Source organism: Melospiza georgiana, chromosome 8, assembly GCF_028018845.1.
Source record: "Melospiza georgiana isolate bMelGeo1 chromosome 8, bMelGeo1.pri, whole genome shotgun sequence".
Taxonomy (NCBI): domain Eukaryota; kingdom Metazoa; phylum Chordata; class Aves; order Passeriformes; family Passerellidae; genus Melospiza; species Melospiza georgiana.
In genome coordinates, this window is record NC_080437.1 from 22,522,786 (window position 1) to 22,594,874 (window position 72,089).

The 72,089-nt window shown below is 36.4% G+C and overlaps 1 protein-coding gene across 3 annotated transcripts; it reads left to right on the top strand.

Moving 5' to 3' along the window:
- Positions 1–19,400: 19,400 nt before the first annotated feature.
- Positions 19,401–60,379, top strand: LOC131086114 (heparan sulfate glucosamine 3-O-sulfotransferase 1-like). Of its 3 annotated transcripts, XM_058028901.1 has the most exons (3): positions 19,716–20,283; positions 35,528–35,665; positions 58,586–60,379. In XM_058028901.1, the coding sequence occupies exon 3, from the start codon at positions 58,699–58,701 to the stop codon at positions 59,626–59,628; it is 930 nt and encodes a 309-aa protein (XP_057884884.1). In that variant the 5' UTR covers positions 19,716–20,283; positions 35,528–35,665; positions 58,586–58,698; the 3' UTR covers positions 59,629–60,379. The 3 variants fall into 3 exon arrangements, with proteins under 3 accessions (XP_057884881.1, XP_057884884.1, XP_057884882.1); XM_058028898.1 differs by lacking the exons at positions 19,716–20,283; positions 35,528–35,665 and adding an exon at positions 19,401–19,660; XM_058028899.1 differs by lacking the exon at positions 35,528–35,665.
- Positions 60,380–72,089: the final 11,710 nt, after the last annotated feature.

A 72,089-nucleotide genomic window follows, 5' to 3' on the forward strand; every position in this document is an offset into this window, starting at 1 on the left:
TCTCCCAGTTATTTTCAGTTCTTGGTAAAATCATTTTCACTGTTGGTCCACAGCATTATGATCGATTCTTTAAAGAAATTAGATCACATTAGTATTGTAGCACAGGCCATTTTTTTTAAACATGAGTTTAGGGTATTGCTTGATGAATGGGAATGGTAAAAGTCTGGCAATTTTACTACTTTTCACTCCCTTTGCAGGGAATTATGGGTGGCTCAGCTGAGATTCACCACTGAATCTGTGTTTTCCATGTTCTTTCTCTGATCAAGTTCCAGTGAGCCTAAGTCACTTTGCATTGAAACTGATGAGGATCAGTCACACTCTTCCTCTCATGAGTCCTGCATTGCCTGTGAAAAGGTAACAACTTTCTCCATTTCTTTCACCAAATAACTTGTGATTTTCTTATCAAACCTTTAATTGGCAATGTCACATACATTTTTGAAAGTGTGGATGTGGGCCAATCACAGATATCCCTTTCCTAATCACATTTCTGTCCTCTCCCAACAAGGTCAAGCTCCTTTTGTGAATTTCACTTGACTCTCATTTAAATCGCCATTTTATAACAATTGAATCTTGTTTGTCAGCACTTTCTTTCACAATTTACTGTAATGATCTAGTTGCTGTGGTAGTATCCTAAATTTGTATCAGGTGAGTCCTTTCAGATCCTTCTCTGTGTTTACAGATTCACTGATACTAAATATTTGGGGAAGAATATTCCAATTAAAATTTTTGAAAATAGTCCAAAGAAATTAGAAATTCTGAAGAGAATAGTGTGAAAAGTAGATGTACATTATAAAGGCATATTAAGTAGCAAAAAGATTAATAACACTGGCAAAGTTTATTCAGCAGAAATGTGTCTTATACATTGTTGGGAAGGATTATGGATGCTTTTGTACTTGGCAGAACTAATGGCTATGAGTCAGGCCTGGCTGTAAGGTTTTATGCATGTGTAAGTTTTTTTAAGAAAACCAATTGAGAATGGAAACTTCATTAAAATGACAGCTTTTTTTAATCAGTCCCCTTCACAGCTGTCTTATTCTAAAGGGTATGAGAATGATAGCTGACCTTCTGGATATAGAAATGACATTTAAAAATATTAAAAAGTACAGATTATTCCAGTTATAAAGGGAGAACACATTATATAATTTCTTTGTCTTTGGTATTACTGTTTTGCAGTGATAACCTGTCTCAGTTGAAATCTGTGGGAATTTACAATTGATTTTAACTCAGCAAAATGTGCCATCTCCTGACATGAGAAAAAGACTGACAGAAGAGCTTAAGGTGTCTGTAGAGTTTTATTTTTGGAAAGAATGCAAATGGACTTCCTGATGTATTCTAACAAAATCAACGTATACTGGGGCTGCTTTTTGTTACTGCTGTAAGCAGCTTTCCCACACTCTGGTTCCAGGGATGTATGCCTGGCAAGTGGGAGGCATACATTTGAATTTGCAGTGGCTAAGGAGAGCAAACCCACAGTTTTTATGCTTTTGAACAGATTAGCTTAATTTATGAGTTGTTTTGAAAAAGGCAGGTATCATCAGCCAGCTAATCTTCACAAGAAGGGAGTCCCAGCTAATTAAGTGCCTGTCTTCAGATAATTTATTCCAGAGTGCAGAGGATGGATGTGTGTAGGTCCTTAACAATGCTGCACTGTCACTGCTACATTTGGTGGCACTTTTGGCTCACCTGCTATGCTCACAGTGATTTTTTTTGGCTAGAACTGGATATCTTCACCCCCCACCATTCCTCACAGGGTGGGTTTTTTCTGTAAGTTTATTGAGATTTTTTTTCTGTCTTTATTTACTTCTGAGGGAAACCTGGGTGCCCAGCTTCCCTGGATCATCTTGTAACTCCTTGGATCAACCTAGTAGAATCAGCCACCTAAGTTTTTGCTGCTGCTTAAACTGGATATACTTTTGCCCCTTTCTTTTCATCCTAAGTTAATACACTTGATTTTCAGGGAATTATTTTCTCACTGTCTATAGCTACATCTGTTTTTAAAAAAAAAAAAAAAAAAAAAGTAAATAATTTTTATATACTATTCTTCTTGCAGGGGCTGGAAGTAAGTCAGATGAACTTGATAATCACAATTGACGTGGTAGTAAGAGTTGTCCAAGTCTTGGTCTAAAATTAGAAGAATAAACTGGAATCAGCCCTTGAATTTTGTCCCAGCTGCATTAATAGTGCTGTCACAAGTTCATTTGTAACAGAGACTAGGCCTGGTTGGAAAAATTCTAGCAAAACATTTCTATTAGAGAGCATTATTTTGTCAGGACAGGGTGGAAATGTAGCAATTCTCTTCAGTTTTTTAATGAAACCAGACAAGTTTCTGGTAAATCTGGTGTAGTTTCTCAAGAGTTCACCTGACCTCATTGTGTCTGTGGTAGCCCATGGGAAATTGCAGATCCAGGGACTGTGGGGGAATGAGAAACTTTGGGTTATCAATTCCCAGATAACAGACTATATTTAGTTTCCCAATCATAAAAGCAAAAATCCCCATTTAAAATAAAAATTAAGTCTCCAGCAGTTTTCAATGGGAATACTTTTTTCAACATAAATCTTTTAAAATGGATATATTTCAGATTCTGGAATATGAAATCTCTTTACCTAGAGGAGAATTCAGGGGTGGAGGGGGGGTTGCAGTTTTGTTTGTTTGTTTCTTTTCTTTTCTTTTTTCCCAAAATTCTTGAGGGTGGAGAAAAGGCTGTTGGGTTTTTTTTATCCCCGTTATAGATAGGTTTTAATTTTTTGACAGAGCACTGTGTCAGCCAAGTTATCTTATCAGAATTTTGTAACTACCTCCTTCATGCTGTCCTTTATAATTACAATCACCACTATCAGTTTAGTGAACTTGAAAATGTGCAGGGATTTTTGCTGTATCTCCTCCCACCAAGTGTGTCTAACAGTAGCTTTAAAAAGGCATTGAACAGAGAGCATGGTAGCAGTCTCACTATAAAGAAGTCTGCATTTAGTTAAAATATGCTTTAACAAAAATGGAAAAGAGCATTATCGTTTCCTCTCCTGCTTCTGTAATGTATTTTTTTACTAAGCTGGTGCTTAGGGAAAAAACCCGACAGGGGAAAGAACTGCTCTTGCTTTACAGCTGCAATATTAGGAAGAAGAAAAAGAAATTCCTGTGATTTTTAGGCAGCTTCTATTAACGACAAATGCATCAGTGAGTGGTATTGAGGGTTTCATTTCAGTAGTTGAATCAGCTGATAAACTATGGAAACTTTTTTAAAGTGTGAATGTGATTATAAGCAATTCTTAGCAATAGGAAATAGGAGTGGGATTTGTCAGAATCTTAGCCCACAAATTGTTAAATCATAGTTCCATCAACTTCAATTTATCAGAAATTTTAAGGTAGTGGAAGTCAGTGTATGCAATGCAAAATACCCCAGTGTAAAAACTGAGCTGGATTTTTTCATTTCCTCACTTTTCCATCAAAACTATTGTACCAGTGCAGAATATAACACATTATTGATTTGAGTTTCTCTGCTCCCCATTCAGCACCAAGCCAGCAGTGTCCACATTTTCTTTTACTGTATCTCCTAAAAGAAGGTCTATTTATGCCCTTAGCAGCTGATTCACTCATTTTTGCTCAGAAAATACAGAGAGTTTAAACTATTCTAAGACTGGCATAATGGTTTGGGATTTCTAACATTTTCCCACTTCAAAATCTACCCATTTATTACAATGAGAAATTACACAAAGGTTTCAGTATCTTGGCTTGACACATTTTTCAAACTAGCAAAGCCTTGCTCCATATACATATTTTTCTATACATGTGTGTGCATAGGTAATTTTTTTTTTCTTTGCATTTTGCGTAATTAATTAATGCACAGTAATAAATGCCTTATAAACAAGCTATGGTAGTTGTAGTCATTGCAACAGAGATGACAGATTTCTGTTGCTGCATTTGGCTTTTTGGCCTAAAGCCATTTAAAAATAGTTAATGGAATTTCATTTTTCACCCTGATATATTTAAACATGATGAATTTTCCCATTAAAGATCCCTGACATTCTCATGTGACAGTAGATGAAGCTGAGTGACATAAGCCTCTGCCCTCTTGTGGCAGATCAGGCTGATAAAGTAAGCAATGATTAGAGATATTTTCTTCAACACTGTCTCTCTTCTTTTCAACGGTGTCTCTATAAAACCATAAAAAGTTTTAAGGGTTCAGCTCTGCAGATGCAGAATTCCTCACCTAGCTTCTAATGGAATCATGCTCATAGGGAGAAAATGGCTGGAGTTCCTGATTCATCTCTGCTATTCAAACTGTGCTTTGAAGACTGGTATTTTCAAATTTAAGGAAAAAAAGGAGTTCCTGTGTCATGGTGATAGGTAAATTCTGCCTGCAAAAGATGACTCATGTTTTCTGCAGCTTTGCAGAAGACAAATCATCAAATATAGGATTAAGTTGTAACAGTATAATCCTATCTTCTAAAGATACCAGGAAGAGTTAAATGAAGGCATATTTGATCAAGGTGTACTTTAATGTAAGTGTTAAACAGAGAAAACCAGAGTGTGAATGTGAAAAGGAATCAAAGGAGTATAATTTGGACATTTGGGCAAGGAAGAAACTCTTCTCTCCTTTGTTGCCCTAGCAGCAAAGAATTTTTCAATAGCATTTTTCAAGGCACTTGCTGATTCTGCAAATTCCCTTTCCTGTTTCGAGTTTCTGGCATAGTTTGTAGATGGTTCACTATGAGAAGAGGTATAATAGTAGAAAATTATAGTGGCACGCTGGTGAACAGAAGTGGAGAGTCAGGAAGAATTTGTGAGGACAAGCTGAAAAGCTCTGGGTGCATCAAAAGCTATAGGAGGTTATAGTAAAAGAGTGATTCTGGTTAAAATGTAGAAATACAGAAAAACATAGCTAAGGGAGGATGAAGGTCAGGTTTTGCTTGTCAGTGCAAAGCTGCCTCCAATTCACTCTTGGAACAAGATCAGGAGGGTCATCTTAGCTCCAACCAATAAAATAAAAAGCTAAGAAACATTCTGAGGGGATAGAAGGAAGAAACAAGAAATTATCGTTAAAAAATGAAATCAAAACAACTCACCCCCAAACAACAACAAAATCCACAAACACAAACAAACAAAAGAATCAAAACAAGTGTCAACCAACCAAGCAAACTACTCCAGGTTCAGCAAGTAGAAAAATTAATTGAGGATAAGTATAATGCTGTGTAAATGTATTTATTTAGTAATGGATTTTATTTGAATTTTGTGACATTAGTTCTGTTTCAATCTGGGTTTCAGTTCTTTAAGGTCAGAAATCCTTTCTGTTTGATGAGTAAAATGTGACACTCATGTAGCAGTTGATTGTTTGAGCTCACTAGTGCAGAGATCTCTCCCCCGGATGCTTTAGTGACCACCGAGTACTTTGAGGTGATATGACTCAATATCAGCAAATGTATCCACCATAAAAAACCCCCATGAATTACCATATAACCATATGTTATTCAGATGTCAGATTGCTGAACAAAACTGTCCTTATCCAAGGTAAAACAAGAAAACAGCTGAAACCCATAAGAATAAAAAGTAAAAAAAGAAAAGTAAGAAATACCGGTACTTAAATTTGTAAGACCAGTTTAACAATGTAAATTTTTTTTCTTTTTTTTTTTTTTTTTGGTAAAGTAGGATCTGCTGAATGTCCTAGGTAGTCAATATTGGGAATCAGTCAACAGAATGCTATTGATTTGAGGATATATGAGGTAAAACAAGAACAAAAGGCAAAAGAGGGGACAGTGGTGCAGAATGTGCTATATGTGCGTTGGCAGCTTTAGTATTTCTGTAGTTCATAATGAGTGGCACATTAATGCCATACTATCCAACCTTGCCACTCTGTGTTGGAGAATTTAAGACATTTTGACACCAAAATTATTATCAAAGAAGGAAAGAAATAAAGACATAAAGAAAGGGAGAAAGAGGAAGAAAAAGGAAGGAAGGAAGAGAAAGGAAGAATGAAAGACAAAGAGTGTGTTCATAGACTGAAAATAGGCAGAGCCCCAGCTGACAGAAGAAAACAAGGGCTGTGAGTAGGTGCTGGGATTGGGAGGGCCACACACAGCCAGGGTAGGTAGGAGAGCAGTGGAGAGAAGTGAATGGAGAACACAGAAAAGCCAAGAATTACTCCTGTTTGCAGTAAACTTGCTTACAAAAAGTATTTGGGTTACTGCTGGTTTATACATTTAGTTGAAAATTTTTTAAAAAACCCTGCTGTGGATTAGCATCCATGTAGCTGTGGGCATATTATTATTAAATCCTTCTTCTTCATGTCCTTTGTGTACTGCTACCATGAGCAGACAGCCTACTATTTTTCTAACATCTGTTTTGAAAGACTTGTGAATATTTGCTTACAGTAGCATATATTTAACATTCAAGCACTTTCAGCAACACTTTGATACAATTAGCTCATAATGAGCAGCTTCCATGCTAGCAACCTATGCTAAAATGCTTATTAAAAACTTTAAAATGTTGAGACTGACTTTAACAAAAAAAGGCCACACAATCATCAGCTCACTCCAGGGAGTCTTTCTGAGGTGTTGTTTCTACAAAGCCAAAAATAATTGCTGCAAAAGTTCTGTCTTACTCTAAGCTTTTGTGCCAGGACAGTACCTGAAGGTACCTCAAAACCTGCTGAGGTTGAGTACTTTGTGACAGATTCCTGAAACATCATTTGAACAGAGCTTTGACATGCTATATCGTAAAAGGTATTTGGAATTTTCTATTGAAAGTTCCTCATGAACATTTATCTCGCTTCCTTCATCATCATCAGGCCCAAGGTGCTACCCTGACCTGACAATCCAGCTGAAATAACTAGTTTTGACAAGATACTCTTGCCAGGTGAAAGAAGGGAAGGCAGAGTGTGCTTGCTGGCACCACCTGCTACAGAGAAGGCAGCTGACAATGAGGTCTTGCCACAGGCATAGACCATCAAACAGAGGAACTCGTGCCCCAAACAGGCTTTTCCTGTGTTTCCTAAACACAGAATAGTGTTGCCAGCGTTTGAGAACTTTGCCTTAAATCTCTCCTTGAGAAGTGAGCAAGATTTCTTGGTGCAGATCCCTCCCAGAGATCCCAGGAGTCTTAAGAAGAAAATGCAAACAATAGAAAAAGACTTCAGCCTTGGAACTTGAATTCTTTAGTTAGCTGAACCACAAAAATATAAATAAGTAAAAAGCCTCTCCTTCTCCCCCCTAAACTTCAGGAATGTTTATTACTGCTTTAAGATATACACCCTTCTCTTCTAGAAGCACTTAATTTGTACTTTGTAACTTCTAGACGCTGCAAAATAAACAAATACCTAAAAGGAACATACTAATTTATATAAACTCTTCTATTAGGGGTTTTCTTTCATATAAAATATGAGTGAGAAGGAGTTATTTCAAGTTATGAAATATTTAAAAAGCAAAACTGCTATGAAAAATATATGGAATACATATATGTGTGGAAACCCAAGAGATTTAATTTGTTATTGATAGGCCCCGTGGTCCAGAAGCAGCCTTGGTGCTTCCATGTACAAGAAGCAATTTTTGCCTTGACTTCAGTGGCCTTGTGTATTCAGCTTAGATGCTTTACTCCAGCATCCTCTATCTTGGTTCCTTTTGTCTTATTATGTGAATTGCAGTGTAGATCACATTCTATCCTATTGAAAGTTACTGCACTTATGAGGAAATGATGAAAATTTAGAGATACTTGTTTATAGAATGTGGTGTGCAAATATTTGGAAGTACTTCCTGTTTTCCTTCATATTCCAACAAAATTTAGACACTGTTCTAAAATATGCATTGAGAATCAGAGTGATAGAATGTTTTCCCATTTTCTAAATAGACAAGAGTTCTAAATTGTTCAGATTCTACGTACATAAATCAAATAACTAATGCATCTTCAGTACACTTTGTTTTAGTGATTAGCTACATGATTACCATAATTGCCCATTGTATTCAATGCATCTTGGTAACGGTCTAACTGCTGTTATATTCCTGAAAATGTCATATTACTAGTTATTGTCAACCCCAGGGCATATGTGCTTGGCATCATAAATTATATATCATCTCAAGGAGAAATAATCAGTTTATCCTTGGTAACTTGGCTAATTTGGGGGTAGAGGAGGAATCTACTCCTAAAAATTTTCTCTTGAAGTGTCTGCGTATTTTTTAGATCATGATTTTGCATATGTCATGAAATAAACTTCTGTGAATAACTTGAGCTAAATTACCCACATCACTACTTGAACAAAACATCATCTTCCTCAGCAGACAGAAAAATAGGGTACATAATAATTTTTCTAAAAACCATCATTAAAAAATAAGCTTTGGTCATTAATATTCAGCAAAAATTCTGAGGCTGGTTCTTCCACTGTTAGATAAATGAATGTTAGCCTTTAAAGGCAAAAATTATTTTTTCCTGCCCTTTCTCTGAAGCAACATGAGCCAAACATGAGCCATGCGGCAGCTGCAGAGCTTCAGCAGCTCCAGCACTCTGCATCACAGCAGTGCACAGCTCCTGTTGGGAAGATGCTTTCCTCTATTCAGCTCAAAACACACGAGACAGACACTGTGTCTGTTGGTAAAACACAGGGTCAATATATCCTCTGTCAATATAATCTCATTTAGTCAATCATTTGGCCATTTAGTCGTTCATTTGAACTCAGTCTTTTAGTTAGTTCAAGTCAGAATTCTACTATTGTTGGAGATTTTTCATCTGTCAATACACAAGACAACAGCCTTGCATATTCAAAACTCTCAAGCACCCAAAACTCTCAAACACAAACAAAAAAACAAAAGAAACAAAAAACCAAAGTAAAATTAAAACTTTACTACTTATATTTATAGTTTTTATGTGTGCTTAATACAATTAAACTACCTTAGTATAAGAATATTGCTCTAATAATTATTTAATGCATTTATTAAATGAGGATGAGTACCTACAGTTACCACTTCAACATCAGCTGGGTTTTGAGGCACTAGCCAGTCTGAAAAATGAGAGTCTGGATATGTCAAAATTAGGTTGGATATGTCAAAATTGAAGGCATATGTTTAAATCTTTGTAATTATCTCTACCTGTGGAGTTAATAAGCAGTTAAATCTGTCTGCAAAAGAATCTGAGGCAAAGAGATCCATTATTTTCTGTGTTAATATGCATGGTAGCCTTTACCTATGAAATATTAGTAGTGGAGGGTTTATTTGCTCCTACGAGTTTAGTTTTGCATCCAGAACACTATGTGGTACCTAAAAACCTGGGAATGCAATTATTCTTTGTGGTTTTTGGAGGGGAGTCTAATTAAGCAGGTCTCCACTGTTACAGGCACAGATGTTAAAGAATCGACTGTAACATGAACTATGTATCCCAAACTGAAAGCCAGGTTGGTCTCTAGAGGATTATGTTTATTATTTGACAGTAGAATCAACAACAAAGCATATAATTAACATCAAAATAAAAGAGATACCATTATTTTCTTGTTTCAAGTGAATTCTTTTTCTTTGACAAGTAAGGTAAGTTGTTCTTTTAAGGTTAACCTGCTCTTTTAAAAACTGAAATCATCACTGAGTAAGCGTCTTTGGTGGCTTAGAGGTCAAGAGGGGTGGATTCTATTTAGTTAAAATATTCCATAGTGCTCTGAAGTGTTAAAATGACCCAATAACTGTATATACTTACCAAGAAAAAAATCCAACTGAAACCTCAAAAACTATATTAAAACTATTGCAGAGACCTAATACCAAAACCTAAATGAGTCAAGGGCCACACTTTTGAAAGTTACTGTCATTTCCTCAATATAAAATGTCTGTATTTCCTTGTTCACCTCCAGTGACCAGTGGTTTCAATGAAAAAGTCTCAGCTGATTTCTACAAATGCAGACAGAGATGTGATATACATGTAAACAAATGAAATTGTGTTCGATGTGAAAGCAAGACTTCCAGAGTTGAGAACTCTTAGCTTTGAAACCTGCAGTGCATTTAGGGAAATGTGGCAGATTCAGTCTCTAGGCTACCATAACATGGACTAAGCCTATAAAGAAGTTTGAGAGCTGAACAAAGTGTAAGTACCTTACCTAGAAGTCTTGCAAGTATTATTTTTTCATAATTTTATTTTTAGAATAAACATATTCTACATTCTACATTCATTCAGATTTATTTAATCCAGAATGATTACAGCTACATATATGAAAATGAAGGCCACATGGTTTTATGCATTAAATAATTGGCTGTTTAGATAAATTTCTTTATTCTAACAATGCACATTTTATTTTAAGTGTATTTTCCCTGAAACTTATCTGCTACAAAGCCTTTTTTTCAGCCAAGGAATTCAAAGTTTGAGGCCACAAAGCAAAACCAAAGATTTTTTTAGAAATCTAATTAAAGAACTGTTAACCCAGCCATATAGATAAAGGAACTTTAAATGGTCTGAACTTTACCAACATGGAGAAGTACAAGAAAACACATAAAAGATGGAGTGAGTAACATAAAGGTATGATTCTACGATTATTCTTAATGTAATCATCTCTCAGTCTCTGTTATGGCTGATTGGTATGACTACACACTTGAAACTGTAGATTTACTCAGTTCTTAGTGTTAGTCTCTTATGTTTCTTCTACTGTCTAAAGCCATAGTCAGTTTTTATCCTGATAAGAACATGCTAACCATTCCTTAATGTTTGGATAAATAAAATCCTCATGCAACATTCCTTGTGCACCTATAGGAAGAAAGTTTCCTTTTTTATGCAACTTTAATGCAACTTTCAGAAAACACACTAAATTGATAAGGAATTTCTTATTTCTTAATAGACTATGTTCTCATTTTTTTTGTCTATTAAAAAGACACAAAATCATCTGCAAAAAACCCTAACCTGGAATTGTGCCCATCATCTTTTCTCAGTCCTTATAAAGTGCAAAGCACAGTCCTTCAACTACGACCCTATAAGTTTATGGGTTACCCTTTGGTATTCCTTGTATTCAGAGCTTCTCCACAAGGTCATACATTTGGAGTTATAAACTTTTTTCTGATCCTAGAGGTCCATATGCCAAGAAAATTTTGCTTTGATTCATGGAGCCTGATTCCCCACTGTAAAATGTTTGCACCTTTTAGGAGCTCTGAGAAAGGATCCATCTCCTTTCTTTCAAAGCAACCTGTGGTGTCACACAGTGCTTACACAATGGGCTGCTGATATCAAGGCAAAGGTGGTCCTGTAAGTTATTTTGATGTATATATGAAGAGTATACGTCTTCATATTTGCTGTAATGCCCTTTATCAGAAAAATCTCCTGGAATAACAGCGGCAGGGATAGTAACTTTTTAACAGCGCTGCCTGAACTCTGTTCAGAATGGATCTAACAGCAAATTAAAAAGAGTTGTAATAGACTAATGACTTATCTATGTGATTATTACCACTATTGTTAAAGAACTGAAACAGAAAAAGTTCCATCATGGATGGATTTAATGAGCCAGCTCAGGTTATTCAGTGTTACCACAGCAATCAGACTGACTGTATGTACAACACTTTTCCATGAATATTTTTTGATCCTCAGTAATAATCAGTTGTGCATCGGTGTAGACTGACTAACCATAGCATATATCTTGCATTACAGACTAAACAGATGGTTTTAAATCCCTCCCTTTGAAATCATCATGGCCTCTGGAGTTCAACAGTGTAGAAGATGATAACAAATCCCAGGAATGATGGGGATGAAACTTTGTAGCTGTTCCTTCAAAATACAGGAGTTTAATATATGATGAATGACTATTTATGGTTTGTATAATACCATCTGTGTGAATAGCAATTTGTGCCATAAAAACTAACAGGCTTGTAACTATCCTGATTTTCCAATGTAATACTGAAAACTCAGTGGTCAAGGTTAGTTTCCTTCTTGCCTTTACAACATTTGTAGAATAAATTACTGGCAAGAATGAACTAAAAGTAACTAAATACATTGAGGAATTGTGTTGACACATTGCAGTACATGAGAGTAAAACTATTGAAACAGAGTGAAAAACAGAATTCTCTGAAGTCAATTGGAATTTTGCTATTGGATTCCACATTGCCAAAATGTCACTGACAGCATAGAGTTTGGCTATTTTTACCTTTAATTAATGCACCATTCATCTGTTTGCCTACCCTTCCCCACTTATTTTCTCCTCTTCCTACTCTCCCTCTCTCCTTACCTCTCTTTGGTCCCTGTCCTATATCTGCTGCATCTGCCAGGCAGTTAAATTTTAAAATAGCTTTTCACTTTGAAGTGCTAATTCCAGCACTGCTATTTCTATAGCAAGTAACTTCACTGACTGTTGTGGTTTGCTTTTACTCTTTGTTTTGTGTGTTTGTATGTGCATATGGGGATGTTATGTGATTTTAAGAGTGAAGAAGTGCAAAAAATGGAACAAAAGAAAAAAATCTCCCAATTAAATTTTATAAATGCGAGTTAAATCCCAGCTGCTTCACATCAGGCTGTGATTTTGTCAGACCTCATGAGCTAAGCAGGTTGAACTTGGTGAGTAATTAGATAAGAGATCTCTCAGGAAAGCCCAGGGTGCTGTATGTGGTGCACAGAAGATTCAGGAGCTGTGACAATTCCTCTTCAGAAAGGGTAAATCATTGCCTGCGTTGTTCTTCCTCCATTGAATCCATGCATGGCTATGAAACATGACAGGTCTGTGCAGAAAATCTGTTTCAGAAAATAATACTTTTAATACTTTAATGAAGGTAGGAGGATGTTCTGAAAGGACCACTTTGTACACACACTCACTTACAGCCTCTAACCATCTGGCCAAGGATAGGAACGCAGATGAACTGCACACCAGAGACAGAGCAATGGACCTTTGATCAGTTCCAGCATGTGAAGTATTCCATTTTTGTGTATTGAGCACTTGAGCAATCACTGTTGTCTTCTGCAAGATGTCTCTTTTTGCTGTTGCACATGATATGAATGTGTGTTTATTTTAAACTGTCCTTATGTGACCATTTTACAGTGTACTGTGCATTTATTTAGCAAAGTGAAAAAAATGCATTCCAATCTTAGGTGTTAACCTTAAGGATTTTGTAAGTCCTGACTGATATTGTGAGATTTAGAGAGCTCAGAGGTGGACATTTTAAATATTTTTGCTTCATTCATGAGTGTGTTGCATCTTCCACGTAAGTTTGTTCATTGATTTGCAGATATAGAAAAAAGCCACTGATTAATAATGAAGTCAGAAGTAACATGTGCACTGCGAAAATTAATCACTTGCACTATGTGGATTACTCTCAGAGTTTCCTTTGGGAAAGATAATTTGAGATAACTGTTTCCTGGTCTTTATAAGTCAGGAGCGCATTTATACTTTGATGAGCTTAACAGTGGGTCAAAACTTGATGGCTTTTGTAAAGCTAGGTCCTCTTGTATGGCTGTTTATTTACACAAAACTACAAAATCTTATTTTCTTGAACAAGGCACTGGAGTATTTCTTCACTTCTTGCTCCAAGCCACTTTCACTCCACTACCCCAAAAGACTCTCTCCTTTTCTAAGCTTCTTTCAAGGCACCTGGGGGCAAAGTCAACAGATACCTGCCTACATTCTCTTTATTTTTTTCCTGAACTTGCTGGAGAAGGGATGTAACTGTGTTGGGGAGGTTACAGACACCTAAATCTTCATATAGAAATTGAGAATTCAAATATTTTTCTCCTGTATAGGAATGTCTTTGATTTAGCAGGTCCTTGGGGTATTTGAAAGCTGGATATAGCAGTCACAGCTCCCAAAGTGTAAATGATATTTAGGGAACTTAAGGGAAGACACATCTCTGAAAATACAGGGTGGGAATTCTGAAAATCAATTAGTAATGATATGTATATTTCTAGCTGAGATTTATATCTTTCATAATAGCATGTATATTTACATCTGAGATCTGTCACTCTGTCACACAGCTTTGTCACTTTGCCCAACAGCTGGTCAAAATTTGGAAGATTTTATATTTTTTCCATTAGATAGGGGAGCTGTTAATAGAGATTGATTTTTGTCAGTGCAGTCCTATTTCTAGGAAGCAACATTAAAAAAATCTTTCTTTGAGCATAGCAGAAATTATGCATATTGAAAAAGCTTTTTATTTTTCAGAGATTCAACCCGTGGCAGTTTGTGCCAGCAGCCCAAAATCTGTCTAGATTTGTTCCTCGGTACCTGTTCCTTGGCATTAATTTGACATGAGCTTCTACATATTTCCTCTTTCTCCATATTTATGCATGTCCTACATGCATAGCCTACATACATTGTGTCACTTTCATTTGTATCCTTCTTAAAAAACAGCAAAACCACTCCACCCACTTCATTCTCATTCTGACCTGACTTTTTCAAGCTTTTGTTTTGTACAGAGATGTGTAATTGTGTTTGGGGTTTAGAGACTAAAGTCATTTCAGTTACCTGTTTCAGCAAAGGAGCATAATGAGTTCTTACATCTATCTTAAATGAAGAGGGACAGCTATACCCAAGAGCTGCAATGAGGTTTACCTGACCCATAATTTTACAGCATTATAAACCACATTTCAGCTGAAACATCAGAGCTAGCAAAACAATAATGGTCTTGGTTCAGTATTGTGGTGTAGTGAGTTTTCCTTCCACTGATTTCATGTCTGTTCCTTCAGTAGCAGGAAATGCATTGAGGTTCTGAAGGGCAAGCCTGCAACATGCTTTACTCTTCCGCAAATTGCACAGCTTCAGGAGGATGCTCAGAGGGTGTACACTGTAGACACCAGCCTTGTCTGCAGCTTGCCCTAGCTTTGTATAGATCACTTTGGACTGTTTTCAGGGTGAGAGAACTACAATAGAAATTGCACCTTAGTTACAGTCTGCTCTGAGACTGAAAAAAGGTACAGCTCAGCTGGACTAGCAATTTGGAGTAATATGGTTTTTTGGATCATCTTATTTCTTGCTGTGATTTTTCCCATTTTCTCTCTTTCTTCAGTTCACTGCCTCTGGTGCCACAATTTGAGGTAGCACATATGACATATGAGTGAGGGTATTTAAAACTGAGGGCAATTTCAAAAATCAGAAATAATGTATATAGCAAAATGTTTCAGTTTCAAAAATTATCTATACTTTTTGGAATGCCTCAGCATTCCTTCAAGAATGACAGAATTTCCCCTCTTTCAGAAAATAAGTCTGTCATCTTTCAACGTTATTGGTGTCCTATCAGTATTTTGTGTCTATTGCTTTACTGCTACTATGGATTTCTAATGGCTTTTCTGAGTTCAGTAAGAAAAAGTCATTTCATGAAAATTAAGATGTCAGAAATTACAACCCTCAATGACCAGATAAACATGAGAGAAGGTGCACTTCTCTGGAATATTCCAGAGTTGTTACTTTATTGAATAACAGAGGTTGCCTATGTCAAGCCTTGAGCTTTTATATTATATAGTTCCCATAAGTTTTATAGATATTGAAATCCACATTTGTCTACATAATCTGACTTTTATAAGGCTGAGAAGAAAAGTTCTTTGGAGAATGAGGAAAGTTGAGTCAAACTCACTCTTAATTAACACAAGTGCTTTGAATTCCAAAAGGTAGACCTGCCCCCTTATTTGTCAGATATTTAATTCACTGAAAATTAGTTTAAAATCAAGGCAAAAGACACTCTTTATGCCTTGAGTTTTAGTCTGTGCCTCAGACTGAAAAAAAAAATAATCATAATTCATCTGCATCCACAGTTTCCATGTAGTAGCTAGAATTAGTCGTAAATCAGACCAATTGCATGAACCTTAACAGATGAATAACTATGACCAAGCTTTGAATATTAGGCCTTGAATCAAGAAAATGTCATATGGCCTTCAGGCCAGGGATATTTCATAGAGATGTACTATTATCATTTGCTTTTAGTTTTACTGTATCAGGATTGATTCTATCATGCAGTGTTCTTCCTTCAATATGATTTATTTTCTAGAAATAAACCTAGACACATGTATGCTTATATTTAATATAAGCTGCTGTAATTAAGGATTTCATGACAAATGTAGTGAACCCTCAGAGAAAAATCAGTGAATGCAGTCCTAGCTCTGATGAATTAACTAGAAGAATTTCTTTTATTTTTGTGTGATTGAGATTTCATCCCAAGACTTAGGCAGAGATACACCAAGACCAAATGTGTAGATGTGGCAGCACTGAGACTTGATTCACAATATAAAAATAAATACTACTTTAAATGGTTTTAATGAATCTGTATCCATATAACTTCAGATGTTGTGGTAGTGGAACTATGCATCCATCTTTTCATACCAATAAGGTATCAGCAAGGATGTTAATCATTTCATAGAAACATAAATTTGTACTTCAGTAAATAACAATAATAAAAGAAATCCAGCTTTGAAGTTTTCCATACTTTGATAGTTACATAGTTCTACCACTCTCAGTAAGATGACATGTGAATAAAATTGCCCAGGCAAGTGAGTTCTGTAATAAAGAACCTGGAGAGTTTCCAGAAATAGAAGAAACGAGTGAACAGTATAGAGAATAGGTCCACTCTCCCCCCTCTCCAGCCACGGTGATTTTTCTTTGAACTGTAGTACTAGGCCATTTTTAAGTTGGAAATGTAGCACAGCAGATAGATGACTTTTACCAGGCTACTTATGAGTGGTTTTATCCTTTGCTTTTAATTGTACTACATCTTTGTCCCAAACTCTGTAACAGTGGACACCTCATGCACCATCTCATTTAACACCTTTGCTTTCTCCAGAGTTTAACTTGGAAGCAGTCACCTGTGTGTGGGCAGCTATTGAAATGGAAGACAAGAAAACCTGTATAAAAATTGTGAAGTGGATAAGGACCTGCAGAGGAAGACAGTTTATGCTGAAAAGAGATCAACTCATAAATGGAATTTGCTAGGTTTGTTCAGTTCTTATTATTTCTGTATCCCCTAATAAGTTAATTAATAATCATAGAAAATGAAAAAATGTGTAATTTGCTGTTGATTTGCAGCTTGTCAATAGCACACACAAAATACTGGAGCCAAGAAATACAATAACAAAATTCAAGATTATGCACCAGAACCTGATAAGAACTTCTGGTATAATCTGGTGATTTGAGAGTCAAAAGTTGTATGGCATGAGAAAGACTTGTTGGTAGGGAGCACAGGAAAAACCAAAAGCTATGACATAGGAGGGTCAAGAAAGAAAGTGAGGCAAAGCCCACCTTTATCAGTGCTTAAATGGGGGTGAAGAGACCATTGTGGGCATTACTAATAAGAGTTTACTGGAATGTCATGTATAAAGCTCTGTCCATCTGTCAGAGTTTAAAAATTACTAATTCAAATTGTAATAGGTCATAGACATCATCAGGGGAAATCCAGAACTTGATTTATGGAAAGAGATTGAAGGAGAATCTGTTTCAACTGAAGAAAAACGTGAGTGTTGTACATGAATATAGCAATAGGTGAACAGAAGAGAATAATACTTAGAATGTTCTGGGGAGAGAAACTAATGGGACAATTTCTAATCAGGGGAGCCAGTGCATGTTCAGGCACTGCCTTCACTAGGAAGAGTGAAATGAACTGATTTTAAGATGAAGCACTGGATTACAGTAGACATTAGGTAATGTCTGCTAAAAAGCAGAGTTTTGGACTGGTGATTCAGAGGTTTTAATCAAGTTCCATGTTTTTATGTTTTCAGATGAATACATTAGTTTTTGCAGGAAACATTTGATTCTGATAAAATCCTTTTTAAAAAAAAAAAAAAAAAGTAAGTAGAACAATTCAATCTGCTATTATGTAATTATCTTGGGATGCCAGTACCAAATGCAATGAAATAATATAGTGGATAGTCTGTGTTACCCTATTTCTACTTAATTTTAAAAGTTCAAAATCAGCTTTATTTGTGTTCTTTTCCTACAGGATGAATGGCTTCTAATATGCACAGGAACCTTCAGAATTCACAGATGAAAATGGGAAAATCTCGAAAAAGAGGACAACTAAGATTTTTCTCTGTAGAAGGCAAGTAAGTATTATGTTTTAGAAGAAAATTCAACTGTAATTCTTATGTGCTATTGTGCTATGTAGTCTAAATGCAGCTTTCAAGTATTGAACCTAGAGATTTTTACTCCCGCTATAAGTGGAAACCACAACACAGCCTTAACTGTGGAGTTAATTATTCTTTTGTGTATGAGCAACAAACACAAATCTAGAGCATAATATAAAAGGAAAATTAATGTGTCATGTAAATGAATTTTTTCCACAAAACTGCTCTACTTTTTCATTTATTTTCTGCTTCCTCCTTACACAGCTTTAAACCTCTTTGCCTATGATTACCTATCAGGGCTTGTGACAATTTGGGGATCTCTCTATGTAAAGCTTATGAACTCTGTCTGGTACTTGGCAATCTCTATATATAGCTATGTCAGCTTGGAGATTCTTTGCTAATCTAAAATCCACAAGAGGTGATTTTTGCTCCTGGCACACATCCATAAGGAACTGTTAAACCATGGTAATATCCTATACAAATACATTCCCTTGGAGTATGACAATAGGTAGGCAAACATGGTTGTACAGATCAAGTGAGGCAGTGATAAGGAAGTGATAAGTCATCAGTTCTATGCAAATTTCATCTCCTGACTAGGGACCTACCTGACTAAGTTAAGGTGGCATCTTACTTGGCATTGTAAAGTACGCCTTGTATTAAATATTGGAGGGGGATGGTGGACTTAGAGGACTTCTACCTATGTTTGGAGTGGAAAATGAAGGCAGAGAAATGCAAAGGGTTTCCTACGTTTAACAGCTGATCTGAAACCCTTAAAATCACAGTGGTATTGTGCCACTTCTGTGAAGAAACTCAAAGTCCAGCGTACTGCTAGTTTAGCAAGTGGTGTTTGAAGAAGTCGGCGCTGCCCTCAGAAGACAGGGCAGCCAAGCTCTGTGCCGGAGGACTGGGGAAGGAGCCGGGCTCGCTGCCTCAGCAGACCAAGGCAAGCTCACATGGACACCAATGATGTGTGGCACGGGAAAACCTGGCTCCAGCAACTGGCGCGTGGCCGAGCAGTTGTTTTCACGGAGGCTGAGGAGGGGTTTGGACACATTTGTGCAAACGAGTTTAGTCCTGCTGCCGTGATCACGGCCGCACGGATGCCCGGGCTGCTTGTGCTGCCCGGTGGCCCCTCCGTGCCGGCAGCTCGGGCCCTGCTCCGCCGCCAGGACACCCGGCGGGCCGCTGGCAGCCCGGAGACCAGGAGGGGCTGCATCTCCCTCCCGTGGAGCTGAGGATGCTCCCGCTGAGCGGGGACTGCAGCCCGCCCGCCCCGTGCCGCGGAGCCTTCCCAACTTCCCACGGCTGCCTCGCCATCCCCGCCCGGCTCCCAGCGCGGTCCCGCCGCCCGTGCCCTGTCCAGGGAGGGGAGACCCCGCCTCCCTCAGGCCGGGCAGGCACGGGCACCGCGCTGCATCCATCCGTCCCTCCGCGCCGGCGGGGCCCGGAGCCGGGGCGAACTCCGGGAGAAGGGACCGTCCCGTGCGCCCTGCCTCTCCGCAGCCCCCGCGCCTGCCTCCTCCCCTGGTCACTGGGACTGATGAATTAATCATGATGTGGCTGCTGTTAATGCATTTATGTGGAGCGGGTTGTGCCAGCGGCTGGCGGCACGGCGGCTGAGGGAGCGCGGGGAGCGCCGGCCCCTCCGCTCCGCTCCGCTCCGCTGGGCCGCGGCTCTCCATGGCTCCGGAGGAGGTAACGGGAGTCGGGACGCGCTCCCCGTGCCCCGGCAGCCCGGGAAGGAAGGGGCAGGGCGGAGGGGGCGCGGGCAGGGCGGCTCCAACTTGCCGGCAGGGGGGACAGGAAGGCTCGGGTTGCCGCGGGAGGCGTGCGGGGTGTGTTCGCTTCGCGTCCCCGAGGTTCCTCCAAATCCTGCCCGTGGTTTAAAAATCGCTCTCTTGGCACAAGCGCGCGGGAGCCGGGCTCACTTTATCGCCGCTGACGCTGTCGAAATCGCTGTGGCTCCAGCAGTAACGACAGCGAGCCCCCTCCCCGCATCCCTCCCTCCTTCCCTCCCTCGGCCGGGTCACCCGCTCCTCGTGAGGAACCGAACGCTGATATTCCATCAGCTTCATTTTCCCCGCTTACGCGAAAGTGAGGAAGACTTGCTAATTAATTTACATACGAGGGAATGATGTCTGAAGGAAGGAAAAAACACCCCGTTGCACCTGCTCCGCCGAGACTTGTCATCTGAATCTGGAGGAGAGCTATAAATCATGTAAAGTGTTCGCGGTGGAGTCGGCTTCTTCTGAGAGCTGTAGGATTATGTATCCAAATGCTGAATTTATATTTCCCACTAGGAAAAGACTGAAACTCAGGTCAGATATAAACTACATCATTTCATTTAAAACAAAACTGTAGTTATTTATTGTAATTCTAGAGGGGGCTTTTCTTCTCCCCTGATTAAATAGAAAGTACTATTAGAGCATGTAGTAATGATTTACACATTACAGCCTGAAATCTCTTGCAGAGTTGAAGGTGGTAGTGTGTAAGGATGGTGCTTTAGAACCACATGTGTCCTCTTATTTTTGCCACACATGAAAAGACTGAGAATAACCAGGCTGGTTTACCTTGTTTTTAGTCTGCACAAACCCGTATTTTCTGAGATGCAGGATGGGGAAAACTTGGACAAGGGGTAGCACAACTTCCATTGAAAATGTTGACTTTCTCAACTACAGCAACTAAAATCTGTGTGATGTCTTTTTTTATTATTTCCACCTTCTGAAAAACTTTAAAAATGTCATAAGCTACTTCCAAGAATTTCACTTACTGCCCCTAAGGCAATACAGTATTTGTTTTTGACGCTTGCCTGCTAAATGAGATGAACTGGGGAGACCTACTGTTCAGTAAGATGTTTGTGTTATTCATGTGCTAGGTATTTCATCATAAAATACAAAATGACAGCTTTAGCCTGATGAGATAATGGTTTTATATTGTAGAAGTTATTAATACTAAATTTTGTGACTTTTCATATATTTCACTGGGTTTGTTGCTGGCAAAACTAGACTGAGGTTTTGTCATTTCAAATGGAACTGATTTAGATTGGGGTTAATTGCTTTAGTAGCCTAGCATGTTTTTGACCAAACTGTGAATGGCAAATATTACAAAATTTTTTGTTCCACTTATGTAAAAATACTGCTTTTTGATTAAGAAGATGTTAAGTGTTATAGATGGATCCTGTACATTGCTTCAGAATGAGGAAACTAAGGAATTTGTGTGCTTTGACAGAATGTGTGATTTGCAAGTTTCATAAGTTGTGAGCTTATTGTAAAATGTGTCTATGTGTGTGGCAAAAGACTGCTATGCTAGTAGAAGAAACTAATAATAACACAGAAATCTGTGAGGTAAGCAAGAACATATGAGCCAGGCTAGCCACTCAATATGCTTACTTTGAAAGCAAGCCTGGATGCAGTAGTTTTCACATCACTGTTCTACAGCAACAAAATAAGGGAGACAAAAATAAGCACAAGCCAGAAATAAAGACAAAAACCTAAAAGGAGACTAGTCAGGTGGGGAAAAACATTTGGAAATCAAGACTTTCTGTCAGATCCAAGAGTGCAGGTCATTGTTAAATGAAATCATACTCACATACACAGCATTTTTATGGCATTTAAGGCAGAAGCCTTGGTCTAGACTATAACCAACCAATTAAAAGAGATTCAGTTGTTGAGAATCTGGTTTGTCACCAAATAAGGGATGGTAGTGGTCAAATGACAGTCAATAAAAGTGGAGTTCATCTTTGAACTTGGAACAGGAGAATAATTTTGTTTTCTTTTCCAAATCTTCTGTGTCTAACTGGAAATGCTGTCATGGACACCAGTCTACAAAGTGGTCCAAATTTATTAATTAGTGAACATTTCTTGTTCTGAGATACCAATAAAATAGAAATACTTTTTTTTCTGTGTAACTGGCATTCTTCTGGGCAGTGCTTTGGCTTTGCAAGTCATAAATGAAATATGGGAGTTCTGATTTGAGGTTTGAACAATATATGTCACTGTGTAAATTTCAGTCCAGTGTAAATTTTTGATTGGCTGTCAAGCGTTGGATTCACTTGTATGTGAAAAACATTTGCTCCATTTCTAAAACAAAGTGTAAAAACTCATTTGTCAGCCAGAGGGAGGTGGGGAAATGTGGTCATACCAGATTTTATTGGCCTTACAGTACTGACTTGTGTTTGGGGATTGTGGGATTGGTGAATGACAGACCCGCCTACATTTTCAATATTTGCAACAAGCCGAGCATGCTTTTTGGGTCAGGAAAGCAGAGTGCTGCTTGTTTAGTGATGGACACATCTTTGAAAGGAGCTGAATGGAGAAGAGTTGGCTGTCTGCAACATTGCTCAATATTCACTTGCTGCTACACAAATGATTATGTGACAACTGGCCAGTAGTTAGAGACATGTGAATACGCCCTCTCTCTTTTCTGTAGCTGTTTTTGCTTTACCCACTGCCATGGAAATCCTCTGAATGGGTTGTTCAATGATTAACATGTTACCATGTTATAAAGGGGGGGGGATAATTGTATGTCTTAACAGACAGGTTAAATTACGTGATTCTGAATAGTGACAGCGTTTGAGGTGTATTTGCTTGGAGTACAATCAAATTCTCTCTTTGACTGTTTATATAGTAAGCAGGAATCCATTAAACTGGCCAGGAGGACAAATATTTAATGAAGACTCAAAGAGGTAATATCATTTCTGTATGTTTGCAGTGCACTGCTCTGTTTAGGTGCTGATTAAATGTTCTGATCTCAAGGAGGTTTTCTAATCATCTGCTTTGATGCAATATTCCATAAAAACATTTAAGCTAGAGGGGTAGGAATTTAAGTCTTAAGATTGTTTTCTCTTAAGGATAAAAATGGCATGAGGTTCTCTCACAGCCCTAGTTGAATTTTAGTGGGAATAGTGTGAAGCAAGAAGTCTGGGAAGCAGGGGGAGCAGAACCAGGAACAGTTGGTCACAGTAGTAATTCCGGGCTGAAGAAACGACCTTTCTGAGCTAAACAGCAATCTTATCTAACTTGAGTTATAAAGTCATCACAGTCTACCTTTAAGTACATTGCCCTGTTGTTCTTTCTGTTCTTTCTGTTCTATCTTAAAGATATTTCAAAACCTCTCTCCTAATGCTTAGAGCTTTCTTTGAACTTTCAACCTAAATATATTCTTTGATTCCTATTTTTTAATCTCTCTATATTGTTATTTTAAACCAACTCCTTCCTCGGCGTGTAGCCCTCAATAAATTATAAACATCGATCATGTGTCTTCTCAGCTTTTATGTGCTAGGATCAAACAAGCAGAGCAAGCACCTTTTAGTCTGTGTGGCAAAACAGAATAAATAGGAAGATACAGAGGCTAGTAACTTGATTCTCCTGAATTTGAACCTTGTACCTGAAGTGTTTGCTCAAAGTCTTGAATAAGACTGCTAATACTCCACTTGGTCTTTTGAAAATACTTTGTCAGACACTGGTGAATATCAAGTTTGTTTTACAGATAGGCCAGGTTAGTTTAATCTCTTAATAGTAAACATGGGTGGGTGATTTATCTTTTTTGTGTTGCTTTCAAATGCAAGAGAGATAAATAATAAGAGACCATCGCAGAAATAATCAGAAATTCTGCTATTCGTAATCATGTGGCTTTGAAAAGTAGCTAAAGGTTTTCCCATTTCTAATCCTGTGCAAATGCTCCTCCAATTTCTTCTGTAAGTTAGCAAGAACCTCCCCAGTATCAAGAGGGCTTACTGTAACCAGTTTTTATTAAAACACCTCTGCTTTTCACCGTGTTTACAGATGTGGTAAAGTGAGTGTGAAGAACGATTTCAAAGTCCATTCAATATGTTACCATTAGTCATCAATAGTTACCATTAGTTATCATTCAATAGTTACCATTTGTGTCAACTTTATTTTTGTGTTATGCTTGTATTTCCAACCCAGTAAATAATTGCTGGGTGATACTATGTCAAATTCCTTATTGAAATCTGGAGAGAGTGGATTTTGAATGTTCTTTCTCATAATATTTGCTTTTCAAAGGATTGGCTTCTCCCTCCCTCCCTCCCACCAAACATTTATAAATACTGATTAAGATCCCTTCTGAGCCTTCTCCAGGAAAAAGTAATTCAGCTCTCCCTTCCTTTCTTCAAATGACAGATGCTCCAAGACCCTTATCTTTGTGTCCTGAATGGCCGTACTGGATGTACACCAGTATGTCCATGTCTATTCTGTACTGGGGAGCCCAGAACAGGAGGCAATATTCCAGATATGACTTCACTGGTGCTGAGGGTCAGGATCATCTCTCTCATCCTGCGTTTCCTAACACAGAAAGTGTTGGCTTTCATTCCTACATGGGCACTTTGCTGACTCATGTTTAACTTCTTGTCCATTAGGACATTCCCCATCCTTTAGTGCTCAGTTCTTTCCCCCTGGCCGGTCCTAAGACTTTTACCAGTCCACAAAGTTATTTCTCTCTGGGTGAAGAATGTGTATTTTCTTTTGCCGAGCTTTATTTCTGCAACCTGCTGAGGTCCCACTTAACAGCAGTGCAACTGCTCCTTATTTCACACACTCTCCAACTTGCTGAGTGTGCCCTCAGTCCCATTATTCTGGTCTTTAAGGGAAATGGCCCCAATATCAGCAGGGGTACACAATTAGTAATGTTCCCAGCTGAATATTTTGTGGCACTGATCACAATCCTCTGAGCCCAGTAATTCCACTACTTTCCATTTCACCTCACTTTCATGCTTCATTAATAATAATGTAATTGTTAGTAATAATAGTTAGTAACATCAGTAATAATTTTACTACTGCTGTGTGACCAGGAAAATAACAGATAAAAATATCTCTTCACCATCTTTCCTTGCTCTGGTTTCATAGCACTGGCACGTGTGTGCACACACGTGCACCAGCTGACAGTTGTCTGTTTGTCTGTGTTTGAGTGTATGAGTGTGAATTACTCATACCATATGTTTGACACAAGGAAGATACTATTTTACATGTCATAGAGGCACTGCAATTTTTTTTGCATTAGATTTAGTTCCCCACCTCATTTTTTATAGGTCAAATGAACCTCTGGACTTGTTATAGTTACAGGGAATTTGAAATGTGAACTTGAAATTGATTGCAAAATACAGGTGAATTAATTGCTCTATAGCTGATTTTTCAGAAGCCAAATGGTCTTTCATTCAGGTGAAGAAATTGTGTGCCTTATGTTAAAAAATGCAAGGGTTTTTTTTATGTTTCCTTCAAATAGCAAAAAAATGTTTTGAGAAAAATTGCTTCGGTGTTCCATATTTTCTCTTGCTATTTGCACTCACCTGCTTTGCCAGCAGCAGTGAGAAAAGACACTGAACTACCCTCATTGTCAAGCAATGCTTAAGATTTCTAGGGTGAGACTCAGGGCTCTGTGTTTTGGCTCAAAATATTTAAGTTTGGTCTAGGATCAAGCTGTTTTGCTGCAGGAAAATTCATTCAATATTGCTTGAAGAGAAGGAGTTTTCCATTTCTTTAGCAAGTGACTGATACTTTTGCTTTTAGCTAAAAAAGATATATTTTATTTGTGTGTGTGCATATAGAAGAGTGATAAAAAGGAACTTTGTAATCAAATGGCTTTCCATTTACAGAATACTGCAATGATAGCACTTAAAATACTGAAAATGATGATTCTCTTTCTTTCTCCATGAAATGAGGATACAGTGTCCTAGGGACAGTGATGAGCTAATTGTACTTACAACTTAGTACCTTGAAACTGATTTTGAGAAGCAATCTAGTCTTTGCTGTTTGATTCTGAATTGACATTCTGCAGTAACTCCATCAGAAAAATGGGAGAATTTGCCTTCTTTGTGTGATATTAAGGCCTCCAGAATTTGGAGAGAAGTGACCCTTGGCATCCAAGCTGCAGTGAATAGGTGGGAATTGAAAAATTGTGAATGGGCACCTGTGCAAGTATGCAGCTCTAGCCTTTACTTTTATTTCCCAAATCAGTGTAAGTGCATAAATGCTAATCATCTGAATTTCAGAAAAATAATTGCTTTAGTTTTTTTTCTTTTTGTTGTTGTCTATAATTCCCTGTTAACACTGTACATCTGTTTAACTTGGAAAGGCAGAGCAAATCCTTTTCCACTGAGGTTATAAAAGGTGCAGATATAGTTATTAAGTAAAATGTTACACATTACCTGCAGAACAATGGAGAAAATGATTTAATATTTTGTCCTACTACAATTCTCCAGATTGCTAACCAACCATTTTGTGTCATGTAAGTTTCTGCAAGTAAAGAAACTCAGGGTTTCAGAAATTGAGAGCTAAAAAACATGTTCTACTTTTAGTAAACTGCAAGGAGTAGACTTTTTTTTTCCATGAAATTGGCAACAGAAAAATATGTTCTGAGGTTGTATTTATTTACAATGGGATCTTACAGTGGATAGCTGAAAAAAAATTGAAGTGAGATATTACGGATTTAGATTATTTTGATGAATGGCAAAGTATCAGTTAGTAGAGATACTGGGTTTTAGACATGAATTAATAAGGTAATTCAAATACAAGCAAAAAATTTTAGCTTCTGGATGAAGATAAACTGGGCTACTTCTGTCCTTGTCATAATTTAGCATTTGTATAGTGTTCACAAGGTAAAAACTCCTTGTAGACACTAATGATCTTCATTACACCTGAAGCCAGGTAGGTGTTCTGCAAATTAATGGTATAGGACCAATATATTTTAGACCTAGAAATCTGCTAAGAGTTTGAGTTTTGGTATAAATGCTTTTGAAGTTTATAAAGGGCAGACTACATCCCTCAGAATCCAGAATCAGCTCTTACAAGATATGCTTTCATTTTTAAGGAACAAAGATACAAGGCTTCATTGAGAACACTTGAATAACATCATGTCTCTTTGATAACAAAGTCTAGTCAGACATAGTTTTTTTCTGAATAAAAGTGTTGGATACTACAAAGAACATTTTTTAAAGGTTCACACAGAATAGATCCCTAATTTATGAAGATTCTATAATATTCTGCTTCCATTTTGTGGAAAGGTATTTACACATGGAAAGAGGGAGATTGTCTCTCCTGTCTCCACCCTCCTTGGTTGACAGACTTTCCCTCCAGCAAGCAGTTGACAGCAATCAGTTTGCGGATTATTTCTGGAAGGAAAAAGTTTACAGCTTTTCTCCAACAGTAAGATTAAAAATAAAGTAGCTGTCATCTATTTCCATGGCTTAACTAGTTAAAATCATAGCCACAAAAATGCCATATTACTCAGCTAAGCTGTTCACTGCAATTTATACAGTCAGCAGACCTTATTAAATAAAGGCAGTCAAGCCTTGCAAACAATAGCTTGTAACACAAAATTTCTAAAAATTAAAATTTTACTGGAAGTTCAGAATTTGTTATTTATCGTTTACATACACATACACTAAGTGTTTAAAATAATCCTTACACAGATATTATAATGAAATATTTATTTTGGTGACCTTGTCACATATGAAGGGCATGTAGGTAATTCTCAGGATGAAAGAAGTTCATGTCTTATGACAGCCAGATTCTTGAGCTCTTCCAGATTCTTGAGCTCTTCCAGACTTGGCTCACATTAATCCTCACAGCACTGTGTTTTCCATTGCACCATTTATAAAGGTAAATACTGTCAAGTTTAAGATGGAAAATAATTTGCATTTGTCAGCTTTGGCACTTTCTAATGCTAGATTCTTGAGATGCAATATGAAAATAAACATGTAAGGGCTTTCTTTTTCTAGACTGCTGCAGTCAGAAATCTTTTAGACCTTCTCCCCAAACATTAGGCTATTTCAGTCTCACAAATTATGACTCAGCTTCCTTTGCACCATATGCTACCTTCAGCTTATTCTGTAAATAAATAGTTCCATTTACTTAGATGGTGTTTTTTTGGGCTTTTAAAATCTACCTAATTTACAGAATTTTGTTGTATGGGTTTGATTTTGTTCTGTACTATACAATGTGAAGTCTTCCAGTAGTTTTAGCAACCACATCACCAATTTTCTGGCTATGGTAATTTCCGTCCTTTCCTATAGTAGAGTAATGAAATATCCTTACTATGTGTAGACTTTGTCATGCTTCTAGAGTTTTCTAAATTCAAAATCTGATATGTGCACAAAAAGAACAAAAGGCTCATTATTTTCATATTCTGCTGCATTCTTACCTTAGCTCTAAGTTCCTGGATCCTAAAGTAAGATTCATGCCTGCACACTGCAAACACTCCTGAGAACTTAGGCCTCTTTAGCAAGTTAGAGACCTCAACACTTGTGTTGTTTCATTATTTTTTTAATCCCTCCTCTGCAAAATTATGGAAGTTTAGGACAGTTATTTCAATGGTTAATGGCTGGCTTTTTATGCTTGCAACTTCATCTCCTTTATTCTGAGAGTATAAATAGTGCCAGTGATAGAAAAAGTTTCAAAACTAAATTTATCTTGAAAAGAGAACTGTTATGATAATTATGCATAGAGTTTTAGAAAAGGGAAATAATATAAATCTTGACTAAATAGTCATTACTCAAAGTTAGATAATCTGCTATTCCGAAAAGAACACTGTATCATTCTTATTTTGAATCCTTGTGTGGTCACAGGCACAGAACATGGTGCTGTAATACTCCAAGGAATTGTTCTACTTTGCTTCTATAGGGAAGCACTTTCCTTTAATCAAATGCAAGCCAATAGAAATGCACGAGCATCGAACAGGGCTCTGTGTAGCCTGCTGGGAGATATTTAAAATTGTGCTAGCTTGCACTAGAAGGAAATGCTGTTAAAGCATTTTGTTTTGTTTCTTTAAGAACTCTAATATTCAGTGTGTAAAATTGCCATTAAAAAAAAAATCAGATAATATCATATATATTGATTAAGGCAATTAACTGTTCAGCCAATTGTGGAATAATACCATAAATGTTTTAACATGTTTATTCCTGTACAAGCCGATCATATTACTTTATACTATAAATAAAATATATGGGCTACTCTATTGTTTCTACTTTACTTTTTGTGATCCTGGGGTATTCTCATTTAGTAAATGGAAATAATCATATATATATGTGTCTATGTGTGTGTGTGTATATATATATGGAAGGAAATAATGATATAGGTCTTAAATTGCAAGTATTGTTTCAGTTAAGATGATTTTGCATTTATCTATGAATGATTCCTTGCTAAAAAGGTTAAGAAAAAGAAGAATGTTCAAATTACAGAGTAATTTTTTTAAATTATGAGTCAAAAAATATCAGTTGTCTCTGTATATGGTGTATTGTAAGTGCATTAGTATTTTGACATATTCTCTGTCTGTTCAGCCATGTGCTGTTGATCCTGGTCCCATGAAATGTGTTATTTGTGCATAGCAATTAATAGCAATAGTTACTTTAAAATTTTTCTTTTGTTGATTTTTTTGTTGTGGATAGCAAGATTAAATTTATTTTTTCCGTCTTGTTATAATCTCATTTTCTTAAACAGATGGAGCAACCAAGCCTAGACTGTGAGTTGTTACATAGGAAGCTTTGGGTAAGATTCAGAATTAAGTTTTGGGTTGGTAGCCATTGAATGAGACATTTTCAGTATGAGATTATGTTCCGTGGTTTAGATGTATTGTGTAATTGAGGTAAATTTGTTCTTAGCACTTTAAAATGTTCTTATGTCAGGCATGAAGAAATTTTAGGTATTGACATAGGGTTGGTGAGAAACTTTTGGAGGGAATGTACCTGTCCACACTATTTCAACATAATATTACCTGAGAAAATGTTTATTATGTTTAAATAGAATTACTCACTTCCTACTCCTAACTAAGTTTAAGAGAACTACAGGTTTCAGGAAGCTGAGCTGTAGGAGAGAGCTTACCATGCGGGCAGCAGGAAATCTGTATAAGTAGCAGAGTTTGGTTCACCTAACATAATAGGATTTTTTCTTTTTTTTAACAAAGAGCTAGGGCAAAACTTCTTTCCCTTTCTACAAATGACCTGAGGAATTTTGCTTCCTAAACGAACTAATTTATTGTACTACTGGAGCTTCAGAATTCCTCAGAATACAAATTCTACCTTCCAGTTAGTTAGATAAGTATCCAAGTATGAAATAATTTCATCTTGACCTTTTAATATCTAACTTATTTGAATTTTGCCTCTGAGTAAATACCTACTTACCTTTAATACATTCCTGTTTAATGGGGAATGGCTCTGAAAAGTGATTGCCATCAAATTGTTAAGGTAATAAGGAAAACGTTTTCTCTATTTGAAGTTTTATACATTAGTTTCTTCCTATTTAATATCAAGAGCATGGGTTTAGGAAGGCTGAGTGAAATGGGAGGAGCTATAAATGGTTTTCCTCCAAGATAACTACACAATCCTTTCAAAGTTTAACTGAACTAAGAATTTTAAAATCTTATTAATTCAATAAGTATATAACACTTCTCTCTTCTCTCCATTCAGTGTATTTTACTGAATGGCCATTATATTTTTTAAGAAATATCTGTACACCCAAATCAATATTTTAGATTTAATTTGGCCTTATATTTCAGAGTCTTCTTATATTGATGTGACCTCAGATCCTGGCTGGCAAAGTAAGGTGTACTCTGTGTGTTTGTCTGAGAGTAGCTACTTCATGTGCTCAAGTCCTAGATTCACATTTTCTCCCAGTGAAAATGCAAGTAACTTAAAAATACTGTTTTATTGTCTTGCCAATTAGATTTCATCTGCTGCATGTGGAACTGTTATTTTGTAGAGAGTAAATAGAAAATAATAAAAAAAAATAGAATAGAAAAAGTAAATAGAATATCATTTAAAAAATCATGTACTGTTCTTTCTGGGGGTAGCAGAGGGTATGAAACACATTGAACAATAGGGTGGAAAGATAAATGCTCCCATTTTAATGCAGCCTAGGTAAGAGGAATGCCTGGGATTAATCTAGTGGTAAATTACTTTCTATCCTACACTCATAATCTGTGTTTATTGGACTTGTTATTGTGTGGTAATCCAATTTCTCCATATGACACCAGTGTAAAAGAGAACTGTCTTTGCCTGCAGAGACCAGTGCCATTTATTGTCCTGCTCATCTCTTTCGCAGAGCAGAAAGTGATTGTACACTGCACTGCATTTCCAAGTACAGCCTTCTCTGCCCTTCATTTGGTGTTCTTTGATTCTTCATTTGGCACAGAAAACTCGAGAACTGAGTCTGTTTTGATCTACATGGCTTGACTTTATAGATGAGGCTCAGATTGGCTGTCAGTGGAAAAGCTGAGTTTTTTGCTCTGAATAACCAACAGTTGGCCAGCAGCTGTATGTGGAAAGGGCTCAACTGTAGAGCCTTGTTGTGAAAAGCCAGTGCTTTATCATCCATGTAATTGGTGTCTGAAATCCATCTGCAGCCAAGTGTTAGCAGATAGCTCAGGTTAGAAATTAACAATCTCTAGCAGTGATAGCCAATTCCTGGAGAAAACCAAGGATGCTGGAGGAATTAGCCACTGTCTCTCATTCATGCAGCTGAGGGGTTTTGCTGAAATAAACCTTAGAAGAAATGAGAAAATGGCATAGAAATGAAAAATGAAGCAAATGCTCGTGACCTTCTGTGAATGACTATTTGAAGTGTGAATTCAGACACTACTTTGTGAGAGGTTTTAGATGGAATGGTAGATGAAGGAAAATAGTAAGTAACAGAAAGCATGCTTGCTTGTGATTTGTTGCGCTAAGAAAAGCAGAAATTTACCTCTGTAAATAAGCAAGATTGCACCAGACACCAAGTTCCATCATCTGTTTCTTTTCTTAATCAGAAAAAACTTGGAGGACTATGTAATTTTATGTACAGCTGTCTAGGTAAGATGTAGTTGAGCTCATTCCACCTTTAGCAAGAACCAACTCTTTTCGTGCTAAAATAATCAAGAAAAGAATGGAAAAGACAGGATCATCATTCCATCTCTGATCTGTGTAATTGGCCCAAGGGATTGCTAGAGAACTTCAGTTTTCTTATTTATATTTTTTTAGAGCACTTGAGTCTTCTAGCTGGGGAAGGAGTTATTAAATCTGCACGGTGCACTCTAACTCACTTCTGAAGGACTTGCACCTGCTTCCACTGAAATGTCTGAGAAGCCAGACAGGGCTTTGGATGAGGAGAGGTCTGAGCACACATCTTGCCCCTGACTTGTTAAACAACTGTTGAGCAACAACAGCTATAATTGTTGAAACCAAACCTGGTCATGTTGGAACTGGAAAGAGATTAATTCTTCTAGAATGGAATGTTGATTTTTTTTATGCTGTGGGTAATAGAGGTTTTTTTATCCATACTTGCTTAAAAGTATGAGAACCTGTAATCTGCAGCAAGTGCAGTGTGTAAGATGATAGAACCCACCAAAAAGTGTTACTTCCTGCACTGCTTTGTCTCTTGCTGTATGTGTAAAACTTGTTACAGAATTAGCGTTTAACATTTCTTTCTCTTACCTACATCTACTCTAAGATCTTTTTTTCTTATTCTCATACAGTGTGTTATTTGTGGTCGTACAAATGTGTGTATTTCTAGAAGATAGATGATGTCCTGTTTGGATTTTTGTTGTTGTTGTTTAACAGTGGTAGGGCTAGCTCTGACCTTATTCTGTTCCTTTAAAATGAATTATGAATACTTTTGTAAATACTTCTGTAAATACTTCACAGATTATAGGCTTATACAATAAATTCATGTTGGAAGGTACCTCAGGAGGTATCTTGGTCCAGCCTTCTGCTCAAGAAATGTTGAAATCAGGCCAGGTTACTCAGGGTTTTCCCAATTTGGTCTGGAAAACATCTAAGGACAGAGACAGTACCACCTCCTGGGACAACCTGTTCCCACGCCTGACTGTCCTTGGGGAAAAAACCACTTTTCTTTATGGGCATCTTTCTTTCAATTTTGTTTTGTAAACATATTTTTAGAAACAACAACAAGACCAAAAAAAAAAAAAAAAACAACACGTGAGTACAATAAAATCATTAGTTCTGTTTTCCCTGTATCTCATCATCTGGTTTAGTTATTTTTATACCTGCAGCTAGGTCTAAAGAATGCTTTAATTCTATCTCATCTTTAAAAATATAAAGTTTAAAGTCTCTCCTGGAGTCATAATTTGTTTTTTATATTTTAGGATTTGTTTTCAGGAGAACTGAAAAAACTCATATTACAGATATATCTTCCTTCTTATTAGCAGTGTGTTAAATTTTGTCATGTTGCTTTCTGTTTCAAGTAGATCATAAAAATGTTTTTAAATATCTTATATTGGTTTTAGTTCAGCCCTCTTAGATTATCTTTTTGGGACACTGGATGCAGTTCAGGCAACACCTTTTGCCATTTGATTATTGGTACCAGAGCAATGAAACTGAAAATGGATTTCTAAAACTGAATATCAGGAAGGACAGTGTAGGGCATGGATATAAAGTATTACAGAGCACCTGGTAGCTGCTGATGTTTATGTGCCTGAGCAGTTGGGGGTGCTTAAAACTGACACAGCACATTGAGATTTATCAGATTGATAACCATGAGTTCCACAGACGTGCTGTGGGCTAACAGAGACACCGTAAAGTCTTGTCAGGAATGAAGTGTTGTGTCTGTAATTGTAACAGACAGTGAACCCTACCAGTTCTACAAGTAAATAAATATATAAGCTTCCTATAATGAACCTTTTTGACAGCCTAAATGTAATATATGTAGGCTCTTTTTCCTTGTCTGATAAATAGAAATTTTTAAGTATTCTGAGTTTTTGGGGTTTATTCTTTATTCTTTAGAAAAAGGACCTACATTAAAGGTGTCAGAAGCACATGCATTTTCTGAGCTGCTTCACTAAGTGATCTGTTTTATAACATTGTACTTAGAACAAGGCAATTTATAACTTCAGGCACATAGCTAATTTTGAATAAAAACATTGCTGCTAAAAAGATTTCATATCAGTGGTGTTAAAGAGCAGTGCTTATTGTTTCAACAAACAAGGCTACCCTTTAGGCACTAAACAGTAATCTTTCATTTGTATTTATATATACACCTTCAACTTTCAAATTAATATCTAGTTGATAGAACTTGATGAATGCATTGGTTTCACTAAGACTGAAGCATTTTGCAGTGGCTCAGAGCAGGCCAAACAAAAAGGTCACACGTGCTTTAATTGCACATTCTTCAATCCCAATCCACAAATTTCCTTTTTCTTAGTTTCCTCCCATTTATGGTGACTGTACAGATACTCCTGTAGCACAAGTGGACTTTAAAGGTAGTTATTATCAATTATAATAAATTTATAAAGCAACAATAATTAAAAATATTGACTCGTTATTATAAAGCAACAAGAGTCAATATGTTTAATTATTAACATCTTCACCCACACCTGTACCTCTTCTTTGTTGTTTTGGACCCCTGAATATGTGCCACAGAATAGATTATAAACTAAGGCTATTTTTACTGGAGGTGTCCATATCGCACATGGTTGGAGTTGCAGAGTATTGTACTTTTAATGAGCCAGATGTAGAGGTTTTTCAGCTTTCCCAGCAACTTCTGATGCTTTTACCTACTCTCATAACTTTGATTTCTGATTAAATTTAAATAATACTAACAGTTGTTTTCTGAAATTCTTGCTGCTTTATAGTTGTTTCTAAGAGCATCAAAGACTAGAATGAAATTTATATTCTTTTAAACTAATTAAAATGTTTTACTGCAGAATACTAAGCATAACCTTCATGATCAGAGTGTGCATATGAAACAACTCAGTACTAAACTGCAGGAGAGAACCTGCACACACAGAGAGATTAATGTGTAGGGTGCATTGAAGATGATGCTGGAGAATTTTGCAGCTTGTTGTGAAAAGATCTGGCAGCTTCATGTGTATCTGCCTGTGCTGCTGTGCTTGTAGCTCTGACTCTTCAGGGCTGTTTTGGTTATAAACTGTATCTTACACTAGCAGAGGATGTCAGCTTTCAGCAAGCCAAGATGTAGAAGGCAAGTGTAATCCCAGGCTGTCTCCTGAGGCACTGCTGTCTGATAGCTATACAAAACCAGCTCTTGAATACCTAAACTTTGTATTTTTTAAAAATACATTTGTTTTTATGCTCATTATTAATACTTTTTGTCTTTTGCCTAGCAGTTGGCTTTGGATTGGATTGGATTGTTTTGCTTAGAGTTTTTTTGGGGCATTGGTTTAGGTTTTCTTAATGCTCCAGAAAGTTCCATATTTAATCAAATACAAGGAATGCCATGTCTTCAGGGCAAATACACAGCAAGGTGAGACCTAAAGCCAACCTGTGTTTGAATAATCTGCTAATGAATAAGAATATGGTAATTTACCCGTAAAGACTTTTTCTGTTTCACTACATTCAGTTCTTGAGAATGAATAGTGACCATTTAGCAATGTCCAAGTTCATATTGAGCATCTGGCTCTTCTTTATGATTCAAGTGTTTGATATATTAATTTTTGAATAGAATCTTATGTGGATTAAATGATCCAACCTTTTTAAAACTTCCTTTCTACTTCTTTCAGGGAAAATTCAGGGAAAGAGATGCTGATGCTTTGATATCTGTTTCTTCTTCCTTTTCTTTTTCTTAATTATGTTTCTGCAACCATCTGTTCTTTTTAATCTAGTTTGATGCCAGAAGGTTCTTACTCAGGGCAGAACTAGCTTCACAGACAATACTGTGTCATCCTTGCATCATCATAGACAGAATTGGATTTTTGCACAGGAGTAACATTTGCGCAAAAGTCTCCAACTGAAAAAAAAAGGTACTGGTGGCTTTCTTGTGACCTTTTTTCCATTGAAGTGTTTCTTAAAAGCATGCTTAGTAAAATCCTGATATTTAATAAGTAGCAGTTCATATTGAAAAAAGCTCAAAGACTTTTTATTCTTTGTTCTCCAATGCAGAATTTCATGTGTGAGGCTACTCATGCACTGACAGCACTGCCTGCTGTGACATTTTCTGATTATTAGTGATTACTGGCAGCACTTTGCAAGTATTCCACAGCAGAAAATATTTCATTATAGGTGCAGCCAAAATCTTAGTCAAGAACTGCATCTCAAATAATAGATACCAATGAAGTGATGAAAAACAAGCCACAACACAAAAAAACCAAAACAAGAAAGCATGAAAATTATCAGGACTCAGGGATGACTTTCAGTACAACATCATGAAATTGAAATTTAGAGGCTTTCTAACTCTTTGGACTACTTTACTTAAAAATGTTGGTAGTTTATTTTTCTAATGTATTTTTCACTGTGCCTCAGTTTTGATTCTTTATTTAGCTCTTTTGTGAATTATCTCTAGAGAGTTTAATAGCTCAACCTCATTTGTTATTAAGAATCTAAAAGAAAAATGGCCAAAGGTCAGGGAAAGAATATCAGTCTTTAAAATTAAATCTTATACATATATATATTCTGAATCCTTTTCCCCCCCTACTATCTCACCAGAGGATCTTTAGTTTGTCTTGAATAAGATAAAAAGGCTTCAAAATAAAGTCTGTCTAGTTTTCCAAGTATTTTCTTCAAAAGCAGGTTTTCAGTTACACTATCAGATGTTTTTCCTTGCAGAAGTTTATTACTGAAGTTATGCTGAGCAGAATAGAGACATGAAGAGCACTGCAGAGTGTCCAGGCAGGAGAGCAGCTGCTCCCCTGCAGCACCCACAGGGACATCCCTGCTGACAGTGACAGGGCACCACAGCCACTGCCTAAAAACTGCCTGCTCCAGGCTGGGGGCTTATCTGCCCGCCTTGCTTCCTCACCAGGAACACTCCTTTGGAACACAACAAAATTGCAAAAGGCACCCTTTTTTTCAGTTATGTGGAATATCTAATTTTAGAGAGGATAATTATAAAGCATAGGTGGACAAGAACTGAAAAGTTGCAATTGCAAACTAGATATAATTAAACATTTATTGTGTTTTATTTGAAGAATTTGAGCATGGCTTGTAAATGCTTAAAAATATGCTGGGATATGATAGTGTTCCTTGTGGAGTGGGTTTTTGCTCTGTGGGAAGAGACCTTTCAGTCACCTCTGGTAGTTGCACTTATGCTTTTGCCATCCTGAGGTTTCTATCAGAAAAGGTTCACTTCTACTGGTGTGTTCTATTTCATTACAAGATTTGGTTACCAGCCCCTCCAGATTTGTCTGCCCTGCACACAAGGGGCATAACATAAGAGTGAGCTCTCAAGGAAACTAATATTTAAGGGGTTATTTTATTTACTATATTGCAATGTGTCCTGGAATTCAAGCCAGGGACCACTGGGTGGGGCTGTACAAATGTCAGAGAATTCTGCCTGCAAGTTTGCAATACAAGCATGAGCTAAGAGACAACACATGGATACAAACCAAGAAGGAGGAGTAATGTAAGGCAGCAGGGAGATGTGAGATGATCATCATTCAGCAAGAAGCAACTGGCTTTTGAAGGTCAGGGAAGTAAAGAATTGAAGCAGAGCAATGAAGTGGCTTTGCTGATGCTTTCTGGGGTGTTTTGTGTGCAGAAGAGCAGCAGCTGTGCAATGCTCCTGCAAGGACAGCAATGGGCAGCAGACATGAAGGACAGCTAGATGATGAAAGATGTCAACAGAAAAGATTGATTATGAACCACTGAAGAAAATGAGGAGAAGCAGAAGACTATACACATTTTTGGCCTATATTGGGATTACTTCAAATCCTTTCAATTTTCCTTCTCTTAAAGAATTTTGTTGTAGAACATCAGGGTTAAAGCATTCATCCTACATACAGTATATTATAGCTTATCAGAAGAGTTGCATGTTAATCTGACAAAGTAATTTCTGTTATCTTTCAGTTCCAGTACCTACAGAATCCAAATGTTTTAAAGATTGAAGTCTTCTGAGAATACATCTGATTCTTTCCTTTTGTGTGTCAGGTTGCTGAAAATTTCACTCTGAATGGCTGCTGCCATGCTTAATTAGCAAGCAGATCCTAAGTGAAACTGCTTCTTCACCAACTGTGACCAGCAGGTATTGACAAGAAAGCCGTGTAAACTCTACAAATGACTGCTGGTGTGCTTAAACCAGCAGAAAAATATGTTCACTTCAATGTCCCTGGGGCATTTGGCTTTGTATTAGACAGCAGCTTTTACTGGAAATGTGAGCACAGGGCTTGTGAACTTGCAAAAATCTATAATGTTCCAGCTGTTTGCAAAGGTCCCCACACACTTATTGGTACAATGTTGTCAATATTTAACTCAGTAAGTTCAAAACTTTTCTTCTAGGGGATATAAAATCAAAAAAGAGATTGTCCATTTTTCCACTTTTAAAAATTGTTTTTGATCTATTTTTGTTACTCTTTTTTTTTTTTTTCCAGATACTGGGACTAAAGCCTTAAAGCTGTCCTTTTCCCTTCACTGCAAGATCTTTTGCTCTCTACCACCATGAGAATTTTAATTTGTCTAGTAAAATTATTCTCACAAAGGAGAAAAAAATACAACCTTGCAGGAAAAAAGTAAGAAGCCTTAGTTAATGTGTATTAAATTCTGGGAAGAGTTGTTGCCTTTGCAAGTAAAATCATGCTGGGTTTTGTGTTCTTAGGAGAGAATTAATTCTCCATCCTTACTGCAACCAACAGGGATTCCCAGCTCCTGCTTGTGAATAAACTGTAATATTGACCCTTCAGTGCCAGTCAGGATGCAGACAGGTGTCAAGAGCCATCTGGCCTGGCCTGACCATAGGTCCTCATTTGTGAAGGTGCTAATTTCTTTATCATTAGAACCTTTGGCTTCAACAGACCTAGACACCTGGGAATAGTTTGCATTAGAAATTTGTATTAATCCACAGTCTACCCAGAGGGGATATGTGTGTGTATATTTATATATATATATATATATATATATATATATACACATGAAAATGTGTGTCCTTCTGTTTCAAAATAATATGAAAGTAAGATAAATTTATTTAAAATATACTGTTGGAGAATTGGAGAATTCAATGTATTTGTAGCTTGATTAGTTGTGAAATTCTCTAATTTACTAATTTAAGATCATTTGTGATCAGTTACGCAGAATTTCTCTTTTGTATAATTGGAATCCAATGTACATTTTATATCCCTATTCATGGAGATATATGTGCATAGTCATTATCTGCATGAATTCAAGAGTGCTGTATTGTGGATTAAAACTGGAAAAAAATTAATCTTGCAGACCAGTGTCAGTGAGGACTTTTGCTATCTTGAATAGTAGCTGCAATTTTTAACAATATTTTTGTAGATTGCCTAAGGAAGTGATGTGTTTTCCATCACTGGAAATTTTACAAGCTCAGGTTATGCAAACATCTGTCAAGAATGGTTTCAGTGTACTGATCAAGCCTAGGGGCAGAGTGGCAAACTGAGTGACCTCTTGAGGTCCCTTCCACGTCAGTGCTCTGTGACTCTGTGGCACTGTGATGCCACAAATTGTAGATATGTATATAGAAGTTACCCACTTAGAAAAGTGTATTTCTACTATTTTATCCCACCCCCAAGTAGAAAAGAAAGGAGAATGGTTCCTAATTAATTATGGAAATTTTTGCAATTTAATCAGATTATTCATTTTAAACATCTATCTTGAGACTGAATGGAAGGAAAACATAAGCAAAGCAGCACAGATGAAGACTTGGAATTTGCTAAATCAACCTTTCTTATTTAACTGATGGTATGTTTAGCAGTGTTTTAACCTTTTACTAACAGGTGATACAAATCACATGCTAATTCAGACTGTTCTGTGCGGTTCAAAATGTGCATTTGTAGCCTCTCACTTGTCAACAGGACTGAAATTGTCCTGGTGATGCAATGAGGGTAGATTTACCTGCAGGAGTCTTCAGAACTATAGATGCCAGCAGATGCCAACAACAATGTTCATGCCTCTGCAGCTGCACCTGCAATTTCTTATCAATTTCCCAATCTCAAAAATTGAAATCGTAAGGGAGGTGTTAATTAAACTGGAGTTGGAGCGTTCTGGATAGAAAAGCTGGGTAAGGAGGAGAGGACACAAGTGTTACTCTTGCAGTGGTCTGGTCTAATGGCAAATTAGATCTGAGCCAGACCAATCAAGTGCTTGACTGCTCCCCCTGAGCCCAGAGTAGTATCCTACTGCAGCCCTTCAAACACAGCTTAATGACATGGCACTCTTGTTAAATATTTAAGTGTTTCAGTTCTGGGGCTCTGCAGAAGGAGCATCTGTTAGGAAACTTCAGAATGTAAGTGGCTTTGCAGTAGTGATCTTCAGTCCATGTTGTAGGTACAGTTCATACAGCTTAGAAGATATGAGAAACACAACATGGCTTTTTATTACAAGCAAAGCTAAGCTTGCTAGAATTAACTGAAATTAAATCTCTTTTGGAAGTGAAGCAGTAGTTTTGCTGGTAGAACAGAACAGGTTTCTTGAGTCTTGAACAGTGACTAACGATTAAGTCATCTTTCAAGCTTCATAACAATTTGTATCTGTGCATATGCATGTCAGTGTTTGCTCTTTGTTGTTCAATTGAAGTAATTTATTTTATTTACTTGGTTTTATTTTGGGTTTAATATTAGTGAGTTCTTATTTTTTTTAAGTCAACATTATTTGATATTGTCATTTAATATTTCTGTCATTAAAATACATGCCTACTATTAAACATGAGCACTTGAGAATGTTCTTTAAATACTACCATGCAATAATAGACTGAGAGTTTTAGGGTTTTGAAACTGACCCATTTTTAGAAGTTTTTGCAACTTTTGCAGATTCAGAATACAAACAGCTACACCATTTATAGAACACTCATTAAAAATGAAGTAGCAATTTAGAACAGGAATAATTAAGAGGTCAGTGAAAGTCCCTGCAGCCCAGGACTAAAGCATTGCCTTTATTTGCCATAGTACTTAAAATTTTTCATAATAAGATTAAATACTGGTAAAATGAAGGTAACATAAGCTGTTATTTACCTCAGATGAACATGCACAGTTAATTTTCTTATTCTGAGTAGACATATTAAAATAATAAGCGCTGATAATGTAAGCACATATGCAAATATCCACTTTCAAAGTAACAGTGGGATGAAATACTTTCTCTTGCCTTGAAAAATATTTAGCACACATATTTTGAAGTATTTATTAATTATATATGCTGCTATTCTTAGGTGTTTGGTGTAGTTATTATCAGGTGTCAGTCAGGTACCTGACTGTCCTTGTTAATATGGGCTGTATTTGTAGAAGTCTTGTACTTGGAAATCTTGTATATTAAAGGTTGTTTATGTAGTAGGGATGCATTTTAATACTAATTTAGAAGGGATGCATTCAGATTTACTGAAAATGTCTAAAAAAGGTTGCCCTAAGTTTCCATGCCTATGGAGTCTTGAAATGTTGTGTGTCAGAATCTAATTTTTACAGAAAATTACTAGTTTGAGCCTTTTATTCTAGCTTGTTTTTGTTCTCCTTTCTCATTTGTCACAGTTAATCAAGTATTTAAGAATGTGTGAGCATTTCCAATGAATTTAGAAAGGGAGCTGTTTACATGAACCTGAAGATTTACCCTTGCTCAAGTGAAGTTCAAGTACCAGACACAACGATCTCGTTAAAATACCCCAGGACTTGATGTGGGAGATATGCCAGCTGAAGGAGATGTTGCTGAAATTGCAGCATGACACTGGAAAATAAAAATATATATATATATTGCCTGGTTTTCTTTGATTACAAAATAATATAAGCAAATACTTTTAGACTGAAATATGGTGCTTTTTACCCCAAGGAATTCTAACGTGTGCCTAAATTCAAGAACACGATTAAGAGCTTTATTTGATATCTCTGTTCAGTCATGTCTTGAATAGAGAGAAAAATGAAAATGTAGTTCTTAAATTTAGCTGAGATACTGACAACTGATCTTCCAGAAATTCCTGCTCGGTGTCAGAGAGGTTGCATAGCCTTAACCAAATAGTAAAATGTCAGGTGTAAAACATTATTGGTTTATTAACGTTTAACCCATTCTTACGAACTGTTCCAAAGCTTTTAAACTGAGTACAAATAATTCCCACTGGCAGGTGGGGTTTGTATTGTATGCTTATTGTAGAGGAGGTTTATTGCAAAAACATCAGCAGATCTCAGCAAGTGAACTGATGCTTTCATCTAGGCCACTTCCAAAGCAGTGTATTGGCATATTGAACTGTGCGGCTGGTTTTAGTCTTGGACTTCAGTAACAAATTAAGATCCTCTAGAATGCAAAAATTTCAATTGGCTTATTCTAGTCCCTTTGATTATACATTAAATAGCTCTCTTCAGCTACTTTTGCTATACCTCTTAGAGATTCATTTAGTCTGTTCTAAATATCAGATTTTGGCTAAGTCTTCTTACAAGGATGCACCAACAAATCAGTATGTACAAAATTAAGGCATGCCTGTTACTCCATTATTCAAGAATAACAGAAACACAACATGAAACCACAATAGTGTGGATTACAAAACAGCTTACAAAGCAACATGTTAAAGACATAAATATTATTTCAAATGCATTAGAACAGGAAAATTTATACAGGAAAATTTACAGCTGATAGTAAATTATTTAGAATAGGAGAAATGAAAACAAACTGCAAAGAAGTACCTCAGCAATACTGAGTGATAAAGTGGCAAGTGAAATTCACTGTCAATAAATTTAAAGTGGTTCTCAAAGGGTAAAAAAATATAAATTTGTGCACAACAATGGACTTCAAACTGACAACCATTTTTTAAGGACTTCACTGTGAGATTATCTATTCACAGTGTATTCACTGTGAGCTATGAAAACAGTAGCAGCAAAGAAAAGAAAATTTAGTATTACACATTTTTAGAAAGAAATAGAATAAATTAGAAAACATCATGGTTACAAGCAGTGTCACAGTGCTGCACCTGCATCTTGAATAGGTAAAGAGAGAATGGGTTGGATGAGTAAAGGATGACTAAATAAATCTTTTAAACAAGGAACAGGTAGAACTACAAGCTTTCAGTCTGGGAAGAAGAAAACAGAAGGAGGCTCTGGCAGGTTTATTAACTCAGGAGTGGTGAGTAAATAGATAATGAGTGATTGTGAACTGGCTCTTTACAGCAAGGGCATTGGGCATGAGGGGAAACTAGCAGGTGGTGTGTTTGAGTTGAAGCAGAGGAAGTATTTTTACAGTTTCATGTAGTTCTCCATGGAACTCCTCAATGCAAGCTGTGTTAACAATCACTCAAGAAGTAGTAAAATTTGCAGAATTACTGATATTGTCCATTAAGGACTATAAAGCTCATACTTCTGTTTCAGAGAGCCACTGGAGCTCAGACTCATGGGAGCCCAGGAAAGTGTGCTTGGAAAAATCGCTGCGTGTTTGCCTTGGGTTTGTACAGCCCCTCAAGTGTCCCTGAAGGGCCACTGCTGGCAAGGGGATACGAGACAAGTAAATGCTTGGTTCAACCAAGTACAGGCTGTCTGAGATGAAGCTTAACAAAGGTTTCAGTTAAAAACACTGCTGAGATGCAAACATGCTCCAATTTGCTTGTAGCTTCAGAGATGGAGAGCTGGCTTTGTCTCTTCTATGTTTGTTTTAATTTTACTTAATCTGAAATTAGCATCTCCATTGAGATGAATGGGATGAATTTATAGATGCTTGTTGTTTGTCACATGAAATTATGTTCCTTTCATGGCTAATTATATTTTAATTTTCTCACTGCATATATTCATATCTCTTTTTCTTCATTTAATCACATATAAACTCTTGCCTTGTATTTAACTCCTGTACTTTCTTTTTAATACATTTGAATGAAAGCTGAGGAGTTGAGTGTTTATTGGCAAAAAAGCAACATCAGACTGCACAATTTTAAAGCATAAAAACCACAGTAGGTGGTTTCTTTTATTAATTACTTGGGTTATGGGGGAGACAAGGGTGACTTCAAGACAGGAAGGGTTCAAGCATACTGGAGAACAAGACTGTGTCAAAATGCTGTTGCTATCTCCAAGAAAAGGTTTGCATAAAACAGGCTACAGTTTAATAGAAACAAGTATAAATAGAAAAAAAAGATAAATGTTTAACTGTACAAATCCCAAGTGTGGAGTTTTTGCCTAGATAAGAGTTCTGCCCTGAAGAATTTCATGTGATTTGATGGATTAGAAATCATTCAAGAATATATGCCACCTCCAAGCAAAACAGCAGAAAAAAGGGAAGGAGTATTTTCATGGACCATAATCTTGTTATTCTCTCTGTTAGTGGGGTGTGATCTGAGTAAAGAGGCCTAGAATTTGGTGTCTTGATTAAATATGAAGCAACAGAAAATTTAGCCATCAGTGAGAATGGCCCGAGTCTAGAGCACATGACTCACAACCTGAAATTAAATCCTGTTACTTTGTGTCTGGGCATCTATGAAACCAGAACCATGTGAGTTCCTAACTTTCTGTGTTAGCTTGCTTCATTTTTTATATTTGCAGCCTTTTCCCCTCTGGAATGAGACTCCAACCTGGCATGCTGGTTTTCCTTGTCCTCTGTAGATCCAGATTTGCCTTTACTTTCAATGTCAATGTCTATGCTCTGATTGTATATTTCCTAGTCTTTACTAAATTAGTGAAAGGCAAAAGTTGGGCTTTGAGATTAAGAGTGGAAACTATGGTCATTTAGTTGGAAATTGAGATATTTTTTTCTCTCTCCCTCTTTCCACAGAACTCAGAAAACACATCCAAATGCACTTAAAATTATTTAAACTTTATTGATGTGAAATTTCTTTGAAAATTATCTTTAGTAAGTGGTTAGTCATATCTCTGTGTGACGTACCTCTGAGGTATTATGAAGCTAGAAATGCAGTTTTCTCAAATTGATCTCTGTTTCACCTGCAATCTTGTAAAATCTCCTTTTATAGTAGATTTTTTATATAAGAAATTCAATGCTGTATTTTGAAATGCAATTTAAAATGTCCTTTTTCTTTGTTGGTGGTTGCTTTCTTTTTGTTTGCATTATGTAGATCTGCAGTAACATTTAGTGACAATGACACTCCTAGATTAATTGTGCATTGTTCAGAGCATATAACTTTGTCAGTTTTAATTTCGTTGCCTTTTTGTTTCTCTGAAATATGTTTTGTGAACTTGTGAGGGAATGAGCAAGGGTTATCTTAGTCCATTTATCTAATGCAGCAGTCAAACTACAGACTCTGCATTTTTTTACTATCTCCTTATATTGACAAATTATTTATGCTTGCAATCTTTTGTTGGCAGCCACCTCTGAACTCCCTCTTCCTTTTCAGAGTGATTGACCAGAATGAAACACGCTGTTCTAGTCACTCTGAACCATTAGTTTACCCAAATGCATTCAAACTGTGCTGTCATTTTCTCTTACTGCTTTTGCATACTAATAATGTGCTGGCCTTTGTCCACTGCTGTGCATCCATCTGAAATTTTCACTGAGATTTTTGGGTGCTTCATAACGAATCCTAAGGGTAGGGCTTTCCAGGAAGTCTAAGGGATCTAGGTCCATCTCTAATTTGAAATTCAAATTTCAAATGCATCAGTAAGTGAAGCTCCTTGGGCTCTGAATCTCTCAGCCAGTATCTTTTCCTAAAGAGATGTCTGGTGCAAGCTTGTGAATTAGCTGGATGTTGAGCATTTCCCGTGCATTCCTACACTTTGCTTTCTGAGCGATTTCATTAATCCACATTGAATATTTGCCTTTTTACTCTGAAACTAATAGTGAAGCGCTTTGTCAGAAGGCCAAATAAACTTTGTCAACCTGTTTTTCACCCCATGTTATTTAGCTTGCATGACTGATGGAATCCAAAAGCAGTGTAAAAATTTTGCTCAGCAAAGTAGGATTTGTGTTTGTTCATATGGGAGGGAGGCATAATCTAAAAAAATTGATTTAATTTTAGCGTATCATCACTCCTTTCCATTTTCTTACTAATTTCAGTGTGATTTCTCTCAATTTACATCAATGACCATGATATTTTTGCTATTGTACATAGGCTTAAAATATCTCTCAACATGTGGGCTGATATTGCTTGGTAGTTTTTCAGCTCTGTGGTTTTAAATCTCTCCAGAACACCTGGATATATTTCTAAACATGCATAGTGATTAGATGTTTCCTTTATTATTCAGCTGTAGCAATGCAACTCAGCATTTCAATCTTAAGGAATTAATTTTATGGTTTCCTACATTCTTCTACCACCTGGACATTCAAGGTGTTTGAAATTGCCTTTGTAATATCACTACAAGGTGAGAAATACAATTCTGAAAAGCCCAACATGAGGAAGAGAGAGGAATCTTTCAAAATTTTCATAACTTTGTTATTAAGTAAAAAATACTATGACTGACTTCTGTGGGACTAGAATGAGACCTGCATAAATGATCCTGAAAAATTTCAATCTCAAGGCTTGTCTTCAAGGGGAAATTACTGTGAGAAATCTGAGGTGTAAATTATAAAACACATTAGCTGCTGAACATTAACGCCCCATGTGAATAAATAGAGTTTGAGTAAGTTGCTCTGTTTGGAAAGCAAGAAATCAACTGTAAATTCAAACTCGATCTCACTTTGTTATGGCATAACTGCACAACTTATGTTTGATGCAGTCCCCACAAGAAAATCTGAAACCTGAACTCCAATTAATGCAATTTCCACTTGAATCTACTGCAATACCATCCTTAACCTTTGCCTCCTTTGTACCTGCACTATAGTAGAATCTAAATTTTCTTAAGGTTTGATATGTTGTAACAAATCTTAAGTGCTTCTGCACTTGAACATTTGATCCTGAACATGTTTCCAGTGTACACATATTTATCTATTTGCAATCCACTTTTATGATCTACATTTATCAGCATCTGCTGCATTGCTCATAAACCTACATGACTTGAATTCTTTAATCTGTCTATATTATTTTCTATTACTGTCTGTTCTATATTTCTCTGTGTGCTATGTATATATGTGTTTGTCTTTGCACAAGTATAGAACTTAACTGTTCTCAATAAAATTATTAACAACCTGTTTTTTTCCTACAAATGCTCAATTTTTTGCTTTTCATCACTTCCCTTACTTTCTCCAATCCTTTACTCTTTCACTACTGGCTTTGTGGTGCATTTACTAGAAGATGGTTTTGTGTTATAATTTAAAGTACTTCACATTCAATTTCTCTTGCATACTCATACATACACAGCAGATCATGATGTTTTATGAAATAGGTTGGACTTCGTGATTTATTTCTCCTGGTATGTTTATATTTGACAGAAATATTTCCAGAACTTGAATGACAGTTATATCAGCTACATTTTTTAAATGTCAGAGGAAATAGCTTTATTTTATTACTTTTTTTTTCCATGCTATGCCCTAATTTCTATAATTTTGGTAAGTTCCATAGTATAGGAATCATGATTTTTTCACATTCAGTAATTGAATTCCTTATTTCTCACACACTGACAGGTATTGTTTGATCCCAGCATCTTGATTCTTATCTCATAAATTTGTTCTGAACTGTTTATTATCTATAAACTCAAAGTCACTTTTTCTGTTGACTATAATTCCTCTTAAGGTATTAGTAATTGTAATAATTTTCCAAGTGTATCCATATCTCCTCCCTGGACAAAAAAACCTTCCAGGGGAAATTGAACCTTCTCTTAATATTAATACTCTTTCTGCTTGAATCTGATAGATGCCGTTGAGAATAAGTGGGACATGAATGTGAAAATATTTTAGCTAAGAAATATCAAACTACAAATCTAAGATGAAAATTCAGCATTAAAAAATGTGAAATAATCTATACAATTTACAGTTTGTAGAAGAAATACTATCCTCCCTTGAGAGGAAAAGCTATTATCAGTGCTTTAAAACAGAACTGGCATCAATAACCAGTAGTTTACATTGCATACTTGCACTACCTTTTTTAGTATGCTATAAACAGGAATAACTATTCCATATTTTATAGCTATAAATTAAATTTCAAATCCAGATTTATTTTCCCTTGTGATCACATATTTTAAGGTAAGAGGAATGAACACTCATAATCAGAATGCAGAAAAAAAATCCTTTGTTGTCATGAAATTAAACATGATGTTGCTTTAAATAGATGTACACATTTCTCACAAACTGGGCTTGGAGGAAATAGTATTGTGGCTATATTTTCAAAGCACTATATGTGGCAGTGGCCAAACACTGAGATACCAAATCCTGAGAGCAGGAGGATGGATAGTTGTGTAAGTAAATTGGAGATTCCACCAGAGATTCTCTTTCCCTAACTATATTTCGTATTAATCTTTCCAAACTACTGTGTGAATGTGAGGCTTTTTCAAAATATTAAAGTTCTTATGAAATGGTACAAGGTTTGGACACAACCTCAGCTGCAAAGAGGGAGGCTGCAAATGTCTGCAAGAGAATCTTTACACATACTGGCATTGTTTCTTCCCTCTTGCTCAGTTGGAAAATTGTTGTATCAGTGCCTGAGAACAGGCAACCTTCAGTGGAGTTCTCAGCCATCCTCAAATGCAAAAAAAAAGCCTCAGGTGCTCAAAATCTTTAAAAATTGCACCACAGTTTATGTAGAGAATTAAGATTCTCTAGTCTCAGCTTCAGCACTATCCAATTCCATCTTCATTTTATTAAAGGAATAAACTCCTATTCTCTGTGGTAAACAGTAGCAGAAGATCGGTCTGATTTTATGTGCTTTCTGGCAATCTGATGTGAAAGTGTTGGTTTGGTGCTTTTTATTTTCTGGTTTTTATCTATGAATCCCACTGGACTTGTAAATTAACTGGTATTCACATGGTGACATTTGTTCTTCAAAACATTTAAAGTAGCAGCTGAGACACTGACGAAGGATGCTGCAGAAAATCTGCTAGTAATGTCCTGTTAACTCTGCAAAAACTCCAAATGCATTCCCCAGGAGAAAAAATGTAATCAAAAGTAAAATGTACAGTGAGATAGTGATTTTCTTTAAAATTACACCATGGGTAGGGAGTGCTAAGGGTACTCATGGGGCAAAGAAACAATGATCAGGATGCACAAGATGTGTATTTTATGTTTAAAACCACCACATACTAACACCTACATCTTTGCTTTATATAGCAGTGTTGTACTGGTAATAGAGAACAGTGATAAGAGAAATGAGTACTGATCATCAACTTTTCGGGTTTTTTTGATTTCCTGAGGGAAAAAATAAGTGGACTAGAATAGTATGGAATATGTGGCTCATAAGCTATATAGTAAGTGGAAAAAATTAACTGCAGCTAGAACACAGACCTAGGATCACAAAACTGATCATCTCCTCCTACAGAAAAAGTAAAGTTTGAAACTAAAATAACAAAATTTGATGCTTTGAGGGTTTTTCTTTTTTATTTGGGAAGGAAGGAGACTGAGAGAGAAAATGTAAGGTAATGGAGGTACCTGTCTCCTCTATGCTACATTGATGGATTGGTCCTTGGGGAAATGTCCAGTTATTGTGGCACAATGAGACCAGTCTGCTGTCAGACTGTGTCTACTTGAGGAGCTAAAATCAAGGGATTAGAATCAATTAAAGTACATGTGTTGTACAGCCTATCTCGTCTTAAATGAATGGCTTTGAACATTCTAACTCTTTATTGCTCTAATTAATATGCAGTTAATTATGAGAATATATCAGAGCCCTTCCCTACCTCTGCCTCTTTCTTTGCTATAGGTATTCCTAACATCAACACTCTGAATACTGATAAGAGCATTCAGATTTGAGGTGAAAAATATAAAAAGGTCATTATAAGATACCTAGGTGCAACAGATGTTTTCCAAATTGATTCTACATATTCAAATAAAAAATTGCTACTAAAAAAATTGATTATCATAAACAGCAAACACAGTATTTGAGTCTGAAAGCAACTCTTACTATGCTTTTATTTTGTGTCTGACCACATCTGTTGTAGCTCTTTCTAGTTAAAGTTTCTGATGTGACAAACTCTCACCATTTGTCACAATTCTCACAAATCTGAGGTCCTAAAGTCCACATCCTGAATGTATGTGATGGCTCCTAAATATGATTTTACCTTTAAGACTTAGGTGAAAATTGACAGAGCTTAAGGGTGCCAAAAAATTGCTGTAGGCACTCTCAGCCATCAAAGAGCCTTTCTGAGAAGCTGTAATTGATTTGAAATGAAGCAGCACTAAAGGAAAGGTGTGGAAGAGGTGTTTGGGTGCACCATGGCACCGAGCTATGGGGCAGAAGTGATGCTGTGTGCTGAGGAGCGTGTTCTGCTGGAATTCACTGTGCTGTGGAATGCAGTGGTGCAACAATGGAAAGTGTTTCTGTGAGGACACCTTAAACTTGTAGATGCAGAGGCTGTTTTTGCACAGGGAAGTCATCATAACAGTCTGGACTGAAGGAAAGGAATTGCTTTGTTTTCCACTGAAGTGTAGGAGTTTTTGACATGTACCTAAATCTTTGGTCGTACTACTGACATGACTACAGGTTTGGGCTGTACATCAAAGTTTGAAAAATTTGGACTGCACTGAAACTTTCCTAAGGTCTGTCTTTCCTAACTAAAAAGTGGAAAAGACAGTCAGGTAGAACCCTACTAAATGTCAGAAGTCCTGGAGAAAATAATTAGAATTTTGTGGTATTAGATGTCTGCTCTCAGACTCTTAAGACTAGTGAGTATTCTTTTACTGTACTTTAATGTGCTACTTTGGCCCTGGAAAAAGGTTTGGTAAGGAGCAAGGATCTGATTTCTGATTTTCCATAATAAGCCAGAAAATAATCTGTCTTTTACTTACTCCATGTGTTCAGCCTGTCATCTTTGTCTCCCAGTAGCAGCCTGAGGAGCAGTGTGAGAGACACAAGTGTTGCACTCGGGGCTGTTTTATGTGTTTTATTCCAGTTGTCAGGCATTTCCAAATGTTCCCTAAATTGCTTTCATTCCTGCACCTCTACAGCTATCTGCTGGGCTGAATGTGCACATAGCTTGATGATGGATATGTGTTGAAGGCATCAAGTTTCTTTTCAAGAAATGTTTTATCTATTTGTTTCTTTTCTAATATGTTTGCCTGTTCTGTATTGCAGTCTATTTGCCTTCTTTATTAGCAAGAATTTGCTTACCAATAGAAGGCACAGTTTTGACCAATATATTTATTTTACTGATATGTTTTAATTTATTTTACTAATATATTTATTAATCAGTGTTAAGACTTGGTAAGAAGTTGCTTTCTATGGTCCCTTCAAGTCGTACTTGTTTGTTTACTTTGAGAAAAGATGGACTATGAGGTCCTTTCTGTAGAATTTGCCATCCTGACCCTCTGAGGAATTTTTTCCTTTAAAAGACAGGTCTCTAGTAAATCCTCTGCATCAAATTCTAATTTTATTTCCTAAATATCTATGAGTATTAAGTTATTCTTCGTGAAAATGAGCGGGGGAAAATTAATAATATTCAATTAATTGTACCAGAGGCAGAGAGGCTGAAGTTTGACCTTTTTGCTGTACTGTAGAAATACACACAAAAGCTACTTATCAGCCACACATCATTACATTTTACAGCTTTATAATTACATGACTACTGCTTGTTTGGCTGAAGAACTGGCATGGCATCTTTGTTACCTCAATTTATATTAATTCAGATGCTTAATTAACAATTAGAGGTGTAAGTTTAATTCAACAAAATGCTAATGCAATTCCATTTCAAATATGCCAATGTGATAAGTAAAATTGGCCTTCTCATCTATGCTAATCTGATCACTATCCACTCTTTGCATCTTAATAGGGCTGAATTTTTATTTGTCCATTTACAAGTATCCCTAGAATGTACCTGGTTTTATGTGCTAAACATATTAAAGATCTTTATGAAACTGTAATTCAGTGACTTTTATGTGGAAGGTTTGAGTATGATATTTTTCAAAGATACCATAAAATATAAGTGTGTAAACTACAGCTGTAGAAGGTTTATTTAGCTCAGAAATTTATTAGTGTGTTTATACTTTATATATTACTGTTCTGCTACATATTTGCAGTCAGAAAAGGAATTAGGAAATGTAATGCTAGCCTTAGGGAAGCAAACTTCCTTTAAAACTCCTATCTGCTAATATCACCTGCCAATGATTTAATGGTGTTTATAGTTCATGCTAACATTTCTTAGCTTTCCTTTTTATCCATTATAGTCTGTGTACTTGGTAGAAGCCTGCAGCCAGCTGCTGCTACTTTGTAGCTCCCACCATTACACACCAAATAGCTATTTCCTTTTTTATTCCCTTTTTTTTTTATTTCTGTAAGGTAGTAACTGTTGGCTGTTATAAAACTGCAATCTCATTAGAAAAAGCTCACACATATAAATTCACTGATGAGATTAGGACTTTAAAATGTTAATGTCTTTGTCTTTCTTTGTGCTTACATATATTTTGTGTTGATGCTTAAAGAGAAACCTTTAAACTTTTTCATTACCCAAAGAGGTGTTACAACAGCAAGGCAGCATTTCTGGGCAGTCTGTGGGTTCATGGGTTTTTAAGTACTACCTCATTTAGGAAATCTTAGTGCATCTCCCTAACAAAAATACACCCATAGTTTGAGTAAAACAAAAGTGAACAAAATTCTTAGGTCCCCACAAGACTCTTAATCAGCAATATGAACTGCTGCAACGTTTATTTGGCTTTGGGTCTGTGGTCCTTTTTGTACTTTGTCCTCTGCTCCTTGTATGAAAAGAGATCACTGAGCTCAACTTGCAGCTGTTACAAAACTCCAGTGTTGTATTTTACCCTCTCTTACTTTACTCTTCCTTTGGAGCAGAGCATAAAAGTGTGGTAGAGAAGTTTCATGCCATATAAAGGGTTATCTCTCTGGGATAACTCCTTTCCCACATAGTCTTTAGTCTCATGGAATAGGTAATCTGGGATTCTTCTGAATGAAATCTCACTTCTAGGGCACAGCTCTAAAGTTATTAAATTCGCCCTGATTGGTGTCATTCTAACATAGACCTAAAGTAATTGCTCTGCTTGTAATAAAATTAAGACTCAGAATTGTTTCTACACAGGAAACTTTTCCAAAATTTTTTATGTTTTTTACACTCAGAAATGTGCTTTCATTGTCCCCTAAACTCTGCCTAGGCATATCTCACATGTGTGGATAGAAGTAGCTGAATTGTGTTTCCTTGGAATTAATATTAAAAAAGGATACTTTTCTGTTCAACCATTGGACATGTGCCAAGTATTTTCAAATGTCCATTATTTCACAAATTACATTATAATCAGAATTAAGGTATTATGAAGAGGACTTTTGATGATAGTATTATTTCTAACATTTAATGCTTAGAATTAATTGACTTAGTCATTACGTTATTGGATTTGAATACATTGATACTGGATTCTCTTAGGCAACGTGGCCTATATGCTCTGGATAATTCATTTTCCTGTTTTTAAAGGACGTATAAGCTATACTGAGTGCAGATTTGCATTTGCTATGATATGTAACTAATTCTAGTTTTACTGAAGGAAAATCACCAGCCTAATTTCAGATTCCAAAACTTTTAGAATTATATTTTCGTTGTTGAGAATTATTCATTACATAACCCAGTCTGTATAGGGATACTTTACATGGGTCTAACTGACATCACATTATGATTGTCCTTCCATAAATTTCTGAAGCTGTTCACCTTATCTGACCTTTGGGTGTGAATACATTTAGGCTGGAATTGTTTTTTTATATTGTCAGCATTAGAGATGTTCTTAATTATAGAGATATAATTGAGCTGTTCCAAGTTTGTGTGCCAGTAAGCCTTAACATGTTTGTATTGTACTCTTCTCAGTGATTGATCTTTGTGTTGGGATAAGTTTGTATCTAATAGGAATTAACAGGAAAAGCTGTACCCTTTTTTGAATCCCATTATATTTTTAAAAATCAAGACAAAATTTGGTGCTTTGTTATATTTGCTCTGACTACCCCTCATTGCTGCAGTTTTCAGTCACCAACAGAAATATTTCTGCACAAAAGCCTTGAAACAACAAAATCCTGAGTTTGTAGTTAGTACTTGATTCTTTTTTTTTCTTTTCTTTTTTTTTTTTTTTTGGTGAGAAGCAAGTGGAAAGAAGCAGATTTATTTTTAAAAAAATTGATTTTTATGCTGAAACAATGAGAAACCTCTTTGCTTTTCAGTTCAGCATGTAATCCAGCTATAAGTTATCATAAGGGTTGGGAGATGCTGCTATGGAATGGCACGAAGTCAGAATTGAAAAGGGAATTGGAAAGAGAATTAGAAGCCCTGGGGTTTTTATTCTTGGTTGGACTATAAAGCTGCTATGTGACCTTGAGCAGATCAGATTAGCCTGACTTTCCCAAGCATTTGCACTCCTGAACTGGATCTATCCATTGGTCTGCTGCAATTTCCTGCAAGGTGGGAATGGTGCCTTAATAAGGTGCAGGCAGTTCATTAACACAGAGTGCTGCAGAATTCTCCAATGAAAAGCATTACAGGCACTGTAATACAGGAAGTATTATTAGGAACTAATAATGTTATAAATTAGTAATAATATAGGTAGGTTTGCCCAATGATTTTGTACTTTACCCCAAAGCAAGATAAATCATAAGACACTTGGAAGTTTTTTCAGAGTACAGTGCCACAGTTAAGGGTGTTTAGTACAGTTCTGTAATATTAAAATGATTTTTCAGCCAGCATAACAGCTTCTCAAGTCTAGTCTAGCTTTTAAAAAATAAAAGAAACAGCAGCCTAAGGACTATTTACTTAATTAGTCCTTTCTGCAGCATGAATTTCTTTCTGAACTACATTTCTGCTTAATAAGTATCATATCTGTTGATGTTCCTTATGTTACTAAACAGCACCAACACTACTAAATAATAGGGAAAAATGGTAGTAAGGCACTGTAATTCTGATCATGTGTCATGGAGTTAGTTTTACAAGAATATTTTCAGATTCTTCATTGGTGCAGTGCACCAATGTAAAATATATTGTTTTCATTATAAAAGGCAGTTAATATCTTCTAAAAATGTAATTGCATAAAGGCATGAAAGCAACACAAAAATTATTCTAATAACATTCCAATTATATGTGATAAATCTGCTTTAAAACCTTTACATTTGTGTAGCAATCATAACCTAACCACAGGATCTAAAATCTCAGAGCTTCACTGAAATCAATCAAATGTCTTAGGCCAAAGCTGAAATGTTGTTGTGATAGAATTGCCCCCAAAGGCAATTTTGATCTATTTAGGAACCAATTTTACAGCACATTTTGAATTTGATTTTTTCTGTAGTATTTCCTGGGTAAGGATTTTTCCTAGCAATGATTCTAACAAATTTTTAAAACAACTAATTAATTTGAAAACTGGTTAAAATGGTTAATAATTAAGTTTAATTATTTTTTCAAACAGTACTTCAGGCCACAGAATATGCAGAATTCCTTCTGCTACTTGCTGCCTGAATGTGTCTTATAGAGAACTGCTGATTTCAGATGGTAAATTAAGCAGACTCTCACTCATATCAGAAGTGAACCTGAGAATATTTTGGAAGACCAATCTTTCCTCAGTGATAAGTATGATTTTCTCATACAGCTTACAGTCTTCTTTGGGTTTCAGTATTTGTACCTGATTCTTAGGTGTATGAAACTAGAAAACTCAGGGATGAAATAATGTTAGTGTGTTTGAATTATTTAAACAAAATTAAAAAGTGAATGTGAGAATTTTTTCACCTGTCACCAGATCTAGGAAGAGCACATCTCTGTCTATACTAGTGCAGAGTCCCAGTATGAAATACTTCTCTCTTTTTTACTCTGCTTTTAGTTTATTCCAGAGAAATTCCTGCTTCTTTCCTCTTCCTTTCTATTTTTTCAATTTAAGCTGTTAATCTAGTTAGTCTCAAGAATACTCAAGAAATCTAAAAATTCTCAAGAAATCTAAAAATAGTTTTCTTTCAAGTTAAGTAAAATTGCCTAAAATACCTGTCTTGAATCAGCTCATGAAACTGTTTCAAAATGGGATAGTTCCAGAATTAAAATCAGATAATGAACTGATTTAAGTCTTCACCTTGGTATTTATAAGTAATCCCTTGCTTGGCAGACATTCAGACAGGTCTTCCCTTAGTTCAAAGTACTTGTAATCTAATGTATAGATGTGTAAATGCATTTATAATGTATAACATGCTGTATTATCATGAAAGTGGTAAATTGAGAAAACCTGTAAGATTTTTATAAAAACAATTCCTCAGTCTTCCTGGAAGAATTTTAATTTAACAATGAAGATTAATAGAATGCAAACTAACAGTGGAATTTCAGAATTAATTTCAGGTTAAAAGAATGATCAACTTCTCCCTTGGCCCTTGCTCCCAAATCCCAGCCTGCTGGCATCACAGGGCTGGGAAGATGCCATGCTGTCAAATGTTGCTACTTCTGATATCATCTTATGCATTGCTGTGCCTTTCCTCAGATCGAACTATTCAGGAACCTTGTGAATAGTGGAAAATTTGGCTGGAAATTCTTAAAGCAGAGTCCCTTCTTTGAAAGCTGGCATTCCAGGAGTCATCTGGGGTGCGATGCTTCACATTTTGTGCTGTGCATCCAAAGGATCTTTCCAAAACCAGCATTAGCTGCCATTGTTGTAAAATGTATTTTAATCCCCAGCAGCACTGAACAGCATGGTTACCACTTCCCAAACTTGCCATCCAAAGGAATAGTAACTATAAATGATTTTGGTATAAACATACCAGTTCTTCCCTCCTGTGGCTGCCATAGAAATTCTCACATTCTTTCCTCTTGGGAACTTCAAACAGAACTTCTGAATGAGAAGTTCCTAGTGAAAAAAATGGTGATCTTTAAAATGAAACTTCCTTTCAAGTTCCTAAAGAGCAGCATTCCACTCTGTGATTACAAAGCAAATTTGTACTTGGATTTTCCAATATTTAGTAATCATATACTCACTCTTCCTATTGAAACTATGCTCTTTTTGAAGAAGCAGTTGCCCTTTAAGTCTTGCTCAGACATAACAGGGAATGTTCTCTGCAGATTTCTTCACTAAAGGTCATAGTTTATTTTTTAAATGACAATTTTAGGGTTAATATTTGCTATATAGCTGTGAGTTTAGTGCTCATTGAGGCTGACTACAATCATTCCCTAGATATCCAAGAAGCTGGAGAAGGTTTCAATAAAATTTAGAAAATAGATTTAATGAATCTGCTGCATTGCCTAGACTGTTATTATCAAAAATTTAAAGTCTTTAAGCCTGTAAAGTAAGACTCAAAGAAAACTTTTTAAAGTTTACTCAAAGTAAAATTTTTAAATAGAAATGCTGAATGCTCCTCAGTGCCATGACAAATGGGAATCAGCTGTGTTTTCTAAGGTTGTTTCTAAGAGATGAAGTACTGTGACCAATATGTTCAGAAAAAGAAAGAGACAGTGAACACTGGAGAAGGTTGTAACATTTCTGAGACTACTTTAAAATATGTGCCATAATTCAAAATTATTCCAAAAATGGTTATTGCTTATTAAATGACTGCTGCTTCACTGTACAAAACCCCCTTGTTTCTGCATGCTACATTGAAAACAAAACAAGAATGTAGATATATCTCACAAATCTTTAAATCATGTAATTGCTCAGAAATGGAGTGAAACTCAAGAGTCCTCTCAAAGGGAATTTGTCCTGTAGGATTTTTAGAGTTAAAAACAGGCAATCCAAGCACAGTGGTTCAAGTGCAGGTGTTGCATTGATCTGAATTTTTTATGACTGTTGTTGTGATGGTAGATCCATAAACAATCTGTTTCAAATATTATGTACAAAAGTTACCCAGGAGATTTCAAATGTTAGTAACACAGTTACAAAGATGTTTTCTTTCACTTACATCTGCACATGCATATACCTGCAAGCCTGACGTTTTTGAGTTTTTGCAAATTTTGAAGACATTTAACATTTGCCACTTCTTAAAATGACCATATGCAGTGTGGATTAAGTAAAAGAAGCTGTTCAGCCTCAAGCAGACTTGCCTCCCTGCAGAAATCTCTCAGTGACAAGAAGGCATCTGGATATGTCTTATACAGAGCTTTGGAGGAACTGCAGAATATTATCTGAAGATCTGATTTTGCCCAGACTTTCCCAACATGCATATGACTGTGCAGCGCAACACTTGGATAGTTACAAAGAATCCATCCACCCGGCCTCATTTATTTTTCCCACACTGATCCCACTTAGCCACTTTACTTTTGTTTGACAGAGTTAGTTTTCTGCTCTAATGGGCTCAGATTTCAAAACTTTGCCTCTATCTATGTTTTGGTTTTTTTGTGTCTAAGAAAACAAAATTATTTTTGTATGATTCATAGCTCACTAAAACCCAGATGGTGGCACTATCATCCAGGTCTGTTATTTATATGAGAATATACTATTCTAGCAGGGAATTTGAGGAAAGGTGCTGACATTCAAATATTCTTTGGAATTATTGCTATCATATGAGGTACAGTATTTATAAGAAGAGATGTGCTATATATGGAAGATAATTAGGAAAATCAAAGCAAGCAACAAATGGTTAGGATTCAAAATCAGGTAAAAAATTCTAACCTGCTTAGAGGAAATAAAAGTTGTTGAAAGGTTAGTAACCATCAATGGTCACTCATGGTAAGGAGATAAAAGCCCCAACACATGGGACTTTCCTGTCCTTCTGATATAAACTCAGGGGAAACAAATAATTACCTTCTTAATTTCCTATTGGTATCACAGATTAGCTTTGTGAATTGAATTGTGCGTTGAATTTTTTAACTCATGATGACTTTAGAATCACTGATTTGTCTTGTTTTATTTTGCAGATGCTTCAGAAGCTTGCTGTGTGTTTACCACGGGTTCTGCCAACCAGAGGGGACTCACCTGTTCTTTCATTAATTGAGCAAAACATTATCTTGAAATAATTATTCCTCTCCACATGGCCTTCCTACTTGTGTCAGCTTATCTTCTGCTGACTCATGCTCGGAGTGCTCCTGTTGAGAATGGGGCACTGCTGGAAACACTGAAGTCACAAGTGGGATTATTCAGCAATAAAAGTGAGCACTATTCAGCACAGGTGAGACCTCCTGGCACGAGCAGACAAATACCTCAGACAATCATCATAGGAGTTCGTAAAGGAGGGACCAGAGCTTTGCTGGAAATGTTGGATATTCATCCTAACATCGTGGTGGCAGCTACAGAAGTCCACTTCTTTGACTGGGATGAAAATTATGTAAAAGGAATAGACTGGTATAGAAATCTGATGCCATTTTCTTATGGAAATCAAATTACAATTGAGAAAACACCAGGCTATTTTACATCACCACAGGCTCCAGGAAGAATTCATGACATGAATAGCTCCATTAAGCTGCTGCTCATTCTAAGAGATCCCACTGAGAGAGTTATATCTGACTATACCCAAGTGTATTACAACAGAGTAGAAAGTCACAAGCCTGTTCAGCTCTTTGAAGATATTGTTATTAAAAATGGAGTGCTTAATACCAAATACAAAGCTATTCAGAGAAGTCTATATGATGTCCATATGGAAAAGTGGCTTAAGCATTTCAGTTTGGATCAGATTCACATAGTGGATGGAAATACTTTGATCAAGGACCCTCTTCCTGAATTACAAAAAGTTGAAAGATTTCTAAATCTTCCATCCCGAATTATGTCTTCTAATTTTTATTTTAACCAAACCAAGGGATTCTACTGCATCAGAAGTGATGGGAGGGAGAGATGTTTACATGAATCCAAAGGACGTCCCCATCCTCTTGTTAACAGCACTGTTTTAGAGCAACTCTATTCTTACTTCAGAGAGCACAATGCAAAATTTTACAGGATGGTTAATCATTCCTTTGACTGGCATTAACACATTAGAGGTCAATGTTTCTTTAAAAGGCCCTGAGACACACTTTCAGACGTACCTTTCTAAACTGTAAAGACTCGTATTATGAGAATTAACACACTGGTTATATGCTTCATTGGAACAACACATCTGTTGCTCATTGAAAGGGTACTCTTTATGTTGGGGAAAATAAGTTTTATGTATTTGTATGATTACTGGGAGTCATATTCTGATCATCTTTGTCTCACATGCAAATACATTAACTTCAGCAAACTTAGCAAAGGTGTATGTCTACAAGATTTCTGCTGTTTTGGAAAAATGCATCTACCTGTAAAAAAATGTAAATATTGGAAATAGTATTATTCTAACTGTTCTGTATTTTTTGTTGTTAGTATTTTTTATATCCCACATGATAGTGGTGTTGATTTATAGAATTTTTCATAAAATAAGTTTAAATTGTATGTTAAAATAGGGGCATACATAGTAGCTCCAATAAATAAATCATCATCTTTAATATGCTGAAGTACTCAATTAATAATAGAAGGAATCTATTTCACCTGTAATTTTGAATAGGTGAGCTAGAAGCTACTGTCTATATAACATGGGTATTAAACCACACTCTTACTATCTTGTGTTTTCAAAAAATCTCCAAAGTAAAAATATAAACTGTTTGAAGAAGGTTAAAGTGAGGGTTCTGAATGTAAAGAAATTAAAATATCCCAGGAACACTAATATTCTATACACTAAAATAAAAATCAATGCCAAAAAATATTAATGATTAACGAGTGACTGTGCAAATATTTGATTGCATAAATTTTATCACTTTGTTCTTGAATGGAAAGGCTCTTAGTACTACCATATGAATTATTATGTCTCTGACTAATTATTCTATTGTTCTCCTGACTTTGGTTTATATACCTCTATTGACACAACGGTTCTTGTTAAAAACAAAAATTATTTACTTGCCCCTGAAGCATGATGTAGTTTTATTTTGCCATTTCTGATGCAGATCATGGGATAGTCTCAACATTAAAAAAAATCTCTTATTGTGTTACATATCTCAGACGGTGTTCAGCATGACATACTCAGGTTACATGTAAGAACTACAACCATTTCTAGCCCTGCATCAGGATTTTATTTTCAGTATTTTTTAACAGTATTGTGCAGATTTTTCTGCTTTTTCATGTTAACATTTTATTACATATCAATACCAAAGAAGAAAATCAACTCTGAGCATCAAACCCAATGAAGATCCTGTATCTCTGTCCTTCTACCTAAGTCACTGCTCAGCCTAAAGGAGAGTATGTTCCTACCGTGGGATTCTTCCATTTTCCAGGCTAAGAGGTATGTATTGCAGGGCTGACTTTTAGGCTTTTAATACCTTATGAGTGGGCTACTTAGGCAGGTAGAGGTATTCCTCTGAAGCTGGATAGAATCAGACTCTATGTAGAAATATCTTTCACCAAATATTCTCTCAAAAAATGCAAAATGTTAAAACTAATATAATTAATCTTATTCTTTAGCTGTTCTACTACTTGTATATGTATGTATGAGAGAAATTATGCTGTATGTATGAGAGCAAATTATTTTCATTAACATATAATTAATGTCTGAAATTACTTTCTGAGGTATATTTACTATATCCCTGATTTCTACAGATGGTGCAAATTGTCTTTTACTTCTTCCACTTTTCTGAGATTGTGGCTTCTTAATCCTTGATATTAATCAGATGTAGGCACTAAGAAATACAATGTCAAGTAAGAATCTGTGGAAATACAAAATTTTTGTTTCAAATTAGTCTAGGAACAGAATGTTTATGCTGGTCTTCTACCATCTCTACAAGGACATTGCAAACTGTAATTACAACAGTTGTGCAGTCTAACGGTGTCTTCTTTGTCTTTTGTCAAGTAAAAGGTTAGACCAGAAAATGTCTGAACTCTGAATTTACAGTGTGATTCTATATCAGAATGGCTCTTTCTATTTTTGTGGGCACAACACTTTAGTCTGATAACAGCACACCCAAATCCAGATTCCCAGTATTGTCTAGCATGGCTGGTTCTTTCTGACCAATGCAATCTCAGTGATAAACAAACTCCTTCCAATTTCAGAAATACATTATCAAAGGGAGCAACATAAATGCAGATTACATTAGGCAAAAATTATTACTTTCTGTTTCTTATACATTCTGAAAATTTATTTCGAGTTTATTTTTTTTTTCTTACAAGAAGCAAATTTGAAAACAATGTATACTTTAATAAAAGTTTCAGGTAGATGCTAGTAATTGAAAAATTCATATGTCTATGTGCCGCATTAAATTTCATAGTCTTCCAAGAAAAAGGAAGGGAGAAAATTCTAATGTCTTTCTATATTTATGCTTGCAGGCATCAAGTCTTTCTCTTTCTTCTCTGAAGTTTACAGCTAATCTTTAAATGAGCTGAATGCAGGAGCACCAGTTAGCAGAAGCTGTATGCATCTTTGAAAATGCAAGTCCCTTTCTGGAATTTACATTTCAAGGAGAGCTGAGCTGTATGGATTAGTGATGCATATATCTGTTTGATTTGTTATCACTCCTCATTGCTCTTCAGCATTTTGGGGAAGAACAGAGTTGATGGAATGAATTTAATATTATTTTAGAGTTTACTAATATCATGAGAAGGATATAAAGTATTAATAAATATATGAATAAAATCTGGATGAGGGGTTGGTTTGGTTCAGTGTGGTTTTATGTAAACCAAGATTCTCACCAGAAATTTTATTTTAGTAAATGGTCAAAAAACCTGCACCTCAACCTCTGCAAAACAGAGGTTAGACTGCATTTTTACATTGCAAAATTTCAATCACTTTCTCATTTGTGGTCTGAAAAATACTCTTTCATGTTGTCCTGACCTTTCCCATTCTTACCGTGTTTAAGAAAACCCTCTTTGTCGTCATGCTTAGGAAGGGAATCAGATCAATTTAATATACAGTCCACTGAGCTATACTTGAGTAATAGTAAAATAAAAAGTACTGGTTTTGAAACTTGGAATTCAAAAGTAGTCCATTTTTTGTGGGAAGACCTGAAGGCTTACAATCAGTATGCAGGTGTTATTAACAAGACAGTTCACAATTTTAAAATTACATGTATCTCATGAATTTACACAATTGATAGCAAACCAGAAGTTACTTTTCTCTGAAAGAAATTATCATCTCATTATCTGATACTCAAGTGTTGTTTGCAAAAGTAAATTTCATGTGGGAAGGTCACTTGAAGAAGTCATGCAGTTTTTCAAAGGTCTTTGGGAGCATCTGGAACAGATGATATAATTACATGTGCAAGACTACTGCAGAATTTATGATGGGTTGACTGGCTTTTGATGTTGTTTTGCATTCCAGAAATATGAAGCTTTTGTTCCTTTTCTTTTTTAGTAAAAATGCCATAGTTACAGTTTCATTGATCTAATATTACAGAGAATTAACCATATCAAGCAGCTGTAACTGAATCTGTTTAGCCACAATAAGCAGCCCACACTTAATGTCTAGATGAGTCTAATATCACCTCTTTTTTTATTTTTTTTTACTATATATTATCTATAGTACATAAAAGAAATTACTGGGAAACTTAAAAGCTAGAATTTTTTCCCCAAAACTCCTAGTAATTAACTAATGAGAAAGAAATTAGGAAGTTCCCCCATTGCACTCTAACCCATTCTTTTACCGGGAAAAGGGTTGGATTTTTCCATTGTATCCACTGAATCCAGGTGCTCAAAATCCTTGGACCCTGGCTTCTGGTCTTTCACAACTTAGCCCTGAAAGCTTGGCATTTGGAGTCCCTCTTAAAGGATATCTGTTAAAGCAGAGACATTTTTTATTGTAGAGAACTTTACAGAGGGCACACACATCATTGCATGCTGCTCCACATCGGCTCCTTTCCTGTCCTCTTGACACAAAGCTGATACTCCTATAAAGATTATCTATTGGAGACCAATCAGATTGACTACTGTAGGGAAGATTATCCACACAAGGAGTTCTCTGTGCACATCAAAAAGAAATTTTAAAATTAAATTGTTTCTATCAAATTTGACTTTTAATTGCCTTTGTCAATTCAGATGTTTTTGTGAGTTGGATAAAAAATATAATACTTTTATAATCCCTATAATTTCTTGTTTTATCTATGTGGTCAAAACCAAAAATATTATTTATCAGTTTACTTACACAGTTTAACTGAAAAAATTAAAAAAGAAAAACAGAGACTTACCCCAAAAACTTTGATTCATAGTAAGAATTGCACAATAACTTTTCCCTTATGAGAAAGGAAAATTTAAATTATTAAAGTATTATATTATTGTAGATTATTATTTTCTGTACTTGTGGATTTGGTCTTAATTTCTTTCAAAAGCTTGAATTTTGTCATAAGTATGTAGACACATTGGAAATAAAATCAGTAATAATTTGCCTAGAACATTAATCATTGCCAGCAGTAAATGAAAAATATTTAGCTACTGGCCAAAGAGTTTCCACTTTGATTATTTCAAGTTTCAGTGTGACTTTATAAATTGTTTTGCTGTTTTGTAAAACTAATTTAAAAGTTAGAAGCAATGGTGGCTAAACAGACTCTGTAGTATCATTCTGTGATTACAGAGGAATTGTATTGTCTTGCCTTTCAGGTTAATTAACAGTGACATGAGCTTACCACAATTCCTGAAAACATTTGGAAACCAAGACACTAACAGAACTGCAATGTATAAATTAGTCCTTGAAGGTGAATCTGCTACTTAGGGGAAATACAACAGATTAAAACAGACTGATAAAAATAATAGTTTTCTGTGAAAATAGATGTGATGAAAAATGCAGACTCTCCTGTATTAGCCCATGTAACAAGTACTGGGAGGTCTATTTTCTGATTCAATATAGTTTTACATTTTCACATTGTGTATTCTTTCAGTGCCATTACAAAAACCTCTCAGTAAGTGTTAGAAAAATACCTTCATGTAAACTCTCAACTAGGGGTACAGTTTTTCTCTCAAAGGCCATTTCTCTAGTATTATATTGTTTCCTCTGAGATAAAAAGGTGGCTTGAGTCACCCTTCAATAAAAGCAGAGAGTTATATCAGAATTAATATTACTTCAATTTGCTACAATTCTCAGTAAAAACCACTTCTAAATAGGGACAGATAATAGCTTAACAGTCTCAGTATTTTCTCTCTCTTCATTACATAATACAACTATGTTCCAATTTTTCTTATTCTGATGAATGTTAGACTAAACACATTGTCACTCTAAAGCAGTGCCTTTTAGCTTTAAATCAAGTGGCAGTAATTAAAGGGAAGCACCGGTAATTAAGGAGCCATTCCCTTTGCCAGTCAGGCTGGGTAAGGTTTTCTTTTTGTTCCATCATAAACTTTGTTAGGGATGTACCAACCAAACTTGCAATAGGAAAAAATAAGACAAGGGCAACTAGAACAAGATAAAACAGGAGCTGAAGGCCTTCTTCTATGAAATATTTGTTAACCCAATATGGCACAGTTACAAATGAAAATTATGATTGGCCTGGTAAAACAACGCACAGGACTAAGATCCTGTTTCAGGGATTTGGCTACGTCTTCTACATGTCTGAATGAATTTTGTGCTCATTAGGCTATTGGGAATATACATGAATATACATTTTCAAAGCCCTATATTTCACCTTACCAGAGAGTCCTACAGTGCTGTAGGACAGGTTGAGTATATTATGCCTATCCTTGGGTGAAATTCTGCAGTGATACCCTGTTAAATTGGATGGGAAGTAATAACTGTCTTCACTAAATGCTGGGCATTTTAAAATGCCTTGGAAATGCCTTATGGAAAATCAGCAGCACTAAATGCAGCAGGTTTTTGCTGATTTGACCATGACTGCCAGCCTAGAAAAATGCTGTGCAGCTGTCATGAGAAGATTGAGGATACCTTTTCTATACTCTGCCATGATACAAATCTACAATTCAAGACAAGTGATGCAGATGGAACTCTGCAAACTGTGGGAGGGCAGTGCTGCCTCAAGTGAAGAAAGATTAAGGGTTCATAAACAGCATATGCTGTAGTTACACACATGCATCACACACAGCTTACAAAATACAGAGTCTAAAACAAAAACAGGCGCAAATTAGGCACTAAAATGATGCTGTTGAAGGCATACCAAGCCAGAGGTAACAGTTATATATGAGCTATCTGTAACTTTTTGTCATATTAACTACGTGTTTGCCAGACAACCAAATGTGATTGAAGTTATTCGTCATGTGTAAATATGACATAATGAATAAAACACATGTACAGATTAGCTGGAGAAAAACCAGAAAGTGGATCATATATGTAGGGCCCACTTATGCACAGGAAGCACACCAGAACACAGTTCAAGCAAACTGCCTTTCATACTTTTAAAAAACAAATTTCCTCTATGCTTTAGTTTCTTTTAATTGTGTGTGTGTGTGTGTGTGTGTGTGTGTGTGTGTGTGTGTGTGTGTGTGTGTGTGTGTAAAATCCTCCTCTACACTTTTTAATAACAAACGTGGAATTTTAAAATTCAGATGCATCCAAGAATTCAAAAATACTTTGCTTTCAGTGTCCTAAATAAGGTATTACCTTTCAAAAGTTACTACATCTTTAGCAGCATTACAACACCATCAACTTCTCATTTAGTTCTGTTATGCCTCACACTGCCCCTCTCATCTCTCCCTTGAAAACATGTTTTCATAGGAAATACCTTTTTTTGCCAGCTGATTTCAATTTAATATGGGTGCAGTTCAAAATATGCATCACTTGCATTAAATATACAAAGATTAGGCATGGGGACAGCCAAGGCTTACACTTCTTCCAGATGAGTGAGAAAAATGGCCTATGAAATATAACTATGGCCACTTAAAATGGGCACCTGCTGAATCAATCTGAGCTGTGTGCCCCAGACTGGAGAAAGCAAGGCTGCTTCAGCAGTCAAATGTCAGCTTGCAACAGTTTTTGAGAGCTTGGGAAGAGTGGTTTCCCCCTCCCATCAAACAGAGGTTCAGGCTTCAATCTGAGAAAAATCTTTTTCTGGTTGGTAGAATGCCTGTGTGGAAATGGGTGATCAGGTGCCTTTCTACCCCTCAAATCACCCACAAGACAGATTTTTGCCAAATTGCAGTATGTATTTCATTGGTAACAGCAAACTAAATTTGGAAGCCACTTTTTTTTTTTTTTTTTAACTAGGTTCTCTTATTTTTGTGCAAAGCACTGGTTTTCACAGATGGTAACTATGCTACATAAATAAAGCTACTCAAGTAAATATGAATAAAATATACTAATCTGGCTTTCTGTATCTACTGGATACAATGAGCCAGAAAATGCAGAAGCTTGTTATCTGTCTTCTTTGAGTCCTTTGTCCATGATTCCTTTTTATCAAATAAGAATTGGGTACAGTTGTATGTGCTTGTATGACTCCATGTCCTGATCATCTGTGTATTATGATCAAAGGGAACAGGATTATATTACCTCACTTTAATGCTAAAACCCTGAATATTTATTTCACATAAATGCAACTTTCCTTCCAGTCATCCACTATTTGAATTTCTCTATCTATAAATTCTGTGTTTGATTTTGTTGTTTTTGTTGGGGCATTTTTTTCATTTATTAATGGATTCTGGCTTTTCTCTTTTATGGAATAAATAGTTTTGATCTTAAATTGAGCTTTCCTGATCTGAAAACAGTAATTGCTGAGACATATACCCTATGGTTTGCAAAAATAAATATATGTTGCCTCTGTGCTGTTGTTACTATGTCAGGGAATCAGATTAAAAAATTGCAAGCGATTAAGACGAAATAACAAATCCTAACACATCTAGCATGCATAATTTGGGATATTTTGGGAGGATACTTTAAAAAAAATCACCTTCCATTTTAAAAAAGAAGTATTTATTTGGTATTTAACAGAGGCATTGGGATTCATGTGTTCCACTAATGTAAAGTGACACTGATGACAGTCCACTACAGCGACTGCAGTAAAACTACTCTAATTTGTGTTAAGAATCCAGCCTGAAACTAGAGAATCCTACTTCAGTCTTAGGTAGCTGATAAACCAAATTAAGTAGCTGTAATTTTGGAAACATAAATACTCTCATCACCTAATACACAAATTAAACACTTGATAGTCATGCCAATATAGAAGCTGCTTCTCTACTAGTTTGATCTTTCTGTAGAAATTCTAGCCAGTGAGTTAGTCAATGACAAGCAATAAACTGCAAGGAGAGGAGGGGGGAGAATTCCTTTATTTGCATCGCTGGCCTCATTCTGTCAACATATCACCCAGATTGCTGGATACACACAGAGATACATTCTGGCAATGCTAGGAAGGGACCTGCATCTCCTGCTGTCTATTTCAACTTATTACTAATAGGATGATGCTTCTGGCACGTCTAAAATAAATTAATATTGGATTAATTCACTTCAAAAAGGTGTTAAGAAAACATGTTGCAGATTCATTCATCACAAATTTGAGATTAATGTTTTTAAAAAATACCATAGTAATTATATTTACATGTATAATTGCCTAAAGCTGAGCCAAATGACAGAATATATTCTAACACTTCACAACATGCCCTCAATGCTGATTAAGCCACCAGTTCTTAAAATAAATACAGTAATTTCAATGCTAATGATAACAGAAATTATTTTAAACTGTTTTGTTTTACTTTAGAAAGTGTTTTATTTGAATTACTAAAATAATTTTTATTGCAGTTGATTCAAAGTTGTGTTCAGTTACTATTTCTTTACTCATCACTGATGGTATTTAGATATCTTCGAATATCAATAAATACAAAGCAGCAGTGCTCTTTTAGTGATAATAAGACAGGCAAGGACAACTGTCAAACTTTACATTATTGCCTTAAATGAAGTATTGCTTGAAACATTTTACAAAACTCTAGCCAACCAATTTATATATAGTATAATACAATGCCAAAAGTAAGAGCAATAGAAAAGTCTGAATAAATGTTTTAGCTTTTGCTTTGGAAAAGAATGTTCAACATGGTTTAAAATGCCAACTACATACAAGGAATCTGATATTAAGTTGAAAGTCTCATTTTGAAACAACTGAAAAGCCTCTACAGTGACTGCTAATTCTCTTAGCTCTGTCAACCCTGGCTGAAAAATCACAGAGTTTTTCCAATCCCCTGTGGAATTTTTCCAGGCAGCAACTGCTTTCTGAGTTTTCCCAGAGCCATCTATGAAGACTGTCTTTGCTCCAGGCAGGGGTTGTGACAATGTTAGAAAATGTGGCTGTAGAGAAAGATCTTTTAAACATTACAAAACTTTACTTTTTGGCAAAGAATTAACAATGTTTCCCAAAAAGTCTGTCCTGGCAGCCTGTAAAGATAATGATTCCTGGAACATATCCTGAAAAGCATCTGCAGGCAAAGGAATGTGGATATTAGAAGGAAAAAAAAAAACCTCATAGACTTTGGTATAATTTTTGTCTTCTGGTAGCAAGGTAAAAGGAAGCAAGGTAAAAATACCCACTCTAGCGTCCACAATTGTTATCATCACATCACTGTGCTATTAATGCATATGGTTGGAATTCAGCTATGATAACAAAAAGTCTCAGTGGTAACTCTGCTTGTTGTTTGGATACAAAGGATGTCTGAATTTTATCTGTCACTATTTGCTATGCTTCATGGGCTCCTGGACTGAGTTCACACGGAGATTGTAAATCTGTGTCTCCCTTAAGTAAATTAAATAAGGGTGACAATTCCTCAGTGGAGATACCAAGGGTAGGTCTCAGCCAATTAGTAGTTCCTAATAATTATTGCAAATCATGTACTGTTTTAATAGAGGTTGGCAGCACAATGGACTGAGGAACAATTTTCTGTTCAAATTATAGAAACCCTAGGTATTTCCAAGGCAGGACAGTTTGAACTTTGTCTGCTGCAATGCGAAGACCAAATTTGTCAAGAGAAAGACCCAAAAAGACAAAACAGTTTTGCAATACAAAAGAGTCATCTGCTGCTAGCAGTATAACATCCATATAATGATACAATAGGACTGTTGAAAACTGCTGCTGCACTGCTTGTAAAGCACTTGTGGCCACAAGCTGGCATATTGTAGGACTTTTTCATCCTTTGCAGTAACACAGCCCAGTGATACCTTTGCATGGGTTCACTGTTGTTCAAGGATGGTAATGGAAAAGCAAAATGAGGTGCATCATCAGGGTGTAATGCAATTGTGAAAAAACAATCTTCTAAGTCAATAATTAACAATTTCCAAGTTTCAGGGAATCATTGCTGGATTAGGTATACTGGGTTGCTGTGCACCCATTGGAGCTATTACTGCATTGATAGCTCTCCGATCTTGTAAGAGTCTCCATTTGCCAGTCTTTTTTGGAGTCACAAGTATTAGGGTGTTCCATGGGCTAGTGTAAGCGACTATATTTCCCACATCCAATTGTTCTTTGACCAGCTTTTGTTCTTGTTGCAGCCATTCCCCTCTGAGGGGCCACTGATCAATCCACCCAGGAGTATGTGTTCCATGGGAGTTGAAGTCTCGCCTGCTCATCAGTGATTTGTTGACTGTGATCACAGATCTCACATATTTCTTCCCCACAGTCTACATGGAGTAGAAAGTACATACAGTTTGAGAGGTGCTTGTTCCCTTCTGGACCTGCACCACGAGTTCTTTAGCTGGCTGCCGTGGCGCGTGCTGACCTCTGATGCCTGCAATGACCACTGCTGGAGTTGTTAAGGGCCATTCACACGGCCATTCACGTTTGCTGATGATGGTTATGTCTGCTCCAGTATCTGATAATCCTGTAAAATACTTGCCATCTATTACACAGGTTAGGAAAGGCTGTTGTATTTAAATGAGCTTGGACCAACAAATATTGGGAGTACTGGTACTCCCAAAACCTTCAGTGCCCCAGTCAGCATTGACAGATGGTATCAATTGCGTGTTGGGCAATAGAAGGAGTGGTATCAGCTGAGCAATGCACGATCCCGCTGGGATAGTACAAAGTGGGTTACGAGTCTAAACTGTGATTTTTATTTCACCCCTAGAATCAGAGTTGATGATTCCTAGCAAAATAAAAAGTTGACTTTTAGATGATGATGATTTCCAGAGCAGCAATGCATGGCATTTATAAGGAAGGGATCCATTTAAGCCGATAAGTGTAAGGTGAACTGATGTGTCATTTATTGTGGTTGTGGTGGAAACTGCCAAGCCCAAGCTGGCACTGCCTGGGGTTCTCCTGACGTAACTTGAGCTGCATAGGTTTGCTGTACCTGGATCCTGTTTTGTTGTGTGGCACCGTATTTCACTCCGCCCTTCAATTTTTGCCGTTGTGGCAGAGGTTTGCCATCTTTGTCATATTTAGAACGGCATTCATTACTCCAGTGGTAACCTTTCTTGCATCTGAAGCACAGTTTACTAGGTTTTTTCTTCCCTTGCTTATTCTTTGGGCACTGCTTTTTCACATGGCCTTCCTCTCCACAGCCAAAGCATTTAATTGCTGCCCGAGCCACTTGTAACTGTTGAGCTAAGGCAGTTGCTAGTAAATCTGCTCTGTATTGTTCTGTACCAATATGTGCACAAGTTTTGATAAAGTCAGTTAAGGAAGTACCAGGTTTGGTTTTTATTTGATCGAGTGCCTTACGACAGTCAGTATTAGCATTTTCATAGGCTAAGGATTTCAATAAAACTTCCGCTGCAGCTGGTAAATCAATTTGCCTGTTCACAGCTGTTTGCAAGCGATCAATAAAATTAATGTAGGGTTCTTGGGGTCCTTGCCTTATGGTGGAGAAGTCATGTTCGGTTCTGTTAATGTCTGGCACTCTTTTCAGAGCTCTTATAGCCAGCCCCCTCACTTGGTTATATGTCTCTGGGGGCATTCTTAACTGATCTCTTATGGTTGTCTGAGCTCCAGTCCCTGCCAAATGATCCATGGTTATTCCAGCATTACCAGTGTCCATGTTAGCCCGGGCTTGATTTTCACATAAGTCTTCATACTCTGAACACCATATCAAATATTGTGTTGTTGTCATAATCAATTTAAATAAAGCTTTCCAGTCAGCAGGTAACATGACGTAGTTTTTTGCTATAGCTTCTACAAGTCTCATCGTATAGGAAGACTGAAGACCATTTTCTTTCACAGATTTTCTTAATTCCTTAACCATTTCATAAGAAATTTGCTCATGATGAGGCTGATTGCCTTGACAGACCGTGGGCATAGCATGGAGCAATTCAACATCCCCTCGATCTAATGCTTGTCTTCGGCAGGTGTCTAAAAAGCTTTTTGGCTCAGGGGACAGCGAAAGTTCATTATCAGTCACATGTCTTAAGGGAGACATGCCATAGGGTGGGAGACAAGACTGCTGTTTTAGCACCTTTGTGTCAGTAGATGGTGATGCAGCCATAGCTTTGAGTGGCTGTGGCTTTATAGCAGGATATAAATCACATTCCTGTCTTAGATCAATAGCTCTTGGATTCACGAGATCACCCTCCTGTTCCTCCCCATT

Coding starts and splice junctions, on each gene's coding strand:
- LOC131086114 (XM_058028898.1), top strand. CDS start 58,699: ATGGCCTTCCTACTTGTGTCAGCTTATCTTCTGCTGACTCATGCTCGG.